The 72,089-nt window shown below is 38.2% G+C and overlaps 1 protein-coding gene across 2 annotated transcripts; it reads left to right on the forward strand.

Moving 5' to 3' along the window:
* The first annotated feature begins 38,461 nt into the window (after nt 1-38,461).
* On the forward strand, nt 38,462-57,467 carry LOC131038955 (uncharacterized). 2 transcript variants are annotated; one of them, XM_057971570.2, is made up of 5 exons: nt 38,462-38,769; nt 38,870-39,148; nt 39,486-39,757; nt 56,762-56,826; nt 56,968-57,467. In XM_057971570.2, the coding sequence occupies exons 2-5, from the start codon at nt 38,967-38,969 to the stop codon at nt 57,163-57,165; spliced, it is 717 nt and encodes a 238-aa protein (XP_057827553.2). In that variant the 5' UTR covers nt 38,462-38,769; nt 38,870-38,966; the 3' UTR covers nt 57,166-57,467. The 2 variants fall into 2 exon arrangements, with proteins under 2 accessions (XP_057827553.2, XP_057827552.2); XM_057971569.2 differs by having other exon boundaries at nt 38,462-39,148.
* The last annotated feature ends 14,622 nt before the right edge of the window (nt 57,468-72,089 follow it).

Consider the following 72,089-nt stretch of genomic DNA (forward strand, 5'->3'; position numbering starts at 1 on the left):
ATATAATCAAAGGTGACCTCTTTATGTTTGTAGTTAGCTGATATAGAGGTTTGATGGGTTTCCCTTTGAATCTGAGTTTAGGAAGAATCTTCTTTTCAAGACCTAAGCCTATGTTATCTTTGGGCTCTAATTCCAGTTGCAGTGGCTCATGTCGTCCTTGCTTGTAAGGTCCCAAAGCACTCTAACCATCATAGCCCATTCTTTGTATAATGAGAAGGCCTTTTCCATATTGATCTGTGGGAAGCTTAGCTTGTGGGATGTTCGTGGTGATAGGATCTTTATAGATCCATTCTGCTAAGTCTTCATCTCTGGTCTCTTCTTCTTGACTCTTTCCAAGGATGAAAGGCGTTAAAGTGCATGCTGGCTTGACTAGTGGCATTTGAAGTAACCTTTGAGGTTTACCATGAGTTCTAGGAGAAGTGAGTAGTTGCCCAACACAAAAGAGTTGGCTGAGATTGTATTCCCTAGGAACTTCCTCTGCCATTTTCATTTTGAGCTTCTCTTGCTTGGGTATAGTGGTGTTTGAACTAGAAAGAGAGGCTGGACTTACATATGATGTGGATGGGATAGCTTTGTTGGGAACGGTAATCTCTGGTTGATGGTTTATATTGTTACAATATGCAAATGGATTTGTATCACCTAGGATTGTAATTTCTACACCATTAAGAGGAAACTTGATACACTGGTGGTAGGTGGATGGAATGGCTTGCATGGCGTGTATCCAAGGTCTTCCTAACAATAAATTATATGGCAGAGGAAGGTCCAGAACTTGACATATGATGTGCTTCAACATTGGGCCTACTCGGATTGGTAACACAACTGCTCCTTTGGATGAACGCTTTGCATCATCATAAGCTTTTATGGTTATCTTTTTGCGGGGATCCACTAATTCAACTACATACCCCAATGTTGTGACCAATTGTAGTGTACAGATATTTAGGCCTGCTCCATTGTTGATCAAGACTCGCTTGATCCTATGTTGGTTGATAAATCCTTCAATATGGAGTGAGACATTATGAGGTTGCTAGAAGGATGTATTGTCACTTTGCGAGAAAGTGAGACATGGCGATGACCTTAGATTTCCAACCATAGCTTGGAATCGATCTGTATTTAGATTTGCAGGGACTGACGCCTCTTGGAGAGCTTGATCCAAGATTGTTTTATGAGATGGGGATAGGCACAAAATCTCTAAGATGGAGATAAGTGCGGGCATCTTATCTAACTATTCCACAAGGTTATACTGCTTTGGGATGGAAGGTGTGCCTTGTGGAGCTACTTTGATGGTGATCTTGCTGCGACGCGTAAAAACATTGTAGGTAGAGTTTGGATTTTTTATGGTAATGGTTGCAATTTGTTTATTGGCATCATATAGGTGGTTCACAGTGTAATTATAGGTGGCTCGCGTATAATCAGTGGTATCTGTGTTTCGCCCTAAAGTGGAAGGACCCCTTTGATCTTGTGATGGAAGTGGATTTCTAAACATAAGATGATCATTGTTTGTTGTTTTTGGGTCGTGTCCTTCAATTTCAATCTCACCTCGGTCAATAAGATCCTGAATAAGATCTTTCAATCTGTGGTAATTGCTTGTTTTATGCCCTTTCCCTTGATGGAATTCATAGGGTTCATTATCCCTCCACCATGAAGGTTTAACCTAAGGTTCATAATTGGACGTCTTTGGTAAAGTCACCAGGTTTGAAGAGACCAACTGGCGTAACACTGTTTCAATAGGTTCCCCTAAGGGAGTGTACGTTTGTTTTTGTTTATAATTTTGCTGGTGTTGGCTTGGTTCTTCTTGTTGTACATTGTGTCCTTGATTTGGTGGGGGAGGAACCGTGTTGTTCTTAGGAGGGGGGTTTTGCCTTGCAAAGCGGACCACAGGTTGTGCACTTTTAATAGTTCTTGCATCTACAACCCCATCATTGATGATGTTCTTGTTTTTATTCCAAAGGTTAGGTTTATCACTGTTGAATCACATACGAGGTGCATCTTTGGGCTCATTGTATACTTTGATAAACTCCTTTTTGATGAGGGCCCTTTCACATTTTAAACCCTGTGTGATCATGTCATTGAAAGACTCTGTACCTTTCATGTCTAAATGAAATTCCATTTCTTCATTCAAGTTGGAAATAAAGATTTCCACTAGTTCTCTTTCAGGTAGCTAAAGGGAACGTCTGCTAGACATTTGTTGCCATCGTTGTAGGAAAGCTGAAAATAGCTCCCCTGGTTTTTGCTTAGTGTTGCATAAATCTTCCATAGTGATATCACGTTCAATGTTATGTGAGTAATGTGCAATGAATTTTTGGACCAGTTCTTCGAATGCCACTTCTAGGCAAGCTGAATGAAATTCTCTAACATGATTGCGAGGGTCTCCTTTTCCTTGATACTTTTCAAAGTTAGGTGTTTCAAACCCTCATGGAAAAGGCAGCATATGTAGATTCCTATCAAAGGGATAGGGACAAATATCATTAAGTGAAAATTGGTTTGTTTTCACACCATTGTGGAGTTGTTGGGCCAAATTCTCAACTTGTTGCCGCAACATGTCCATGTCATTTGGAGGAGGAGGAGGTGGGGGATTTCCTTGATGAAGGTTGTATCTGATGTGATCTCAACCTCTTTCATCCTCATTATGACTTTGGCGTTCGGATGCTTGCCTTAGTTATGCAATATCAAAATCAGAGGGTAGTTTGGCTCCCTCTTGGGCAAGTCTTAAAAAGTGAGCATCAACGTTGCTCTTGAGGATTTCATCAAAAAGTCAATTAAAGAGAGGGTTGTGTTGTGCCCTTTCTATTGCTTCAAGAGTAGGAGTACTTGGAATTTAATCATTTGCATTTCCTCCAAGGGCTTCTTGGAATTCATTGAGATTTTCCTCCTCTTCCTCTTCAATTTCTAGTTGTCTAGACCTTGATCTAGTTTGAGCCATTTTGTTTACAAGTTTTTGTTGAAGTTTGGTGAAAATGATGATGAGTTGGTGATGAAATGAGAGATTAATGTTTGGTAGAGTGTTTTGCATATGTATCTCTAGCACCAAAGGTAGATGTTACCAAAGTCCTTTCCTTGAATTGCTTGTTGTGTTTGGTTGACAATGTTTGATGTGATAAGGTTTAGAGAGATCTGAGATGTGTTACAGACCCAACTACCTAGTAATGAGAGGATTCACTCATAGACTAGTTTTAACTTGCGTAGAAATACCTCTTAGGATGAGTTTATCCTAGATGTAGAGACACTCTAAAAAGTGATGTGTTGTGTTTGATTCAAGCAATATCGAAAGAGAACTTAGGACAAAACCTCTTTATGTTTTGAGAGTTGGAATGGATGGATGATGTGTGAATGTGAGAATGGATGAAATGTTAACTTCAATAAAAACTGTGTCATAAAAGGAACAAACTCTTCCTCTTCTCTTTCAGGGGTTGGTGGTTCTTCCCTAGCTGAGTTATATGTGATACAAATGTCTGGAAAGAAGGCAAGATTGATTTTGCCTCTCTTGTTTTTATGATAACTCAAAGGTCTATATTGAGTTAAAAGCTTTGCGGTTTAATGACTCTTGATCAAACTCATTTGATTTTCCTTGAAGATATAGACACATGTGACGTAAGAAGGTTCTATGTGAGACAAAGATTTGTCTATTAAGATAGAAGAATTTCCTTCTTTTGATGAAAGCCTTTGAGCTCAATGGTCTTTTCTTCAAGTTGATATGTTGATGAAGATTCTTCTTTCTCAAAATGTGAAGAATGGTCATATAGTTTGATACTTTTGCTATTGCGCTTTTTTTTATCTTTGTTGGTATATGAAAATATTTGTGAAATTTTTGTGTTGGATGAATACTTGTTTTGGAATTGGATTTTTTATTTTTTCTTTGACAAGAAAACAAAGCAAGCACACAAACACAAGAATGTTTCCTCAAAAGGCACAAATAAGTGTGGGTCTAAATCAACCCAATCTTTGGACTTTTATGTCCCTTTCCTTCCAAATGTTTTTGAGTATGTTTTTCCAAAAAGCCTGAAGTCGGCTCAATTTATCACTAGTCTTGACACAAAATGAAGACACTTCAAACACACTTTATCCCTAAGGTCAAATGGCCAGTTCCGACAATTTCAGCCCACATCTTGATATTTCTTCAACTTTGGTACTACATACCTTATGAATCCCGTCGTGGTAGGTAACGATGTGATATACTAAGTCTTGCACGAGCATAACAAAGAGATGATCCCTATGATGGGGGAGTCATCTTTTTTATCAAGCTACAAGTAGCCTTTCAAAAAGCCATGTTTCTACTCAAGGAAATATGTATGGTGAGTATCTTGGGAGAAAAACCATCTATTCTCTTCCACTGAACTTCTCACAAATATCCTCAATCAATAGAATGGGTGGGTTACTACATAAAGGTGTTTAGTAATTTTCGATGTTTTTGGACATAAGTTCATTCTGCGGTGACTCACTTAAGAGCCTTGTAACTTGTGGTGGGGCCCATTTGTCCTTTCGGCAAGTTACATTGTAGGAACAACTATACCCAAGGCTACAGTTTTCACTCACACCTGATTTCTATAGCAGCTCAAAGGATTTACCGCGCGAGGTCGTTCCCAAGAGTGATGTGTCTCTTGGCAGGCCTCTCTTAAAAAGATAAAATTTGAGTGTTACTAACACTTTTGTCTTGCACCTAGGACCACACAAGCCAAGGGAGAGGATAGTGTGTGTTAGAAGTAGGACCACTCGACAAACTTTTTGCACAGGTGTGCCAAACACAAAAGACACTTGTTCTTTTTAACTCATCATCGTAATGTTATCTAACTATTTGGAGATGTTTCTCCAACAGTCATAGTGTTCTTTTTATCCTTCAAAGGTAATATGTTGAGTAAACTAGGAAATTGAAATCCTGGTCAACTAAATGAAAAGCACGTTTGCTTGAAGTAAATCGCTTTGAGTTTGAAAGAAAAGTGGCTTGTTATTTTTATTTTGCCCAACAACAAAGTGTGGATTGTGAATTTTAGTTTGAGTTGATGCAATAAAATCAAAATTTGTCGTGTTGAGTTTTAAACACCAAAATAAAATTTGAGTTCCCTAACTTGCAAGAAAATCAAAGTTTGTTTTGTTGAGTTTTAAACACCAAAATAAAGTTTGAGGTTGATTTTTAACTTGCAATAAAAGGAAGTGAATTTCTAAAATCCTAAGAACATGGGGTTAGTTCAAACCTGCACAAAAAAATAAAAAGTTAGTAAAATTTGCATACATGGTGGGCCTCTACAAGCCTTAAAAATTTTGATTTGTCGATTATAGGGTATTTTTTACAACTCTCTGTTACAATAGCGCTACTCTGTGTGAGAAAAAAAGCGCTATTTAACATGAAAGTGCGACAGTAAGTACAAAAGCGCTAAAATAAATTATGTCACAGAGAGTCAACGATGCTAATACTGGAACAATAGCGCTACTTCAGGGTCAATATCACTAGACTATAAACAAAAGCACTAATTTTGGGACAATAGCGCTATTGGAGGAACAATAGCGCTAAAATACCAAATTGTGATAGCGCTAAAGCGTGAACAAAAGTGCAAGAGTGTGACCTGTGTGTCAATTAAAACTATAAAAAATTAGTAGTGTTAAAAATAGTTGCTCTTCGATTCAAGTTGGGTTCACCAAATGATGTCATGGAAATGGGGACAAGGCAACAACAAAGTTCAATGTTAATAAGTTAGTTTCAACCATAAAACCAAAACAAAGAACTAAAAACCATTCCAAACATATCAAAAGAGATTTCAAAAAGCATGAAAGAATTTTAACAAAACAAAAGAAAGGAGAAGAGCCTCCCTAAGATGCTTCTATGATGTCTTTTGATGCTTCTCCCTTGTTTCTCCCCTCTCCAAGTCTCAAATGAGTGTAGCTCTCATCTTTTAGCACTAGCCATGGATGCCATATGGAGATTCAAGATGGTTGGATGTGATAAATAAATTCTATGCAAGTGTAGATAGTGATGCTATGAAAAAGCTCTATGCTAATACCAATATAGTAACAATACTCTAATGCTTCCTTCTTTGCTTGAGGAGAAGGGTTCTATTTATAGAAGAAATGGGGAAATGAAGGGTTAAGATTGAGCAGTCTTAACAAGGGTTAGGATTGAAAGATATTCAATCCATGTGAGACTTTCAACCCAATCCCATGTTGACAAGTGTCACCATGAGGAGGCTTGAGAGTAGAGATAAGGAGCATTAAATGCTTGAGGGGACATGATGGTCACCCTAGGGGGTTGGGTTAGGGTTAGGTTAATGGATATTCCTTTTATCCAAGGGATAAATGAATGTGCAAGGGTTAAATGGTTACCTTAGTCAAAGAAATAAGTGCTTTGAAGAACCCCATGAGTCAAAAGGATGGTTAAGTTAGAGGAAAGTCTCTAACCAAAGGTAAAAGGTGAGTTAACCATAAATGGTTATGTAAGAGCCTTTAATGGTTTGGAAGACTTTAAAGGTTAACCATTTGAAGACATAAAGCCTTTAATGGTTATTGAAGACTTTGGAGGTTTTTGAGAAGCGACTTCCTTTTATTTAGGAATGTGACATGAGAAAAAAGGAAGATAAAGCATTAAATGCTTGAAGACTTTGAGGGAAACCATTAAAGGCTTAAGAAGACTCTAGAAGGAAGCCATTAAGTTTGAAGATTTTAAGAGAAACCATTAAAGGCTTAAGAAGACTCTAGAAGGAAGCCATTCAGTTTGAAGACTTTAAGGGAAACCATTAAAGGTTTCAAGTGGGTGAGGATAAATAGGATTTTAAATAAATTATTTATTTATTTAAAATAGTTGTGCAACTTGCATTTGTAGGAAAAAGCAAGTGGGTGGAGGATAAAGGTGATTTAAATAAATGTTTAAATGTGAGAGATGGGATTTTGGGGGATTTAAATAAATATTAATTTATTTAAATGTGAGAGAAGATTTAATTAAACAAATATGATTTATTTATTTAATTAATGGTATGAATTTGGTTAAGTGAATTAAATCAAATAAATTAAATAATTTATTTAATTAATAGGAGAAGAGGGTTAAGATGAATTAATTAAATATTAATTTAATTAATTATTGATTGATGGTTAAATAATCAAATAAATACTAAATATTCATTTAATTAAGTGAACAGATTTATGTGACTACAGTCATCAATGAAGAGCATAAAATATTTTTCATTGACAAGAGCTTTTGTCCTAGTTAGACCACATAGATTTGTATGCACAATTTCAACTGGTCTTCAGGTGTTGTGTTCTTTTGTCTTGAAGCTTACTTTAGTCTGCTTCCATTTCACACATTCATCACAAAATGTGCTCACCGGTTTGATAATTAGTGGTATATTTCTTACATACCTCTTTTTTCTTACTGCAACTAGATTATCAAAATTTATGTGGCCTAATATTTTGTGCCACAACCGACTTTCATCTACTTGTCCCAACGTACATTGAGATTCAAAACATTCTTTCAGATTGTAAACCTTGCCATCTGTCCTTTTTCCTTTGGCTACAGTCTAACTGGTACTCTCCTTCTTTATCTAGCAGCTGGTAGAATCAAAGGTGGATTTATAACCTTTGTCACACATCTGACTCACACTTAGCAAGTTGTGCTTCAGGCCTTCCACATAATACACATCATGTGCTTCTAGTTTTTCATCAATGTTTAGACAACCTTTTCTGTTTATCTTGATAGATGAGTTGTCTCCAAACCTTACCGAGCCACCATTCCAATCTTCAAGTTTGATAAATTTCTTTTTATCACTAGTCATGTGGTTGGAATAGCTACTGTCTACAACCCATAGATTTTTTCTTTCAACATGTAGGGAAGTCTGCACTATCAGACTTGATTCTACCTTGTCCCTTTCTTTCTCAACCCATACTGATTTAGTTTCCTTCTTCTTATCAGCTACAATTTTGTGCTCCGGTTTAGCTACTGGTTCCTGATCAGAATCTGTCTTCTTCTGATTGATTTTCCTGTCCTTACAAATTTTTTTATATATGTCCAAACTCTTGATAGTTATAGGATTTTACATTTGCATTGAAAGATGAATCTTTGAAACTATTGTAGGACACCAGTTTACTCTTCCTACATTCAAAACTCCTATGACCAAATCCATTGCACTGATAACAGACAACATTCATATCCCAAAGTGCATTAAATGGATTTCTACTTTCAGAACTCATAGTGGGCTTATTGGTTAATCTACAGTTAGCTAACCTATGTCCAAATTTGTTACACCGGTAACAATAACCATGAAATTTTGGAACATACTGGTTAGGTTGCCTCGGTCCTACAAACATCTGCCTCATCGGGGGTCTTCCTCTCATGCAACTGACTCTGGTAAATCCTTCATGATCAACTCTTGCATTTCTCCTACGATCTATGTGTCAGTATATTGAGTGTGGCCTCCGGTTCATTGATTGTGTATATCGGTTTGTGTGGCGGTTTCTAATAGCATCTGCATAAGACTTCTTACCGGTATCCTTGCTCACCGTGAATGTCTTCTTCTCTTCATCTTCACTTGAAGAAGTGAACTGTATCTCCTTATCGAATGTGTCTTTACTATTTTAACTTTGTCCTTCTTCAAATCCTAAGACATTGGTATCCTTTGATTGCTTCTGTTTTCTCAACATCTTGTCCAAGGCTTATGTGCTACCCTCATATTTGCTTCTCACTTTCAGTTCATCCTTACTCTTTTCAAGCTCCTTTCCAAGCTTCGCTATTTTTGCTTCTAGATCTTGATGCTCCTTTTCCTTCATCATCAGATCAAAGGATATGACTTCACATATCCTCTTGGCTTCTTCCAACTGGAGTTTCAAATCAGAGATGACTTGATTGGATTCATCCAGTGATTGCTTCAAGTGATCTTGTTCTTCTACTATAGAAAGCTTTGTTGAACACAAAATACCACTAAGAGGGGGGTGAATCAGTGGTTCGTAACCTTTTTCACTATTTCTAATCTAACTACAGACTATGAGTTATTCACTTAACCATTAAACAGTCATATCGGTAATAGAATAAAGAAGGCCAAAGAGATCACTCACACAAAAGTAACTCACAACACCAAATTTACAAGGAAAACCCAATATGGGAAAAACCACGGTGAGAAAAGCTACTGGAGGCTACTGCTCCAATCCAGCCTCATAGGTAAAACACTAACTTACAAAGATTTAGGGCACCAACCCAAGGAGCACCAACCCCTTCACTTTTAGGGCACCTACCTAAGGAGCACCAACCCCTGAACCAAGCTTCAACTTGGCAATGTATATTGAAATACTAAATGCAATTGAGGCTTCTTGTTGCAAATGAATTCTGCAACTCTTTGATCAAATAACTCTCTGTCAGGTGACAGTCTTTTCTCCTCCACTGAATCTCACACTACCGGTTGTGAGATTACTTTCTTTGATTCTTGGCCTCTGGTATCTTTCTCTCCCTCTTTCACATAGTCTCTCAACACACTGTGTCACTCTTGGATGTTGCCTACTCTACCACACCTTGCTAGTTAGGCTCAACTACAAGACTATAGTTTTGTTGGTAGAATCCACTCATCGGTATGCTTGCTCACACACACTGCTACTTTCTTAGAACTCTTTCTATGGCTAGCAAGTCCTTCTCCTTGCTCACTCTCCCTTCTCTTCACCTCCTGTGCAACATCAACACGTTTTGTCTTGAGATCTCATTTCTTATACCAGAACGCAATTCAAAAACCTGAGCGGTAAGGGTTTCCTCTTTCCAACACAATCTTCATGAGATCCAATCCCACATATCTTATATCAATCATATGTCCTTGAAGGATTCACTTGCACATGGTTTTCATTATCCAATGCATATTTTCTAGAAATGACAATATTGAATCAAATCTTTTGTCATGAAATCAGTTGACACATAAAGTGTTTCAGTAGTTTCCTTTTTGAGGACTTCCTGAATCAGATTTCCTTTGCATTGATTCAAGTGCCAACTACTCCTTGATCTTCCTCTGTCATTCCTTCTTCCTTGAGCTACAATCAGTCAGATACAATCCCATGATTTGTGGCTCCTTCATTAATGGCGATTATCTGTTTCATCGACCCTATCGATGAGGCTTTACCAACCACAATACTGTTGGCATATAATGAACTGATATGATGATAATGTATGTTGTCATTGATGTCAATAAGTGCAGGTGAACCGATATGAAGATTGGAAGAATTTATTATTGATGTTCAAGTAGGAGAGCTAGTATGAAGGGATGAAGTAGACCGGTGTTAGGGTTTCACTAAGTGTGACTACCGGTTGGTAGTCTCAGCTCTAGGGTTTCCGGTTTGGCAATCTAGCTTGTGCAATGCAACCGGTGACATTTTGTGATGAGTTAGCTAAAAGATAAGGATGAGATCGAGATGTGATGTCAGTTTTGTGCACGTGAAGGATTTCCTTGAGGATCTTGCATGTGAAGATCGATTGCATTAAATGTCTACCTCAGGAATGAACATTCTTCTTAGCGGTATGTGAAGAGAGTGTGATGGGTTACTGATTTTCCATATGCGATGAAGAATGGATGATGTAGAATGACTTGTGATCTATTTGAGATTGTTTTATTCTATGCAAAGTGTTTGAACGGTCAGGATTGGACCGCTTGTAATTGTAAACCTAAAATGTTTAGAGTTTAGGGTTTATGCTACAAACCTAATTGTTGTCTATAAGGTCGATGATGTTTGTTATTGTTTGTGTTGGCAAATGTTGTGTTTGTATTCGAGTGATGAGATACTTGTCAGACTAGTGAGTGGAAAACTGCAGAGTAGAGGAGCTGAAAAGGATCTGCATTAGCATGTAGTGTTGTTATCAGATCAGAGCTTTACCTGTTGTCTTCTAACCATTTCAACAGTAGGAAAATCCCTTTTCCGGATAGCTTTAACAGGCTTATTGCAAATCCTCTAACCAGGCGACTCAAGATCATTGATTTCTTCAAATCCTCTAGCGAGGTAACCTTTAACAGGGTTTATAGCCATCCCTTAACCGGGTGATCTTTAACAGGATCGGTTCCTAACAAAACCTTATTGTAAAGTCTTTAATCGGACTAGGCTCCTAACAGAGTGAGCTTCAAAAGAGTTCAAAAACAATCTTGTGGGTATTCATCCCCACCGTAGTTTTTCCCATTTGGGTTTCCACGTGAAAAATTTGCGTGTCATGAGTTGTGCATTTTTCATGTGATGATTGAGTAGTCTTTGTTTAGGTGAATTTGCATGCAAAGCTAATGGTTATGGTATTACTGATACAACACATGCATGAGTATATTGGTGAAGTAGTTATCAAGTGTTGAATGTTATTTGAAGTATTCAATTTTACTAGTTTAACTGTCTAGAGTCTTACTGTGTTTAACTAGTATTTCCATGGTTAAGTTCAGTGATGAAGAAAACTGGTTAGCATTATTTTAACTTGATAAGTTGTTGAGAAGTTGTTGTATGTACTGATGCACCCCCCCCCTCTCAGTACCGATTAGGGTATTTGTTGTTCATCATTATTCATCAATTGGTATAAGAGAAACTCTAGGTCCTCAGTGATATAAGCTTAACCGCTTGAGGTAAAAGATCATGCTTTAATGATGAAGAGGGAAGGTCCTAAGTTCAATAGAGACAACTTCAAAATATGGAAGGACATAATGAAGATTTATATCAGGAGTTTGGGTGCTCAACACTGAAGCTATGTTGAGAATGTCTATGTTATCCCCACTGGCACTCTAACCGATGATCAAAAAAGAGAGATTCAAGAAAATGGGCAAGTCATGGAAGCCCTTATTAGCAGCCTATCTAATATTGAGTTCATTGATGTACAAGATAAGGTCAACCCTAAGTATGGGACACTATGGAAACCATTTATGGTGGTGATGAGCATGTCAAGCAAGCTAAGGAAGAGAGCCTTAGAGGAAAATGTGAAGACATGAGGATGGTTGAAGGAGAGACCATTCAGCAATATGGCATAAGGATCAAGACTGTGGTTGGAGATATCAAGAGAACTGGTGGAACAATTGATGATGCCACTATTGTCAGTAAAGTTTTGAGATCATTGTTACCGATCTATGCAATCAGAGTTGCTGCTATTCGGGAGCTAAGGTTTATCGACAAAACCAAGGTATCCTTAGACTCTATCATTGCAAATTTGACTATATATGAGTTGAATAGCTATAATGACAGTGTTTAGAAGATTGAGTCAGCCTTTAGAGCATCTGCTGCACCAACCAGAAAAGGAAAAGAAGTAAGTACTAGTTATGAATCCAGGCAATGCAGAGATATGGATGATGAAGAGATTTTGATGGAGTTTGAAGTTCTTCTTGCCAAGAGACTTCCAAAGGCACTGGAAAATACAGAGGTAAGCTTCTTTTAAAATGTTTTTCCTACAATAAGATAGGACATATAGCTATTAACTATCCTAACAATGACAATAAGGATAAACCGGAGAGGTTTAGAAAGTATAAAGGAGGAGGTAGGAGAAATTGTCTTGTTGCAGTGGATGAAGGTGTTACTCATGAAGAATTTGAGGATGAAGAGAATGAGGACATAGTGTTTGTAGTTGTAAAGGAAGAAGTGTCTGACAAGAAAGCCCTTGTCTCTCGCATTGACAACTCTAATGAGTGGATTATTGATAGTGGGTGTTCTCACCACATGATTGGTGACCAGAGAAAGTTTTTGTCTCTGGAAGAATATGATGGAGTTGTTGTCCGGTTTGGCAATGATGCACCATGCTTGGTGAAAGGTAAAGGATCCATCTCACTGAATGGAAAGAGCAGTGTGGATGATGTCTATTGGGTAGAAGGTCTTAAGCATAACCTTTTGAGTGTTGCTCAGCTAAATGATAAAGGACTCATTCTGGAGTTCAAAGGTGGAGTCTGCAGTATAATTGGAAAGAGTGGTGAACTTATTGCCACCGATAAGAAGACCTAAGGTAACTTGTTTCAGTTGAATACCAAGATTAGTCAGTGTCCGATGGTGAAGTTTGATGACAATTGGATATGGCATAGGAGACTTTGCCATATAAACTTTGACAATATTGTAAGAGCCAGTAAGATCAAGGCAGTAAGAGGATTGCCTTTGCTGAACAAACCAGAGAATTCTTTGTGCAGAGAATGCCAACTTGGGAAGATGTCTTTGTCAACTTTCAAAGGTAAGTATTTTTTAGCTTAGAACTTACTTGATCTTGTGCACATCGATCTGTGTGTTCTAATGAAAACTAGAAGTATTCAGGGAGATAGATATTTCACGATTCTTACTGATGACTGCTCAAGAATGATGTGGGTCACATTCTTGAAAGACAATTCTGAGGCATTTGGAAAGTTCAAAGCCTTTAGAGCATTGGTAGAGAAGAAAAGTGGTCAAAGGATAAAATGCCTAAGAACTGATCAAGGAGGTGAATTCACTTCCAATGAATTCAACAAGTACTATGAAGAGAACAGTATCAAGAGGCAGCTTTCTGCCCCAAGGACACCACAACAAAATGGCATAGCAGAAAGGAATAACAAGACTGTAGTTGAAGCGGCCAGAACAATGATGATCCAAGGAAAGGTTGCTCACACTTTTTGGAGAGAAGCAACGAGCACTGCAGTCTATACTATGAACCGGGTACTCATCAAGAAAGGTAAAGATAAAACCCCTTATGAGTACTGGACTAGGAAGACTCCCACTGTGAGTTATTTTAAAGTATTTTGCAGTAAGTGTTATATCAAGAGAGGTGAGCATCTAAGCAAGCTTGATGCTAAATGTGATGAAGGAATATTTTTGGGATATTCCACTAAAAGAAAAGCTCTCAAGTGCTACAACAATAGGACTCAAAAATTTGTTGAGAGTATCAATGTCAGGGTTGATGAATCCTCTGAGAAACCTGAGGAAACCGACAGTGAGCAAGTGGAAGATGAACTGGGTGTAATCTTCTGGGAACCGGTTAAGAAAGAAACAAGAAAAGACCTTAGTGTTCCTGTATCAGTAGAAGCTGCAGTAGGTGAAGAAGAAGATTTGAGAAGAAGAAGAAGAAGAGGAAAAGCAAGCAAAACCAGCTAGAGTCATTCCTAGATATGTGAAACTACATAATGATCTGAAGCAGATCATAGGAGATAAAGATGCAGGGATACTCACAAGAAGAAAGGTGAAAGAAAAAACTTGCATGATTTCTGAATTTGAGCCTCAGACCACTAGAGAGGCACTTACAGATGAAGATTGGATTAAGGCAATGGAAGAGGAGCTGGACCAGATAGAAAAGAATGCAACATGGTCTTTGGTACCTAGACTAGAACACAAGAATGTCATAGGTACCAAATGGGTCTTCAGGAATAAGTTGAATGAAGAAGGCATAGTTGTAAGGAACAAGGCAAGACTTGTATGCAAGGGATATACTTAGGAAGAGGGAGAAGACTATGGAGAAACCTTTGCCCTAGTGGCTCGACTGGAAGGTGTTCGAATGCTACTTGCATTTGCAGCATTTAAGGGATAATAGGTATACCAGATGGATGTAAAGTCTACATTCTTGAATAGAATCCTAGAAGACAAAGTGTATATTGAGCAACCATATGGGTTTGGCTTATCAGAAGATAGTAACATGGTGTGTAGATTACACAAGGCCCTGTATGGATTGAAACAAGCACCAAGGGCATGGTATGAACGGTTACACTCTCATCTTGTGAAGATAGGATTTCAGAGAACAAGTGAGGACAACAATATCTACCTAAAATCTGAAGGTGATCATATTCTTGTCTGTGAAGTGTTTGTAGATTACATAATCTTTGGAGGAGATGATGAAATGAGCCATGCATTTGCAGATGAAATGAAGAAAGAGTTTGAGATGTCTCTAATTGGAGAGATAGAGTTCTTCATTAGTCTATAGATTCAATAGATGAAAGAGGGTATCTTTATTACCCAGTCCAAGTATGTCAAAGAGGTATTGAAGACCTTTGGCATGGAGGAGAGAAAACCTGTTGGTACACCGATGGTGACCGGCTGCAAAATGACTAAGGAAGATGATTCAGCATTGGTGAATGAGAAGGAGTACCGGTCAATGATCGGTAATCTGCACTATGTGGTACACAACACACTGGATATTGCTCATGCAGTGGGCATTGTGGCCTGTTTTCAGAAAAATCCAAGAGAATCCCACTTGGTAGCAGTCAAGAGGATTCTTAGATACCTGAAAGGGACAGTTGATTATGGATTGTGGTATCCATACAATGGTTATTTTAATCTCAAAGTATTTACTAGTGCAGATTGGGCAGGTAATGTGGACGACCGGAAGAGCACAACTGGTGGAGTGTTCTTTCTTGGTGGAACACTAGTCTCATGGACGAGTAAGAAGCAAAGTTGTATTTCCTAGTTTACAGCTGAAGCGGAGTATGTGGCAGCATTTATGAACTGCACTCAAGCAATCTGGATGAAACATATATTGGATGGTTTCAAAGTACCAATATCTGAATCGGTGAGTATATTTTGTGACAACACAAGTGCAATAAATATTTCCAAGAATCCGGTATTGCATGCTAGAACTAAGCACATTGAGCTCAAGTATCACTTCTTGAGAGAGAAGGTTCAAAACAAAGAGGTTGTATTAGAACATGTTTCCAGTAAGGAGCAACTAGCAGACATATTCACTAAGCCCTTACCGAAAACTACATTTACCTACTTGAGAGGTGAATTGGGGGTTCTACCCCTTCATGAAGTAAATTGAAAATGTGTGTTCTGCATCAGTCAGGTACTATAGTGTCAAATCTTTCACGATTGATTTGTTGAAGGATGCTACTCCATAGGGGGAGCAACATAGTGGAGAATGGAAGCTTGTGCCTCCACTTTGGCATTGTTGTCAAAGGGGGAGAAGATATCTAAAGTGATGAAGATATATGATATGGGAGAAGATATATGTTATAGTTGCACTAGTCTATGTTGTTTATAGTTGCAATCCTACACTGAGTATTGCCATCAATGCCGAAGGGGGAGACTGCTGGCATATGATGAGCCGGTATGATGATAATGTATGTTGTCATTGATGCCAATAAGTGCAGGTGAACTGGTATGAAGATTGGAAGAAGTTGTTATTGATGTTCAAGTAGGAGAATTGGTATGAAGGGATGAAGTGGACCGGTGTCAGTGTTTCACTAAGTGTGACTACCGGTTGGTAGTCTCAGCTCTAGGGTTTCTGGTTTAGCAATCTAGCTTGTGCGATGCAACCAGTGAAATTTGGTGATGAGTTAGCTAAGAGATAAGGATGAGATCGAGATGCCACGTCAGTTTTGTGCACGTGAAGGATTTCCTTGAGGATCTTGCATGTGAAGATCGATTTCATTAAATGTCTACCTCGGGAATGAACATTCTTCTTAGCGGTATGTGAAGAGAGTGTGATGGGTTACTGATTTCCATATGCTGTGAAGAATGGATGATGCAGAATAACTTGTGATTTATTTGAGATTGTTTTATTCTATGTAAAGTGTTTGAACGGTCAGGATTGGATCGCTTGTAATTGTAAACCTAAAATGTTTAGGGTTTAGGGTTTATGCTACTGACCTAATTGTTGTCTATAAGGTCGATGATGTTTGTTATTGTTTGTGTTGGCAAATGTTGTTTTTGTATGCGAGTGATGAGATACTTGCCAGACCAGTGAGTGGAAAACTGCAGAGTGTGATTGCAGAGTAGAGGATCTGAAAAGGATCTGCCTTAGCATATAGTGTTGTTATCAGATTAGAGCTTTACCTGTTGTCTTCTAACCATTTCAACAGTAGTAAAATCCCTTTACCGAGTAGCTTTAACAGGCTTATTGCAAATCCTCTAATCAGGTGACTCAAGATCATTGAGTTCTTCAAATCATCTTGTGAGGTAACCTTTAACAGGGTTTCAACCTTTAACATGGTATATAGCCATCCCTTAATTGGGTGATCTTTAATAGGATCGGTTCCTAACAAAACCTTATTGTAAAGTCTTTAACCAGACTAGGCTCCTAACAGAGCGATCTTCAAAAGAGTTCAAAAACAAGCTTGTGGGTATTCATCCCCGCCGTGGTTTTTCCCATTTGGGTTTCCACGTGAAAAATCTGTGTGTCATGAGTTGTGTATTTTTCATGTGATGATTGAGCAGTCTTTGTTTAGGTGAATATGCATATAAAGATAATGGTTATGGTATTACTGATACAACACATGCATGAGTATATTGGTGAAGTAGTTATCAAGTTTTAAATGTTATTTGAAGTATTCAGTTTTATTGGTTTAGTTGTCTAAAGTCTTACTGTATTTAACCGATATTGCCATGGTTAAGTTCAGTGATGAAGACAACCGGTTAGAATTGTTTTAACTTGATAAGTTGTTGAGAAGTTTTTGTATGTACTGATTCACCCCCCCCCTCTCAGTACCGATTAGGATATTTTTTGTTCATCATTATTCATCAAACATGTTTGCCACCTCTTCTCCACATGGAATTAATAATGATCAAGACATGGCCCACCAACACACAGTCGGTCTGACAAACACATACCGGTACATCCCTTTGCCAGTAGAGATTTCTTCTTTTGTTTAGCTGGTAGAGCACACTATACCCGTAGCACAACTTTGCCTCAGTGGTTTGTGAAAACTTTAACATTCTGCCTCTTCATCATAAATAAGCAACCAATCTTCAGACCAGTTTATGCCTTACCGGTAAGCCTTCATTCTGTTTGCTCACACTCATGTGAATACCCATCATGCCAGTTGACATCAATGACAACTTAATGTCAAAATGCCAACAATCTCCCCCTTTGGCATTGATGTCAACTTCTCAACTTCTCGCAAGACACACTAGACCTTTACATTTCTCCCCCTTTGACACAATGACAAAGGGTATTGTGCACTCCCCCTTTGCTTCATACCAAGCTCCCCCTTTGACCGCTATCAGCTCCCCCTGAGCCACGTAAAGCCTTCCTAGACAGATGACAGGACTCCCAACTTCTGTCGAAGGTACTCAAAAGTGCTTATCGGTAATGGTTTGGTTAAAATGTCTGCTACCTGTTCGCCAGTAGGAACATAATCCATCCTTATCTTCTGTCCTTCAACCTTTTCTCTGAGAAAGCGATACTTGATTGCAATGTGCTTTGTTCTGGAATGCATGACTGGATTCTTTGCTATGTTGATTGCACTCGATTTGTCACATTAGATGAGAATAGGATTAGTGATGTCCACCTGTATGTCTTTGAGAGTCTACTTAATCCAAAGCACCCAAGAGAAGCATGTAGCAACAACAATGTATTCAACTTCAACCCTGGATAGAGAGATTGAGTCCTGCTTCTTGCTATGCCATGAGAGCAACCTGTCACCTAGAAAGAATGCACCACCACTTGTGCTCTTTCGATCATCAATGCACCCTGCCCAATCAACATCAATGTGTGCTTCCAAGATAAAATCTCCTTGTTTAGGATACCACAAACCATAGCTGAGCGTTCCTTGTAGGTACCTAAAATTTTTAACATCATTCATATGTGACTGCTTTGGTGCATCTTGGAATCTGGCCACCATGCATACTGCCTGAACTATATCCAGTCTTGAAGCAGTTAGATACAGTAGACTACCTATCATGGATCTGTACAGAGTCTGATCGACCACCGATGATTCATCATTCTTGCTCAATTTGTTGCTGGTCACCATGGGGGTACTTACCGGTTTACAATCTTGCAGTTGGAATTTCTTCAACATCTCCTTTGCATACTTGACTTGTGAGATAAAGATTCCTTTATCTTGTTGTAATATCTGCAATCCAAGCAAGTATATCAATTCACCAAGCATTGACATCTCAAATTCTGACTACATTTGATCAACAAATTCTTTGCAGAGAGTGTCCTTGTTGCTTCCAAAGATAATGTCATCTACATACACAACCACAATGATCATGTGGTTCCCATCTTTATTTATGTACAAATTTCTATTTGCACTCCCCTTTTTGAATCCCTTCTCCTTTAGGTACTGATCTAATCTTGAATACCATGCTCTAGGAGCTTGCTTTAGACCATACAAGGCCTTCTTCAACTTGCACACAAATGTCTCATCATCATGGAACAGAAACCCTTCTGGTTGCTCCACGTACACTTATTCTTCCAAATTTCCATTTAGGAAGGCAGATTTTACATCCATTTCATACACTTTATAACCTTTGTAGGCAGAGAAGGCTAGAAACATTCTAATTGATTCTAATCTAGCTACCGGTGAAAATGTTTCTTCAAAGTCAATTCCCTCTACCTGCGAGTATCCTTTGCACACTAGTCTATCTTTATGCCTAACAATCTTACCTTCTTCATTCATTTTATTCCTGTATACCCATTTTGTGCCAATGATGTTCTTGTCTTTTGATCTAGGGACTAATTCCCAAGTCTTGTTCTTCTCAATTTGTTGTAGTTCTTCTTCCATGGCATCCATCCACTCTTGTCTTTTGTTGGCCTTATTGAATGTTTTGGGTTCAACTTTAGTCATGAGGCATAGGTTGACTTGTTCATCATTCTGGGCGAGTCTTCTTCTAGTCTGCACACCATCACTCTTATTTCCCAGAATTTGCTCTTCCGGGTGATTCAGTTGTACATATTGGCTGGGGGGCTTCTTGGATACTACCTTTGGTTTAGTGTCTAACTAAACTTCATCATGTTCATCACCAAAGTCATCATACCGGTTAATCTGTGGTTGACATCCTTTGTGCATATCTTCATCAACTTTTACATGCACACTCTCAACAACTCTTCTTAGTCTTTTATTGTAGCATTTGTAGGCCTTGCTGTTAGATGAGTAACCAAGGAAGATTCCTTCATCACTCCTGGAGTCAAAACTTCCTAGACCATCCATATCTTTCTTGATATAGCATTTACCTCCAAATACTTTGAAGTATTTGACCGGTGGCTTCCAGTCATACCATAACTCATAAGGTGTCATTTTGTTGTTTGTTCTTAATTGAACCTGGTTTAGAGTATATGCAGCAGTATGAACAACTTCTTTCCAATATGTGTCCGACATACTGGCCTCATTTAATATGGTTTTGGCCATCTCCTTGACTATCTTGTTCTTCCTTTCTACCATACCATTTTGTTGTGGTGTCCTGGGAGCAAAGTGTTGCCTTCTAATTCCATGTTTTTCACAATAATATTCAAATTCATTTGATGTGAACTCTCCACCCCTGTCAGATCTTAGGCATTTTAACCTGTACCCACTTTCTTTTTCCATCATCTTTCGAAAGATCTTGAATTTTCAAATGCTTGTGATTTATCTTGCAGAAAAGTGACCCATGTCATTCTTGAATAGTCATCAATAAAGAGCATAAAGTATCTTTCACTGGTAAGTGCTCTTGTTCGAGTTGGACCAGACAGATCTATATGCACGATTTCAAGTGGTCTTGAGGTGTTGTGCTCCTTTGTCCTGAAACTCACTTTAGTTTGCTTACCTTTTACACATTCATCACAAAATGTGTTTACCGGCTTGATGATGGGTGGAATATTCCTCACACACCCCTTTTTGCTTACTGCAACTAAGTTATCAAAATTTATGTGGCCTAATCTTCGGTGCCACAACCAACTTTCATCTACTTGTCCTAACATACATTGAGACTCATAGCATTCCTTCATATTATAAACATTTCCATCTGTTCTCTTTCCTTCTGCCACAATTTTATCTGTACTGTCTTTCTTTATTTGGCAACCAGTTGAGTCAAAGGTGAATTTGTAACCTTTGTCACACATCTAACTCACACTCAACAGATTATGCTTTAGGCCTTCCACATAATAAACATCATGTGCCTTCAGTTTTCCATCAATGCTTAGAGTTCCTTTTCCCTTTATTTTGATGGAGGAATTGTCTCCAAACCTTACTGATCCACTATTCCAGTCTTCAAGTTAATGAATTTATTTTTGTCTCCAGTCATATGGTTTGAACAACCACTATCTACCACCCATAGATTTTTCCTTTCAGCATGCAAGGCAGTCTGTACTATGAGACTTGATTCTGCCTTTTCCTTTCTTTCTCAACCCAAACTGGTTTGATTTCGTTCTTCATGTCAGCTGCTATATTGAGCTCCAGTTACTAGCTCTTGATCTGGTTTTGCCTTAATCTACTTGATCTTCCCATTTTTGCATAACTTTGCTATGTGTCCAAATTCTTGACAGTTATAGCGTTTTACATTTTCATTTAAGGGGAAGTCCTTAAAATTATTGTAGGGTACTGGTTTATTCTTCCTACAATCAAAACTCTTATGACCATATCCATTGCACTGATAGGAGACAACATTCATATCCCGGAGTGCATTAAATGGATTTATACTTTCATAACTCATAGAGGGCTTATTTATTAATCTACAGTCAGCTATTCTGTGCCCAAATTTGTTACACCGGTAATAGTAACCATGAAAGTTTGAAACATACTGGTTAGGTTATCTTGATCTTGAATGGAACTGCCTCACTAGGGGTCTTCCCTTCATGTTGTTGAGTCTAGTGAACCCTTCACGGTCAATCCTTGCATTTCTCCTTGGGTCTGCATGTTGGTACAAGAAGTGTTTCCTCCGGTTCATTATTGTATACCGATTGGAGTGGCGATTTCCAGAAACATTTGCATATGTCTTTTTGCCGATATCCTTGCCTACAGTGAATGTCTTCTATTCTTCACCTTTAATTGAAGAGGTGAACATTATTTCTTTGCCGGATTTATCTTTGTGGGTTGAACTTTGACCTTCTTCAAAGCCTAAGCCATCGGTGTCTTTGGATTGCTTTTGTTTGCTCAACATCTTATCTAAGGCCTCAGTGATGCCTTCATACTTGCTCCTTATTTTTATTTCTTCCTTACTCTCTTCAAGCTCCTTTATGAGCTTTACTATTTCTCCTTCCAGCTCTTGATGCTCCTTTTCTTTCTTTGTCAAATCAGAGGTTGTAGCTTCACAAATCCTCTTAGTGTCTTCCAGCTGCAGTTTCAAGTCAAATATGACTTGACCGGACTCATCCAGAGACTGCTTCAAGAGATCTTGTTCATCTACTGCAACAAGCGTAACCCTCTTGAGTTCTCTTCTTGTTTAACTCAATTCTTCAAGTGCACTGATAAGTTCGCTCTCCAGATCCACTTCAACTTCAATATCCTCTTCTTCCTCATCTTCATCAGCTGGTCTATCAATTGCCATGAAGAGATTGACTTTTTTGTTGTTCTCATGGTAATCATCTTCTGATGCATTTTCGTCATCTGTTGTGTCATCCTCAATGGTACATAGGTTGTTCTGGTTCTGGTAGACTCTCCTTCCCTACTGGTAGTCATTCATTTCTCTGTCTTTTCCAACAGATCTTCTGAACTCTCTTGACTCATCTCCACCGGTTTCTTTGTGAGGACAATTTGCAGCGAAGTGTCCTACCTTTCCACAGTTGAAGCATTTAAGTGGTAGCTTTCCTTTGTACCGTCTGGATCCTCTTTTGAGCTTCTTGACAAATTTTTCTACTTCTGCATCAAAGTCTTCACTGGATTCTTTATGAGTAGAAACTTCTTTCCCCTTTTTGGTGATGTTGAATGCTACTTCTTTCCCTGAGGAAGTATCACCGGTTGTTTTCATCTCATAGGTTGTCAAAGAGCCAAATAACTCATCCATTATAAAAGTCTTTAGATCCTTGGCTTCTTCTATGGCTGACACCTTAGTATCATATTTGGGAGTGAGAGATCTAAGTATCTTCTTGACAAGAATCTCATTTGCAATCTCTTCTCCAAGTCCTCTAATAGTATTCACAATTTCATCAAATCTGTGAAGATAGTCTACAATCTTTTCATCATCTTTCATTTTGATGCTTTCAAGTTGGCCCCTTAGTGTTTGCAGCCTGGCTTCTTTGACTTTTGCATCTCCTTCAAATAACCTCTGCAATTTGTCCCATGTCTCCTTTGCTGAAACACAATGCATGACTTTGACAAATTCATTATCGGACAGTCCACTCAAGATAGCATGTTTTGCCTTTGCATTATTCTCATACTCCCTTTTTGCATCCGGATCAGTGGGAGGAGCATTAGGAACAACATACCCATTCTTGACCGACATCCACACATCAAAACCAAGAGAGGAAATATAGGTCTCCATTCTTCTTCTCCAGAAGGCATTGTTGGATCCATCAAACATGGGAGCTTTTGAGGAAGCAGACTCACTTCTTGCCATTGTGTTCAAAGTCCATAATCTACTCAAGGTTTAAAGATAACCAGGAACCTAGACTCTAATACCAATTGTTGAACACAGAATACCACTGAGAGGGGGTGAATCATTGGTTCCTAACCTTTTTCACTATTTCTGATCTAACTACAGACTATAAGTTATTCACTTAACCATTAAATAGTCATACCGGTAATACAAGAAAGAAGGCCAAAGAGATCATTCACACAAAAGTAACTCACAACACCAAATTTACGAGGAAAACCCAATATGGGAAAAACCTCGGTGAGAAAAGTTGTTGGAGGCTACTGCTCCAATCCAGCCTCACAGGTAAAACACTGACTTACAAAGATTTAGGGTGTTTGGGGTGTGTTAGTAATATTGCATATCAACAGTTAGATAATAACCATGGAATAGAATAGTAAATAGAAACTCGGAGCAATGCTTTCATTGTATCCAACAACAAGTACAAGAGCATATATAAAGACACGGTCGAGGGTTGCGGTTACCACCCATGGGGAACCATCATGCAATAGACAACTACCCTCGACGAAACTAACATACTTAACCAACATTAACATACTTAACCAACATATCTTAACAAGTAGTACATAGCCCATTTTACGACCAACATCATCCCCCCCCTAAGAAAAGTCATCTTCGGACGACAAGGACAAAAATTTGGGACTAACACAACAAAATGGGGATGAAGTACACTGTATACAATAAGAAAATCACTGAGAAGAAGGGGATGAGGGAGTGTCCCTAAAGGAGGTAGTTGCACCGTCGATGAAGAAGATTCAGGAACTACGGATGCCAGTCGAGCCTAGAACTCACACACCTGTTGTGTCCTAACCTGAAAACCCTTTTCTGCTACCATCCGAAGCTCAAGTGTGGATTTCACCATTATTGCTTCTGCAAGGAGTTCTTTTTTTTCCTTGACATCACAGTCCTCCTGTGCCTAAACCAAACTTGTCTACAAAACACACTTTTTCAGTCTCAGCCTCCACCAACTACTACTCAAATGATACTATCTCCCTAGCCAATTTGTCCTCGATAGCCACCCACGTTGCCCTCTTAGCATCCAACTCCTGGGTATGCTTAGCTAAGTCTCACGCTACTACTGCCTCCAATCTGGTGGTCAGCTCCTCCTAAGCCCTTTGTGCATCCACCAAGGCAACCTCACGTTCAACGGAGACATACTCCGAGTTCCTCAAAGCGTACCATTCATGCCTAGAAGTGGGCACAATCCTCTGGCAGAAAGGCTAGGAAACGCCCCAAATCCTCCATCACACGCCCCAAAGGCTGATAACTGAACTGAATAACTCCCTGGTGTCGTACGACTTCGAGTGCTTGCAATGCCTTCCATCAAACTCTGTTTGTTCGCAACCTCCAAATCTGTCTCCCTCTATGACTTATGGCTTCCCCGCCAATGCTTAGCTTCAGGCTTCTTTCTCACAGTATGAAACAACCCCAACACTTATCGTGACTTCTCTAATGCCCTTCACCCAACTCAAAAAGTGTATTGTAGCTCAAAAATAAACTGGGGGTATGGGGTAGCGCCCCTTGTGGGGTCCATGGTGCACATCATTTTTGTGATATTTTAAGATGCCAAAAACCTTCTTCTCCACTCTAATTTTTTCAGCGTCCTGGCTCCAGACTCCATCGAATGATTTTTCAATCCGGTTGTCATTTTTTTTATAAATAAATTAAATGCATGTTTGTTTGAATGTCGGCACACTTTTTTTTTTCACGTGCCCTCACCACTTTATCCCTGTCGTGCCATGGTATTTTTTCTTTCACCCTTCTTTTAAACCGTTGTCATGCTCCTTCAGGCCTACGGACTATAATGTCCCGAGCCCGTATAGAGGTTATCTGTCGTACGATGGAGTGGTATGTCGTATGGCAGAGTGAACCTGTATGGTGGCTGAGCCATATGATGACTGGGGTCACCCAAAGGCTTGGTGTCGTACGGTGATTGGTCTCTCATACGGTGGCTGGGAAGGTCGTACGATGGATGTTGTCCAGTCGTACGGTGGATAAATACTTGCCGAGTTCCGCCCTTAGAGGCCGGTGACCTTCGTCGATGATGATCTACTGCACGGTGGCCCCCTGATGATGGTTCCACCGCATAGTGGTCACTGGTGGTGGCCCCCCCGATGGTGGTCCCACCGCATGGCAGTTCCACTGTTGCCACTGATTTTTTTATTTTTTTTCTTTTATTTTTTTATTAATTTCCTAATCTAATTGTCTAGAGAGTCTCCGGCTCGGGTCCCGTGCCTCTGGGATCGCCCTTCATCCTTCTCGGTTTGCCTCACCCGAGAGTCTCCCGCTTTGGTCCCGTGCCTCTCAAGTCGCTTGCCCAACCTCTCAAGTCCCCTTCCATCCTCTTGGGTCCCCCTCCGGACTTTTGGGTGTCCTTCTGGCCTCTCGGGTCCCCTGTACGCTTCTCGTGGTAGGGTTTCAATTTGGACCCGTTGATATCATGTCTATTTTCAATGGCCATCTGAAGACCTGGAACCATAAATTCTACAGGGACCACGGTCTCCTTCCCGTACATAAGAAGAAGAAGAATAAATATTTTGAAGGCCGTGGCCTTCCACATAGGGTTCCAATCGTTGCCGACATGAATGATCTTGGGATTATCTACTTCATTGAGGTTTGGGGCGTCTCCCTTCCAATATTCTCTGTATTCTGGTAGGTACACCTCCTTTGTTACTTGCTCTGGTTTCCTACTTTGAGCTTGTAGCTCTGGAACATTTCTTGATCCTCCATCTACCAGTGGAAGAGCTCGTTCAATGACCCCGTCTCATCCTCAGATCACTCTCCTAGTTTGAGAATCCCTTTGTCGTTAGGCTCCATGCAGCCCCATCCTTCATCCCTCAGGTCGCTTTCTCCTTCGCCCTCTAATTCTGAAGATGATGTCAGTTCCTCACTAACCAATTGCGTCCCAAGGTCTATGATACACTTCCTTCCTCCATTCTCCATAGACAGAGTGTTCTTCTTCCAGTTGTGGGTGGCCTTTGCTGCAATGAACCACCCATGTCCAAGAATGACATCGTATCCTTTCTACTTTAGTGGAATCACTACCAAAATCTAGCACGAATGGCTGCGTGCCAATCATCACCTGTTGGCCCATGAGTGTACCAAGGGGTTTAATCCCATGTTGGTCTTCTCCTAATAGATTAAATGTGGGGGGCCACAACATGGGATTCCCCAGTTTCTTCCATGTCTCCTCCGGGAGCACATTTACTCCTAACCCTTTGTCCACAACGGTGTCCGTCAGGGTGGTCCCGAAGATGCCCATTTCTACCATGGCTGGGTGGCATCCACTATTAATGACTAACAACATTGGGTCAACCATAGAGTTGTCAGTCTTCCTCGCTTGGTGACTTTATGCAGGCATAACCGTTTTTAAGTGCGACATTGTTTCGAGGAGGTCTTGCACTCTTACGGGTACCTCCATTTGCAGGATTTGCCTCAGGACATTTTCTTCCCCCTTAGTCCAGGGCGTGCTTGTGGCCTCCCCGCTATTTCTCCCTTATGCAGTCATCTCCTTCATAATCTCCTCCCTTGCTTTCCGTACCCGTTCCACTTCTATGCGGGGGTCTGGGTAGGAGACCATCTTTGCCTACGCCCTCGTAACCGCCAATATCTCTACCTAAGTGGGTTCAATGTTCAAAAGATTAACTTTGGGTTTTGGGCAGTTTGTATCCTCATGGTCCCCCAGTTCACACCATCGACAGAGATACTACTGGTTAGCCTCCTTCGTGCAATCTCGAGCGAAGTGCCCCCACTGACTACAGGCCCTACACTGAATCATAGGTCGGCCCTTGGCATCATACTAGATACCGCTCTGGTTATTGTTATTATTATTATTATTCCTTCTACCATGTCTATTGTCCCAGTACCCTCCAGAGGATGTCGTTGGGTTGTTCTACTGGGCCGTACCCGTTGGTGCGAATGTTGTGACCTGCTCAGTGAATAGCACTTGTGCATTGCATGTCTTCATGTTGTATGGGCACTCCTTGATGGAGTGTCCCATCACTTGGAAAATCTTGCAAAAGGCCTTATTTAGACAGGTACCCCTCATTTGTCCTTCCTCTTTACACTTCGTGCACCATACATCCCCTTCTGTCTGACCCGTGCTTCTCATTGCTTTAAATTCTCTCCTCATTTGCTCCATGTCTTTCTGGAGCACTTGCACCTTTTTGCTAGACTCTCCATCACTATTGCTTCCCTCAGAAGAGTCATCATCCTCAAACGAGCTACCCTTCTTCTTTTTCTTCTTGGATGTCTTGGTCCCACTCTCGAGATCCATCGCTCTATTATATGCATCTTCGTATGAGGTTGGTGGAACAATTTTCATCTTCTTCCAGAGGGAGTGTTTCAGTCCCTCCACGAACCATCTCTTTTTCAACCCATCTGTTGGTTGACTCTCCATTTTCCCCAATAGTTCCTTTAGCTGTCGAATATAGGCTCAAACCGTCTCGTTCTTGTTCTTCTTTGTGTCATAGATTTCGGCTACTATTTCATTGTTGTCTCTGAGGAGGCGGAACTCTATCTCTAACTCCTTCTTCAGGTTGGCCCATGTGCCGACTTTGGCCTTATCTGTATCGGAGTACCAGTCGATGGCCACTCCCCTTAAGGTTGTTGGAAATTGTGTTACCCATTCATGTTGGTCGGTAACACCATTCGCTGACCATATGGTTTTGCAAGTGCGGAAATGATGGACAGGATCTTCCTTCCCATCGCCATTGAACTTTAGCCACTTCTATTTACTTTCCATCCCACCACTGGGTCTCACTCCTCTGATGCCTTGTGTGCTTGTACCTGGTGATCCTCTGCCTCCACCTTCTATACCTGACCCTCCACTCGTGGGTCCTCTGGAGAAGGTTGCTGACCCCGAACCGAACAAATTGTCTGTCATACGGTACCCTTGTGCTCCCCCGACACCTTCGCCCGTACCGTCACCTTCGGTCGTCTCCCTTTGGTTGGTTGTCTCCCTTTGGTTGTCCTCCGAAATGTACAAGTTCTTTAGTAGGTCTTTGGTAGCGTCGATCAGGTTTAGACTTTGCCTTGTTTGTTCCACAACCTCTTCACGATTTCTTACCCTATGGTGGTATTCTGGCGAACTATTGAGTTCTCCTTCGGCACCCTCCATGACTCCTTCTAGGTTCCCTTCAGGCAACCCTACGACAGTGTAGAGAGTGTAATTCTCTCTGTCTATCTCTTCCTCCACAACCTCCGTGACATCTCCTGGGTTCCCTTTGAGCAACCCCTCGGTTGGTCGTCCCTCGACAAGCTGCCTTAGCCTACGCCTTCATTCTATCTGTTGTCTAAGATTCAACGCTCTTTGTGCCACTTCCCATTCGTCACTTTGTATCTTTTTATTTTTGTCCTTATTTAGTATATTGGGCATAAATCACTTTCGTACATAGCAAGCATACACCATGTACACAAAACCAAAAAACTTTTATTATTTTCCCTTTCGGCCACAATTTATGTCAACATTGTGCCAAGATTATTACAGTATTGCTTTATTCCTCCTAGAGGTTTAGGGTTCAATTTCTCCTTCGCCTCTTGCCATCACACTCTGCCTCCCAATGACGATTGTTTTCTTCGTACTGTCAGAGGACCTGTTGGCTTCGCTCGTCATGGGCAATCTCCTCCAGGCGGGTTCGTTGTGCCAGTGATGCCTGTGCAAGAAACCGGGGGAGGTGGTTCATCAACCGATTCACTATGGGGCTAACTTCCAATGCGGTCGACATGCAACTTGTTGGGACTTCAGCTTTCATGGCCTCTCTTCGGACATAGATCTCGATGGCCGCCTGAAGCAGGATTGAGAATTCCCTCGTTGCAGTGTCCTCTCCGTCGTAGAGTTCCATTTGCACGTCGTCGGCCTCTGGGTTAATCTCACTGACGGTTAGGCCCATCATGTTCATACGCCATCTGCTCCTTCCTTTCTCGAGTATGTCCAGGCAGCGACACTAGATGTTTATCCCATTGGGTGTGTAAGTAATATTGCATATCAACAGTCAGATAATAACCATGGAATAGAATAGTAAACAGAAACTCAGAGCAATGCTTTCATTAATGCCAAAATGTCTACTACAATCATCATTCTCTACATCATTGTATCCAACAACAAGTACACAATCATATATAAAGACACGGTCGAGGGTTGTGGTTACCACCCATGGGGAACCGTCGTGCAACGGACAACTAGCCTCGATGACACTAACATACTTAACCAACGTAGCTTAACAAGTAGTACAAAGCCCAGTTTACGACCAACATAGGGCACCAACCCAAGGAGCACCAACCCCTACACTTTTAGGGCACCTACCCAAGGGGCAGCAACCCCTACACCAAGCTTCAACTTGGAAATGTATATTGAAATACTAAATGAAATTGAGGCTTCTTGATGCAAATGAATTCTGCAACTCTTTGATCAAATAACTCTCTGCCAAGTGACAGTCTTTTCTCCTCCATTAAATCTCACACTACCGATTGTGAGATTACTTTCTTTGATTCTCGGCCTCTGGCATCTTTCTCTCCCTCTCTCACACAGTCTCTCAACACACTGTGTCACTCTTGGATGCTGCCTGCTCTACCACACCTTGTCAGTTAGGCTCAACTACAAGACTATAGTTCTGCCGGTAGAATCCTCTCACTGGTATGCTTACTCACACACACTGCTACTTTCTTAGAACTCTTTTTATGGATAGAAAATCCTTCTCCTTGCTCACTCTCCCTTCTCTTCACCTCCTATGCAACATCAACACATTATGTCTTGAGCTCTCATTTCTTATACCGTGATTTCCCACCAGAATGCAATTCAAAAACCTAAGCGGTAAGGGTTTCCTCTTTCCAACACAATCTTCATGAGATCCAATCCCACCTATCTTTGATCGATCACCTTTCCTTGAAGGATGCACCTGCACACGATTTCCATTATCCAATGCATATTTTTTGGAAATGGCAATCTCGAATCAGATCTCCTATCATGAAATTAGTCGACACATAAAGTGTTTCAGTAGTTTCCTTTTCGAGGACTTCCTGAATCAAATTTCCTTTGCATTGATTCGGGAGCCAACTGCTCCCTGATCTTCCTCTATCATTCCTTCTTCCTCGAGCCGCAATCAATCAGATACAATCCCGTGATTTGTGGCTCCTTCATTAATGGCGATTACTTGTTTCATCGACCCTATCGATAAGGCTTTACCAGCCACAACACGTTTGCCACCTCTGCTCCACATGGCATTACAATGATCAAGACATGGCCCACTAACACACAGTCGGTCTGAAAAACACATACCGGTACATCCCTTTGCTGGTAGAGCTTTCTTCTTTTGTTTAGCCGGTAGAGCACACTATACCGGTAGCACAACTTCCCCTCAGTGGTTTGTGACAAATTTCACATTCTGTCTCTTCATCATAAACAAGCAACCAATCTTCAGACCAGTTTATGCCTTATCGGTAAGCCTTCATTTTGTCTGCTCACACTCATGTGAATACCCATCATGCCGGTTGACATCAATGACAACTTAATGCCAAAATGCTAACAAGCTTGACTTTCTTGAGTTCTCTTCTTGTCTTACTTAACTCCTCAAGAGCACTTATGAGCTCACCTTCTAGATCCACTTCAGCTTCAATGTCTTCTTCTTCCTCATCTTCACCAACCAGTTCATCAAGTGCCATAAAGAGATTAAATTTTCTTTCATTCTCATGGTAGTATCTTCTGAAGCACTTTCTTCATCTGTGGCATCATCCTCAATATAATGTAGGTTGTTCTGCTTCCGGTAGCCTCTTCTTCCTTGCCGATAGATATTCCTTTCTTTGTCTTTACCGACAGAACTGCCAAAACTTATTTGCTCATCTCCACCAATTTCATTATAAGGACATTTTACAGCAAAGTGTCCAACTTTACCATAGTTGAAGCATTTGAGTGGTAACATCCCTTTATACTTGTCAGATCCTCTCTTGAGCTTTCTAACAAAATTTGCTACCTCTGCATCCGAGTCTTCATTGGATCCTTTGTGAGCAAGCTCTTCTTTGCCCATTTTGGTGGAGTTGAGCATTGTCTCTTTCCTTGAAGATGCTTCACCGGTTGTTCTCATTTCATAGGCTGTTAGAGATCCAAATAGTTCATCCATTACAAAGGTCTTCAGATCCTTGGATTCCTCTATGGCAGAAACCTTAGTATCATACTTAGATGTGAGTGATCTAAGCACCTTCTTGACAATAATCTCATCAACAATTTCTTCTCCAAGTCCTCTGATGGTGTTCACAGTTTCATCTATTTTGTGAAGGTAGTCTACAATCTTTTCTTCATCTTTCATCTTGATGCCTTCAAGCTGACCTCTTAGAGATTTCAGCTTGGCCTCTTTGACTTTGGCATCTCCTTCAAATAACCTCTATAGTTTATCCCAAGTCTCCTTGGCGGATGCACAATGCATGACCTTGACAAACTCATTATTAGAAAACCCGCTTAAGATAGCATGTTTAGCCTTTGCATTATTATCATACTCCTTCTTAGCATCCAGATCAGTGGGAGGAACACTGGGGACAATATACCCATTCTTAACAGACGTCCACACATCAAAACCAAGGGAGGAAATATAGGTCTCCATTCTTCTGCTCCAGAAGGCATAATTAGATCCATCAAACACGAAGGATTTTGAGGGGGTGGACTCATTTCTTTCCATTGTGTTCTTTGACGAGAATCTACCCAAGCTAGAGAAATCTTTAATCAATCGGGAACCTAGGCTATGATACCAATTGTTGAACACAATGAATCCACTAAGAGGGGGGTGAATCAGTGGTTCCTAAAAAAATTCCTTTTAAAACCAAGCCTTGAGTATCGGTTAACAACCTAAACACTAAACAATCAAACCGGTAATAAAAGAGTGAATATCAAAAGAGGCAAACAAACAAATGCATAACCCACAACACTAAATGTACGATGAAAACCCAATATGGGAAAAACCTCAGTGAGAAATGCTGCTAGAGTCTACTGCTCCAATCCAGCCTCACAATGAAACAACAAATTACAATGATTTAGGGCACCAACCCCTACACAAAGCTCCAACTCGGTGTCGCATACTGAAATGCAATTTTGATAGTTATAGCACCTGGTTGCGAATGAGTTCTGCAACACTTGATCAATGGATTTTTGCCGATTAACAACCTCCTCTTCTTCATTGGTTCTCACACTGCCAGTTATCAGATTACTCTCTCTGACCACTCACCGGTTACTCTCTACCTCTCTTCTTTCTCCCTCAGCCTCACACTCCTCTATGTCACTCTTGGATGCCTTCCTAACCAATCACTTTTCACCGGTTTTCTTGACTGTTAGAACTGCAACAGTTTGCTGGTTACTCTGTCTCTACCAATTAGACCCTCTCATCAATTACCTGCTAACACACACTCTAACTCTCTAAGAAATAACTCTAAGGCAGATGATATTTCTTAGGCTCTCCTTACTCTCACACCTCACATCAAGCATCAACCCTTTTAGTCTCGAGTTGATATATTTATCTGTGAGGGTTCCCACCAAAAGAAACATTCAAATGGTGGTATGTTAGGGCTTTTCTTCACCAACTTGATCAGTATAAGATTGGATCTGATTTGCTTTTCTGGAGTGATTATATGCATGACATCGATCAACACTACCAATACTACGCATTCCAATGTGCATTTTCTATATTTGGATGTCTGCACTATGCTTTTCTGCATTTCTCTGTCACACGCCATTAATGGCTTGGCTCTTTCCTTCAACAAACAGGTACGAAGATCAGATCTTCTCCCAGGGTCAGTTCAATTACTTGCCACCTTGTCTTCCTCGAGCTGCAACCTTCTGCCATCCTTCCATGATTTGTGGGTTCTTCATAACAACCAACTTGCTTGCTAACTGTTCCTCATAACAACCGACTTGCTTGCTAACTATTACGTCGATGAATACTTCACTGACCTCTACATGGTCACCACCTGGCTTCCACCTATCATCCTTGTTGAAATCCACCTATGCTTGGTTCGCTATGTTGGTTTGACATCCTTCACCGACCAAGATTGACTACTGGTTCAACTCGCCTTACTGTTATAACCTAACTTCACTGTTGGGCCTTCATACCTGCAGACCTCTTCTCTGTCAGTGGATCAACTTAGCTGTCCATCAAGCATGTTGGTCCAACATCTCAGTCCATTTACCGATAGCATTAACCTTCTCTGTGTATACCGGTTTGCATCCTTCAGTTCTTCTTTTGCTTGCTTGCTTTACCGATGAGCTTGTTTTACCGATAGATGATGCATTGCATATAACATACCTTTACACCTCATCCTTCATACCAGTCACCACTACCTAATCACCAGTGACCATTCCATACTGGTTGACATCAATGACAATATAATGCCAAATAATGCCAACAAATATTTGTTACACCATAATAATTTAATGATTGTGAATAAAAATAACATATAAAAAATCGTTAAATCTTTCATTTTCATAACTTGGGCGCTTCCCCCCAAAATTGTAATATTTGAATTAGTCTTGTTAGTGTATTTTGGTAATAGTTGTAGAGAGATTGGATACATAACTATATTATTCTACGCCATTATTATCCACAAATAGATGGCTAGACGGGGGTGGTCCATTACACACTATTGCATAATTTCTATATCTACAAATCCACACATCTATGCATTTGGGATGACAACTTGCTCTACATCTAACATGCCTACACTAGAGCTTTGAATAATTCTACAATGCATGATTATTTTTATAAATCCCTTGGGTTTGAACCTACAACACCCTTGGACATATTCTACTATGGAATATCTCATATAGATTTCTATGTATGTATGAATGAAAAATAAGGCCATAAATTTTTTACAACACATTTAGAGTGTTCACCAATAGGTACAAAAATATCTCTTGTATTATCATTGGAATGACATAGTGCACCAAGATATGCATCATGTACCTCACTCATTCAAGGTCAGTGACAAATTCTATTTATATCTTCAAAAGGACACTTCAAGAGTCCACACCAGAAGGTGAAGCCCTTACACTATGGTCTATACACCATTATATGGATAAATAGTTATAATGTGTTTTCTCTTGATCTCCTATAGTACCTAAGCTTCCACTAAGTACTCAATATTTTAGTTCTTATGCCATACTTTCCTCTTATTGAGACGATATCAACTCAATGTCCTTTATAATTGGATCTTGAACATTTGTACAAACTTGTGTAAGGCATGATTATACAAAAAGGCCATAAAGCACATCTATTAAGGTTCACATCATCCAATTATGAGTGGCTAAGGTGGTTTAGCAGGTAAATCAAGAAAAAGGTGTAAACCCTTAACTCCATGTTTAGTTTTCATAGCTCACTAAAGACATGATAGAGGGGTTACTACTCAAAAAAATGACAAATGGTTGGTACCTACAAAAGCCTGAAAGCCTTTTGCACACCTTGATGACCCTCTATGTTCATGAATAGTCATCAATAATATGTGCACCTTACATAGAGGTCATTGTGTCATTGTGCATGGTCTCATGCAAGTCACTATGATATCATGTGTCATTATGCATGACTTAGCATATCTCCACACTTTTCATAGCATATTCACTAGTCCATCGCATGTAACATCTTCAATAAACTACTTTAACCACAAGAATGGTATACCAATCATCAAGGAACTCAATTATCAAGAAGTTGGAAGGTTTAGTGATTTAGGAACATAGACTGTTACAATATTGTACAAAAAGTATTTCAATCACATAGTCTAAGGACACCAATTTGATGTATCCACCTTGATAAGACAATGATAGATAATTGCATAGTATAGGCAATCAATTTGATGTATCCACCCCTTTCTAGTCACATAAATCCTTATTCCTTTCCTTTCTATTTGGAACTTCTCATGCATTGTATTCATCTATATACATTTGAATAAAAGTAGCACATTATTATTAAAAGACTTCTACAAATCCATTTGTCTATTTGATTACTTTGTTCTTGTTTTCAATTGTATAATCTATAACCTTAATCTTTCACTAAGATAAGAATATTCCTCGGACCACTAGGATCCAAAACGTTTATTATATAGATGTCCTCAACAACCCTTTCCCAATTATAAATATTAGATGTGAAGCATCGCTTCTATAGAAATTGAGTCTCTCAAATTTGCATTGCAATTGAATGCAACCATGAGCAACTCTATCGATGGCTCCCACTTATGATTCTATTTGTGATTGTCACTTGAGTTCAAAAGAATTTCCTTTGTATTGATATTTGATTGAAGAAATCTACTAAACTAAGATTGAAGCATGACACTTCCTTGTACCTTAGGTAGACCCTCTATTTTGCACAATTGAAAGAAAAGATTCAAATACATGATATACAATATTATTAATGGATGATTTACTATGTGATAGTGTAGATTGCTTCTATCTAATATTTCAAATGCTTATTGAAATGATTCTATGAGATATGTTGAATGAGTTGATGATAAGTGCCTTCAGACTTGCTTTCAAATATGATATCTTAGGCATAAATTTTGAAAGTTTTTCATGTGCAAGATGTTGAACAATGATCTATATTTGGATGGTATTCAAGTTGGGGAATGCAAAAATGAGAATTCAACAAGGTAGACATGATCATGCCTACAATTCTATCTAGGAAATAGTTTTGCACATGTGATTCCAATTAGAGTGGAGAAATAATAAAATGAGTTGGGTCGAAATTGGAAGAACTCAATTGACTAAAGATAAAAAAAAATTGACTTAATTCAATCAACGCATACACTAAAATCTATTAAATTGAATAAGAAACTAAAATACTAAATAACAAAACCAAAATAAATACAAAACTAATAAAAAAATGCTAAAATGCTAGATAATGGACCTTCAAATTTTTAACTTTTTAGCATGATTGGTGACACTAGTGTGACATGTCCTTTGGCACAACATGAACTAGGGGGAGATTGGACCTCATGATTTCATGCATTACCACAAAGGCTCTCGCCAATCAAGCTAGCCCCCAACCCTTTGGACTATTTAAATTGATAGATCTAATATTTTTTTAATTTAAATGAACTATAAAGAGTTTTAAATTTGATTGACCATTGGTTATTATAAAGATATCCCACTTCAATTTTCAAACATTCTCAACAATGGAGAACGCTGCCATCTATATAAATAATTATATTGTAACCTAACACTAAACCACCTTGGATTCCTAGTGAATGGAGTGAAGTTAAACATGGCATGATAAATAGATACCTTGGTATTCCCTTTGGTACAGGGGTCTCTCTGAAAGATATGTGGAATTGGTTCTTTACAAAAATCAAAAGCGAACTATTATGTTGGACCAATCGTTGGACATATTTAGGTTGCCAACAAAATCCTCTTGGCTAGCCACGTGTATATTTCCTCATGTTGGCTTCCTTCTAAAAAGTGTTATAATCAACTTATTGAGCTGATTAGGAGGTTTCTTTAGATTAATTAGGGTAATAAGAAAGGGCTACCTACTTCTTCATGGCTTCATCGCATACAACCAAAATATAGAGGAACACTGGGAATCATTGACCCATTTACTCAAGGAATTTGTCTTACAACTAAAAGGATTATAAGGGCCTTAGAGGGGGATGCTCCTTGGAAGAATCTAGTTCACCATCGATACAAACTACTACAACTGGTCGATCTTGGGACTTGGTCAATTGGAAGGATAAGCTTCTTCTAACACACTTTTTCAAGACACATAGTTTTGCCCCATTTAACTCCATTTGGATTGCGTGGCAAATCACTTCAAAAAAACTATATTGGTATGATCAATCGCTAAGCCATGGCTTAAGCTTTGCCTCATCTTCCATTTGGTGGAATCATCTAGTTCAACAAGACAACATTCCCCTTGCCAAGATTAATTGCCTTAAATGAAGACATCTTTTCAAAAGAGGTGTTTAGGTTTTTCGAGATTTGTAGGATCCCAATATTTTTGGCCGAAAGTCTTGACACCATCTCAAAGCACAATTCAAACTCTCTCCAACTGACAAGGATGCTATTTTCAAAATCCAACAACTTGTTAAGCCTGAATTGTTTGCTATCGACCCCTTGCCATGATAACTTTCTCAAAGATTGGAAATGACCCAATAGTCGTAGCTTTCAGTACTTTCCTCTTAAGATAGTTTCGTAACAACTCCTCCCTCTCTTCTCCTTTGATCCATGCCTCACCCTTAAATGGAGATGCAATTTTACCCAAGGTAGATGGAACAAGCTAAGCTCCTAGATTTGGAAGTCCAAAGCTGATGCTCAATCCCAATTAATTGCATGGAAAGCCCTTCATATTAAACTACCTATAGGGGATCGTCTTTCTTTCATCACCCCCCCCCTCCTTCATGCCCCTTTAGTATTAAAAAAGAGACTATTAAGAACGCTTTTTGGCTCTACCCTCACGCTCATACCCTTTGGTTCCATTTGTCCTCCATTTTCCCTGCAAGTTTTCCTAAAAAATGGACTTGGCGATCAACACTTCTTGGACTTTTCCAATACCATAACATCATTTCAAAGACCCTCAAACAAACTATCCTCAAGTTTATTTGGAGAGTTCACTGCTTAGCTTCCTTCTCTCACACCTTTTCCCCCTTACAAGTTGAGGTCTTGATGCTTATTGATATTTTTTCACTCCAGGTCACTATCCTCAAGAATAATCTCCAAGCCACCTCTGATCTCCAAAATATTTTGGCCAATTTGCAAACACAGATCCAAACATTTGAAGTCACTTTGCAAGTTACTAATCCAAAGGATAATGCTCGTGGTTTCCCATGATTTGGAAGAAGTTTCTTATGATGGACATTGCTTTGGAGCGGATTGTACACAATGTTGGAACCTTTATTATAGCCATGATTTTATTTGTTGAAGATGACAACATCCACGACTCTTATTTTTGCTGATAATAGCATGTGATTGTATCTATGGAACTTTATTTTTGCTGATGATATCATGTAACTGTTATTTTTGATGTTTTGGTAGCAATTTCATCATGCTGTGTGTAATTTTGTAAGGCTATTGTTTCTCTATTCATCTTTGTAATCTGAGTTTGCTTACTCCAATATAAAAAAACCTTTTGTGTCTATTTAATAAATGAAACCCACTTTTCAATCAAAATCATAAACAAAAAAATATTTGTTGACAAAGTTAAACATTTTATATTAATTTGATTAATTTTGTTAATCCTCGATAAAAGAGTTCTCTTTTAATAAGTTTTGACTTGAGTTCTTAATGTAAGAAATCCTCGGTAATGTAATTGTAACATGTTAGATCACCTTTTTAAATACTGCCTCCTTAAATGCAATTCATTCCTACGATTTTCTATACACGTTCATGCTGCAATTCTCTCCTTGAAATTGAGATCACTCCATTCAGTTTTGCGATTTATTTCCTTAAAATTGATTTCTTTATCAGTTGGCATTTCGAGCAAATTTATTAATGAGTACCGATGGCTCATCTGGTTTGAAAGAGAACAATGCAACTGCCAAAGAAAGAGAAACGTGAACAACATAAAGTGGATGAACTGCACATGACTCTGTCTTCTTTCTCCCCTTGTCCCCTTCCAATGCCCAAAGAAAATTAAAAAGATAACATTTACCTCTCTTCTAATGGGGTACTAAGTGGTGGAGGTGAGTGGGGGCAGGGCCGATTATATGTTTTAACTGAATACAGCCAACTTGAAAACTCCACTAAATCTAATCTCTGCATTTCTGTTTAATGCATACACAGATCTGTTTCTCAAGACTCCAAACACATTTGTTACCTGTATCATCCATACCCAGATTTGGAATCAATAAAGATTTTGTAAGTTGAGGATCAACCAAAAATGTGGAGAGTGAGTGTGTTAGGCTTATTTGTTGTACTGGTAGCTATGCAGATTTCATGTAGCAGTTCAGTGAAGTGTGATGGGAGACTCTGCAAGAGTGGAGAATGTGACGAGGATGGTCAATGCATTTGCAAACTGCCTGATCCTTCCACTATACTTGATGGAGATCGTCCATTTCTTGGGTAGGAACCCATTGTTTTTCTCTTTATTTTGTTTTATTGGTGAATGAATGGTTAAGGTCATCCCCTGGCTGCCAAATTTATTATGGAGTCACCAGCATAACTTGAACATTTGACCGCAAATGTGTCAGCCATCTTTGCCTACTGTTGAACCACAGTCCTTAAGCCATTGTTTTTCTCTTTAGATTGCTATTGGAAGTAAGAGTTGCGGAGGGAAAAATAATTAAAATAGATCTGCCAAATTGGGTAATTTTATTTCTTGGGCCTATATAATGTGGTGGGCATAGCAATGTAGCATGGAGGACTTACATGATTGAAAACTGTGATGTTTGTGAGTTAGGGGCAAACATTGTGATGAGGAGCGGATCATGTGTGATGGAACAAATTCATTCTGGTGTGAGCATGGAGGTGTCTGTGAAGAAATCATCCAGGGAGAGAATTACACTTGCAAGTGTCCGCCAGGTTATATTGGAGAGCACTGTGAATACAGCGGGGCTCCTTGTGGAAGTATGTTTTGCTTTCATCGGGCAGAGTGTATCATAGAAGACCGTGAGTGTGCTTGTCCTCATAATTGGAGAGGAAGTGTTGATTGCGCCTTTCCTACTAAACCGAGTAAGTGATCTCTTTCCATGTGTCTCAAGGACTATCATTAACAATGGCTAACTAACCATTAAAAATGGAATTGACGAGTGAGACAAGCACGTAGGTGTTCGGAAGGTTCAACCATTAATCAAGTCTTCTGCTATTCAGAATGTTTTGGGGTGTTTTTACCAGAAATTTCACATAATAAGTTTTCCCAGGAATTTCTGTACCATGCACCATTTCTATATGAATTGGTAAACTTCACTTGTTTTTCTATTATTAGGTATCATAGACAGATATTTAATACAGCGATGCCCTCCTACTGGTTGTGGTTCTGTTTATTCTATCCAAGTGGATAGCTAACAGTTAGTAAGTTCACCATATATTCTTACTTAAGTTGATCGTAGGCAAAGTTTATGTAGATGTATACCTTTAGTTCTACCAGTGAAAACATGATATGAATTGCAGTAAATCTTTTTTGTGTTAATCTGTTATTTCTCATGTCTACCACTAGTTACTGTTGGCCAGCAATATAATGTTATAACTAGCAGTTGCTCCAATCTGAGATTAGTTATAATAACTTATAAATGCAATCTGAAGACTCAGTACTTTGTAGTGATATATGTTAAAACTATAGATAATCAGCCCCTGGATGCAAGGCAATTGGTTTCTGGATGCACCTTGTATTGGCAAGACCCAAGTTCTAATCATAGAGAATTCATTTTAAGTTGTGCATGATGATTAAGACAGATTTCAACTAGTAATCCCTCTGCAGCTTGCCTCATAATTAACGATTTTCAAAATGGGAATTGGTTGTCATATGTAGCCCAGTGCCAAAATTTGATATTTCACCCAGAGGATTGACATTTCAAAAGCCTTTCATAAGATAAATAAGGCCAGTCTGTAAATTCAACCACTAATTGCATGGATGGTACGGTATTGGCAGGAACTGATTTTTCTGTACCTTAACCTTTTTCAACTTCCCTACTTTATTGACCCAATCACAGTTTCTGGCTACCTTTGCCCTATATGTATCAATGAACCAAATTCAACCCCCACTCCATTGACCCCCAATAAGATGATGTATTTCTTGAGTCTTTGGACAAACATGATGTTAACCATACATTGCGATTTTAGATCATTAATTTCCAGGCCACATGAAATTTGCATGGAACTTTATTCGTATTTTTCTCACTGCCATAAATATATCATTTTTAAAAAGCTACTAGTAGTTTGTGGCGATCGACTTTTGATGCTAAGGTTTTAAACATAATTGTTCTTGAATTGTCAAAACTTGTGTGAGGAACAAATAGAGAAACTTGATAGGTTAAATCTGATACTAACAAAAATATTTTCTACACCTGAAAAAAGGGAAGGGAATCATATTGCTGCTAGAATAATTCTATTTAACTGTATTTCCTCTATTATTAACTAAGAACTATACCAGATTAGTAACATAATGCCTTCATGATAGAGGGGCTTCTCTTTTTCCTGCCCTCCTTTGGACAACTTTGAACTTTGTTATTGAATTATTAGACCGGAGTTGGTTATGAAATTGTCGACAAGATTACTATCTCTAAGTGAAAATACTGTCTCTGAGTGAAAATAAAGTATCTCACATATTCCAATAATCTTGAAAAAGACCAGGTTCACTGATCTATCCTTCTAAGCATCTGATCCCCAAGGTTTCCTTTGCTAACAAAGGTTCATTCTGATAAGCCTTTTTCTACACACATAGAATCCGTTGACAGATCTTTATTTTATTCAATATCTTTTGCTTTGCTTCACAGTGCATAATGAGGTTCCCCGCAAATAGAATTGCATCACATAGACTACATGTTTCTTAAAAGTCAGTACCATGTTCATGATTAGGAACTTCTGCAAAAGGCCTATTTGAAAAAGTTAAATCTTTGAATGGATTGAATATAGATAGAATTTGAGATTAATAAAAGATAGCCTTCCTGCATGAATTAAGCCATCAAAAGAAAACATTGTATCAGTCATTGATAGCACCAACTAATCCTCGAACGTAGAATTATACAAGTGGTCAGATCATAAGAAGTGACCCCATTAATGAACCACACAAAATCATTTATGAGAGTTGTGGAAAATCCTCCATAAAGAGTGTTCATATTCATAGCGTTGTCATCTTATGTGTTCCAAGATAGTGACCGATGTAACATAATACTTAACAGGCTTCCCCATTGTTGATGTGTTTCTTATGCACATGCGAACACAAAATAAAATACCAAAGTATCTTATCCTCTCTTGAACAAAGTTTCCCCGAATGCTGAAGATTTCGCCTAAGGATCAATCGAGGCAACTCCAAGGTTCTTATATGTAGGGTCTCTACGTGTGGGTAAGCTTTTGTGGTGTGATGTGATTATGCTGGATTAACAAGGGGACTTACATTCGACTGCCCGAGCGTTTAATCTGCTGGAACTTGAATCCTATCTACTAGCTGGAAGATAAAGAAATATCAAAAGATACAGGGTTTGGAGAATCTAATCTAAGACCTAGAATGCAAGAAGATGGATGAACAACTAGTTGGAATCCTATTGGGCTGGGTCTCACCATCAGGGCGAACAATTCCACACCAACTCAGTGCGATCTTCTAAGGGATGCTTCGAATATGTTCAAATCGTACACCATCAGACACTGATCACCATTCAAGATAATGGACAATAGACGTGTAACGACTCAAGATTAAGCTCATTCTATAGCCAGTTGACCACGCAGGGCGTGCTTACAGTCAGCAAGAGGCTAGTGGTTTGGACTAGGCAGATTCCATGCGAGTGCATTCAATAACTTCCTTCATTCAATCTAATTAACCATCATCTAAAATGAAGATTCAACAAGAGACCATGCATAGTGCAAAGAAACGACACATTTCACCATAACTTCAATGAAAATGGAGTTCATTTACAATTTAGGCAACAATTTCTTGCCTTTTCCTCCTATTCTATTCTAATTACTACTTTATTTTACTGACTATTCACTATTGACTAATTTCTAACTATTCACTATTCTCTATTAGCTAACTATTAACCTTTACAAATGAAGAGCCAAAGCTTTATATAGGGAGCTCTTTACAATTCAATGGCTCTGATTGATTTACAATCAATGGCTAGGATTACAAGATGAAAACCCTAATTAGGGTTTGTTACAACAAACTCCTTTAGCCAATGAGAAAATTGCATTCCATGATTGTGGACCAATAGATGTCAGGGGTAGGTGCCTCGAAGTTTGTGCCATCAATGGTGAGTCAGGTACATTGAATTTGGACATGTTGAGGTGGAGCTATCTGACTAGAGGAATAGTGACTGGGATGCCACCTTGTCTTGCGTTTGTGCCTTGGTTGATCCTCCTCTGTCTTTGATGCGATGAATGATGTACCTCCTTGACTCCCATGTGTTTGATGAAGCCTCCTCACTATCAAGTTTTCTTTCTCTGGTAGCTCACCTCGCCTTGAAGTGTTTATAAGATATTTCTTCTTAACATCCCATGGTTTCTTCATGTGGTAGAATGAGGTCTTGAGGATAGCTTGCAACTCCTTGAACACTTGAAGTCTTCCAACGCTTTAGAAGCACCTTGAGTCCTCCTCCATGCCTTTGAAGTGTCGTCGATAATGATGAAACTTGAAGAGGTCGCCCTTGTCCTGGCTTGGCTCCCTCAAACTTGATTTTGTTGATCTGCAAAACAAACAAAAAATGATTAATTATACATAAAATATTCATTCTAACATATCCTTTCTTACCTTAAATCATCAACAAGAAGGCATTAGAATGAAATTCGCTCAAGATCCTCTCCAGGGACAGGCCCTATAGTGAAATTCACTCTGGACCCTCTCTAGGGACAAGTCCTATAATAAAATTCACTCAGGACCCTTTGGAAGGGTCAGGAGCAAAATTTGACAAAGTTGCTCAATTAGACCTCATTTTCAACATTATCTTACCAAGATCAAGTCATTCGCCTCCAAAATTGCCTAGGAATAGGTTTTTCTCAAGGACCTAGGCAAAATATTAGAGGCATCCTTAGGCATGCATTTGAGTAAGTTGTGGTCACAAAATGTGAAGAATTTGTCCTAAAATGCAAATTTCGCTCCTGACCCTTCCAAAGGGTCCAGAGCGAAATTCTTAAAACCTCTATTTTGCTCTATGTTTGAAACCAAGATTTTTGTTCCTATGGCATGGTTGGGAAGGGATTAATGTGTTCTTGCCTTGAGAAGAGATTTGAGGCAAGGAGATGATGAAATTTGAGCTAAAATGCAAATTTCGCTCTTGACCCTTCCAAAGGGTCCAGAGCGAAATTCCTTATAGGTCCTGTCCTTGGCCAGGGTCCAAATCGAAATCCTTCTTTTTGGTCTTTTTGGGGGTCAAATCAATGATGTCTTCAGGAGAAAGGGATTCAAAGGTCAAGTGAAGTTCAAGGCTAAAGGAATGTGAATTAAGCCTAAAATGCAAAATTTTGCTCCTGACCCTTCCAAAGGGTCCAAAGCAAAATTCCGAGGAGGTCTAATATTTTGCCTAGGTCCTTGAGAAAAACCTATTCCTAGGCAATTTTACATTTTGCATTTTAGGCTTAATTCACATTCCTTTAGCCTTGAGCTACTCCAATTGAACCTTGGAGCTACTCGCAGAAGGATCAATCGAAGTAGCTCCAAGTTTTTGATTGTAGGTTCTCTATGTGTGGATAAGCTCTTGCGGTATGATGTGATTTTGCTGGAATCACAAAGGGGACTTACATTCGATGACCTGAGCGTCTGATTTGCTTTGGATATCACTGGAACGTGGGTCTTTACTGATCCTTGATTTTTAAAAAAGGGAAAAGGGTAAGGGTTGGAGAAGGATCTAATTCTAACACTAAGAATGTAGGAGCAATGGATGATCTTTGATGAAACTTTAACTAAGTCTTGCTTTGACATGCTAGGGTCATCCCCACAAGGTTAGTGCGATCTTCTAAGGATAGCTTTATGATGTTCAGATCACCGCTACAAGCATAGACACCGTCAGGTTGATGCATATCAATGAAGAAACGATAATTGAAGTTAAGCTTAAGTTGAATGATTCCAGTTGACTACGCAAAGCAAGTTTGCAATCAACAAACCGCTAGTAGTATGGATATACAAATTTCACCATTGATCATACAAATTTCTTCCATTCATCTAATAACATGAAATTAAATTAGAGAAGTATAGAGACCATGCAAATTGTAGAATCGACACATAGAATTCACCATTCCTTCAATGAAGTTTACATGTCTTTTGCAACAATCTCTTGGCAACAATCTTTGCCTTCTCCTTCTACTCTACTCTAAAATGCTATCTACTATTGAGCTACTAATTATTGACTATCTCTCTTTTGCTAACTCCTAACTATTAACCGACTATTAACCTTTACAAATGAAGAGCCAAGGCTTCAAGAATGATTCGCTGATCTTCAATGATGACTGCTATCACTAAGAAGTATTCGCTGCCTTCAAGAAAGATGTTCGCTGACCTTAAGAATCACATCGCCAACCTTGAGGACTTGAATTGCTAGATTGAAGATCAATTCGCTACACTTGGAAGACCTCTTCGCTGACCTTGAAGAGTAAAGTATGTCACTGAGCTGCATAACCAGAATTCGCTATTTAAGAGATTTTACTTGAGAGTGATGAATGATTGAATTGAGATCTAAGATGATTCTTGTTATATACAAGATTCATCTTTTACATTTCCTTCAAGTCGGCTAGGATACAATTTCATATTTTATTTTAGAGCCCAATTTGGGGCATGTTTTACAATGCATAATGACCACATTTTGATTTAACTTAGCGCTCCAAGAAGAGGCCCACGTTAAGTGCTTTTACAAGTTACAATAAAACAATTTTGGGCCCAGCCCAATGTAGATACATTTATTCATATTTATTTGCTCATATAATCCGATCTAGCTATCGGTTTTCAACAACATCCATGTTATCATTTTAGTTTTATTCTATAGTCTATAGCACAACTTAATTAAGAGAGCTTGAAGGACCTCATAGTTAATTGTGAGTCCAAATAGCAACCAAAACCCCCCAGATGCTTCAAAAGGTACACACCACCTGCAATAGGAGAATTCTGCTTGACACACATCTACAAATTTTACAGAATATTCAGGGGAACTGGTATCAGTGTTTTCAGAAATTTGGACTCCATATGGACCACATAAATGCACAATTGTCATTGTACATTCTCCTATCCTTCATTTCCCTAAATATTTATGACAGTTTGCTGTTCTCTATAGGTTCAAGGGCTTACAATTTTTTTTTCCTTTCTGTGTGGCACTCTTCAATTACCTAAGGATCAGAGATTCTGGGGGCTTTGTTTTTGAGGAATCATACCAAATTAAGAGCCATGGTGAGTTGACAAGCAACTTAATCGAGATTCTCAAGTTAAAATTTCTCTGTGGAAAATATTATTATCTCAGATTAAATGCATATCACAGACATGGAAGCAGAAACTTTAGTTAGACCTTCCTACCTCAATTGTTTGGGTGATTAAGCATCTTAGAATACTATTTTCTTTTTAATCTGAAAGAATCTTGAACTACAACTCAATTCTAAATCACATTTTCTCATGAATTCAACATCAATGTTAATGCAATGTAAAATAGATTCTTACAATTATCTAATTTATCAAAATCTGTATATGGAATAAGACACAGCAATTTAACATGTGTAATGCATTGAAAGGATAAAGAAGTCCGATCTGTAATTAACATACATATCCATTGCACTATTCAACATGGATTTACCATATTTATATGTTGTTCCAAAGTTCTATACCATTGAAACAACATTCAAAAGATAAAACATGATGTTTTCTCCAGCCCTTCAAGCTTCCATCTACATCTTACATTTGATAATTTAATTCTATACATGCTACATACATTGCATATCATGTTACTAACTCTCATATATGCTACTACCAATCATTTGATTTCTTTACAATTCCATAAAACAATAGTCCATTTCCTTTAACTTTGTATGGGATTGAATTCAACTCATAATTGTTGTTGGAAAAAAGTGTTATGTTTGTGCTCATGCATTCATCTGATTTCTTATACATTCTTAAACGTTTGGGATAGAAAATTAATTGCAATCATTAGAAGTATGTAACAAATAAATGAAATACACTAATAAAAGAGATATCTGATAGACACAAGAAATTACCCTGAAGAAACCCAATGCGGGAAACTCCAGTATGGTGAAGCTATGCTTCCTGATATCCACTATATTCTTTGCATTTTAACAAGCTTACTGTCTTCTCCAGGCCTTAAGTAACATCATCATCAATCAATAACATCCCAATACTTAATTTCCATACTCCATCTCGGCTGTGTACTCTTCACAAATCGGTGTTAACCATGTAGATCAATTGCCTTGCAATTCTTTGCTTTCTTGAACCCTGTAGGTAGAGCATGCATTGGGCTCAAACAAGAAGCCCAAAAGTTTGGAATCTAAAGATCAGCCATCTCCCTATTGTTTGCTTTTGCCATGCATTACATTCAGGAAAAATGGCTGCTTAGAGAACCGAAGGTTGTGAAACCGCCCCTTAATTGCAAAATCTCCACTTTAAGTAGTTGTTAAACTGCCACTTAGAGAAATTGCAGTTACATAATCACCACCTATGTAAAAAATTTTGCAATTTGCAGAGGCCATGACTTTTCATACGGATTTGAAATGAGCTTCCATTATTTCACATATGCAATAAAAATTCATTTTACATATTTCCCATATGTTTTTTCTGTATCTAAAAGTTGAAATGTATGAGGTCATAACATGTCACAAATAACTTTTTACTTTCATTCACAGTCAATTAACTCAACTGACTAATTTGATGTTCATGATCCAATTTCAGATCGGGCATCACCACTTTTAAAGTTTTTGGTCCCATAAAATCTCTAAAATTGAAATATATGGACTATATTCTCAAATGGGCTACTTGTTTTTCATCAACTCTCTTAGAAAGACAATGCTTCTCTCTTGGAATTTTTTGTTCCAACTTGCACTTTACAGGATCAAATAGGTCTTAGAGTCCTTGACTGCTTCAAATATCTGCTCACAAACCCTCTTGCACTCTTGGGTGTGTTGTTCCTTCTGTTAGCCGTCTCTTTGTCACTCTTGGTGCCTTGCCTTTGCTATTGGCTATTCCTCTTAGCCCCTTTTTCTGTGATACAAATTCTTGTAGGATGGGGTGAAGCTCTCTCTTGGGAGATGCTTGCTAGAACTTTCTTCTGGTTCACATTATTTAGACAAGTGAAGAAAGCATTTAACATCACATAAGTAAATTACAACAAATCACCACTTCTACAAAGTTGCTCCTATCTTGAGTCTTACAATTTAATGTTTACAACAACAGTAAATGCAACATACATGGAATGAAAATACATTTGCTATGATAAAGCTGCCCCTATCTTGCAACTCAAAATTTGCATCACCAATAAATTTAATATACTATCATGAAATGTCTTCAATGAATTAATATGAATTCCAATCGTGTACCCTTCAAATTAACAGCTTTCTTTTGAAGTACTAATCGCTGTGATTTTCTCTCTTCGGTATGAATGACACACTGCCATGCTACTTATTCACCAGTTCCCATTGTGAAAGAACTCTTAGGCTAATGAGCACACTTCTAGATGCCCACCAATGTAATTTAAACAACTGCTTTCTTACCAAAATCAGTTTTTGAAAACCTCCTGCGAACTTATTCCTGGTGCTTACAAAAATTAAAAACTCCATTCTACACTCTTGCCATAGCTATTACAACTTCTTGTGTCCATACCAAAACTATCATAGGAATCCTACAATGTCTCTGATGATGAAATCAGGCCTATCCTCCCTGCTACAACATTGCAATCTCCGGATGTATTCTACAACAATGATGAGTAAATATACATGCTACAATTGATTTCATTTTAAATGTATTTGAACTTGTATGGAGAAATCTGAAACTATCTTGCTGCCACCTCTGTAATGCTTTGGGCTTCAATCTTTACTAAGAATGCTTTCACAACATAGAGTGCCTCTTCTCACCTATCTTGTCATGTGCTCCAAGTGGTAAAGAAATTATGCATGATCTGCATACTAACATGAACATGTGGGAATGCAGAAAATGTTACAGCCTCTTTAATGAAATGGGCTGCCCATATTTGTGCCTCTCAAATAGATCGGGTGGCTGCTTCATATTCGCCCTTGACAGGTTATATTCCTCCTTGCTTATTGGACTTAAAAAAATGAAACACAATAAACAACGTGGAGGTGCTTCTCAACATGATTGTTACACATTTATATTCATGCCCATCAACAAGTTGTCTCTGCAAATATTCTATCCACGAAACCAAAAATGACCTTTTACCATCACCCACTTAAAACAGAGATGAGGACTTCTCTATGGGCTGCTCCCTCTTGATGGCTTCTTCCTTCAACAGCTTTGCTTCTTCCTTTTCACCCCCCCGATAGTAGGTGCTTGGAGAACTTTGTCTTTCTCACTTGCAGACGCCTCTTACTTTTTGAAATGCTCAGAGTTACAGCTATTTAGGGTGAGTTGACGATGAAGTTTCCAATGTTTTGCCTGACATTGCCCAATCATATTTATAAGTGCAATAATTCTTTCCCCTATCTTTTGATAATCTTTATTTCTTCTTTAGCTTCTCATACCAATTTGAAAAGTGGGGTTTACAATCTGCAACATTTTGCTTCCTAAACGTTGATCTCTTCTTTATCTAGGAGAGTGGTGTAAACAATTTTCCCTCTATTTTTAAAGTATTTAGGATTCTTGATGATGGATAGCTTCTTATAACAGAATTAAAATGGTTACTTATTGCATAAAATGAACATGGATAAGCATACCAACATTCTTGTGCCATATGTCCTATCTTTCTACAATTAAAGAAAACAATGGAAGATTTGTCTCTTGGATACCTTGTTGGACTGCCCTTTTGCTTACTTGTACAAGTTTGACGAAGTGGTAATATTCTACCTCCTTCTTTTGGATGTTCTCTCTTTGGAGATGCTATGCATTTTTCTTTGAAGCTTTTTCCTTTCTTGAAAGACTTCTCTTTTCTTGTATCCAACTCGCATTCACCCACAGTCATGAAGTAGTGAGTACTTTCCCCTTCTTCATGAAGTTGCTGTCCTCCTCTTGGAGACTTTTCTTTGGCCTTTTGAATTAGTGTAATGCTACTTTCCTTTTCATTAGAAACCTGCTCACTATTAAGAGTACGGTAACATGACACTCTATAAATTTGTAAATAACCCTGATTAATCAGGACTTACTACATTTTCCATACTGTTTCCCAAGTTTTGAAAAATTGGTTTTGAAATGTTGTTATAAATACCTATCCCATTTTCACTCATTTTTTAACTTAAGTGCAGAAAAAATAAAGCATGGAAAGACTGGAAAGTTTCAATTTAGGGTTAAGGCTAGGGTATTTAATTATTTTTTAAAGTTCTAAATTGAATAGATTTGTTTGAGAGTTAAATTTTAAATGTTAATAAGGGTTTTTCTTTGGATTTATAGCTTTCTGAGGGTTTAGGTTAAAAACATGGGGTGATGAGATCTATTATGATAGCCCTTACTATTTTAGGACCAGCCTTTCGTTTTTCAAATTTACCCTCTTAGATTAATGTAAAATTGTTTTCTTTTAAACCATTCTTCTTTTATAATTAGATTTCTTTTTTGCATGTACTGTGTTTATTTCTAATGAGTTTTTTTAATTATAAAAGCCAGGTAATTTAATTCCATTTTACAGTTTTGCCATGCCATGTCAATGCCCTGAAAATGGAATGCCATTATTGTTTAGAAATTTCAATTGCTCATAAATATTCACAGAAAGAATGATGCTATTTTTGTTGAGCTATTGGCATGAGCTCTTCATCTTTGCAAGCTAATCTTGCTTCATCTGTTTTGAAGTTTTCTTAAACTTCATAGCCATTAACATATCCCAAACATGCATATTGAGTTCTTTCCTCAACCTTTATGTGGTCTTTTATTCCTGGGCCACTCTTGCCAAACCCTTTTCCACCACAATCTATTTTAAATAACAACTTACATCCAATTTGCATGGTATGCTTCTCAAAACTACAAAAGGGCACATATATATCTTGATTGAAAGAAGTGTATGGTGAAGTGCTTATTGTGCACACACTAAACATAATTTTGGCATCTTTGTTTGAGGATGGTCTTCTTTGCTTGTGAGACTCTTATGTCCCCAACATTCCTTCACCATCATCTTGAAACTCTGTCAACATCTCTTCTTTCATGTTCAAGTCTTGTTACAACTTGTCAATGATGTCCATGAGTAAATCTCCATGGCTTCAGTCCAAATTGTAACTCTTTATTTTCATCGAGTGTTACAAGATCTTTCTCAAATCTTTATTTTCGATTTGAATTTTCTGGAAAATCTCTTCAAGCTTTCAAAGTCTTTCTATCTTCAAGACTGCCAATGGTTGAATTTGCATAGCAGCAAAAATCGTTCATGGGAATAAATTGGCAAACCAAAGATAAAGAATACTCACAAAATTGTGATTTAATTGGGAGAAAATTAGATTAGGGCTATTTCGGAAAAAAAAAGGGAAAGAAAACAGGGTTAGCATTTTGGGAAAAAATTTAAAAAACCAAGAATTTGTTTTGCTGAAAAAACCAGTTAACTTGTCAAAATTGGTCAAACGTGTCAATAAGCATGATTCAGACGAGTTAATGTTGTTTTCTTTGTGATTTATCAGGTGAAATTTGGCAAAAATACTGATTCAGCCGAGTTAATGGTGAAAATTGTGATTTTCGCAGTGCAAAAAGATCACTGTACTGACCGTTTCAGGATTAATTGTGATTGACAGTGATTTTTGACAGTTTTTGCTTCTATGGTTTGATACTTTGAAGTATGTGTTGTGCTTTTTGCACACCTTGCCCCATTTTTTTCCTTGAATAGGGACCCCCGTGGTAGTAGTCTGCCGGTCTCTGTAAGAGAGAAGTTCCTCCCTTGGTGTTCGTCTGGAGTCCTGAGTTTCAGGTCGGACCAAGGGATTCCCGAAGTCCATCTATAAGTTGAAAGTCGCGCATTCTGAATAATATGGCCGATTAGGTTAATATAAGAGAATCGCACAAATGCCGGAAGTTTGTTGAAGAGGGTCATCACGATTTGCCATTTGAGCCCGTGTTTGAAATCGCCGGTGAAACCTGAAAAAAGTCTCCCTAAGCCAAAAAGTGAGAAAGAATTTAAAATTTCAAAACCCTCCAATTCGTCGAAAAGGGTGAAATGCGATTACAAGTTCACAAAATCGGCTAAGTAGGCCGAGTTAAACCCTCGATTTTCGGCGAAATGAGTATGTATGCAAAAGAGATTAAAGATTGAAAAGGCTCCTATTTCGCCGAAATTCGGCGATTAAGTGCAAAAAGTTAAAACTATTAAAAACTTTGCAAAAGGGGCGAAATCGCCGAAATTCGCATCAAAAGGATAAATCACGAAATGTTTAAAAGTTTGCATAAAATGCGAAATCACCAAAGTTTGCGTAAGTGTTGAAAACGCCGAAGTTCGCACTATAGGGTGAAAAGTCAAAAGATTTAAAGTTTGAAAAAACCACCAAAACCCCGAAATTCGGCATATAAAGGAGGATTGCGAAATTTACGAAGTTTACATGAAGTCCAAACTCGCCGAAGTTTCAAGAAGGCGAAATCACAATGTTTAAAGTTTTCAAAAGCCTCCTAAACCCTGATTTTTGCTAAAGGTGAAATTGCAAAAGTTTTAAGTGTAAAAAAAAAAAAGAGGGCCCCTCATTCGCCAAAATCGAGGGAAATTGCAATGTATCGTGAGTTTGAAAAAAACCGCCTAAACTCCGAAATTCGCTAAAGAGAGTAAAATTGCGGAAAGGTTCAAGAGGTTTGCAAAATGGTACATTTCGCCGAAGTTCGGATAGGCTGTGAAATCACGAAGTTTTAAAGAGTTTTCAAACCACATAAATATGCCGAAGTTCGCATATAGCTTGGAAGTCGCGGAGTTTAAGTTTGCATAAAATCCAAAGTCGCCGAACTTCGGATCTAGAAGAAAATCACGAAGGTTTTTTAAAGTTTACAAACCCTCTAAAATCACCGAAGTTTCATCCATAGGCGAAATCTTTTGTAAAGTTTGAAAAAGCTTCTCGTTCACAGGTCCCGAACTTCGGCCTAACAGGGAAAATCGTGGAGTTTGAGTTTGAAATAGGGACCTCAAATCCCGAAGTTTGGCATAACAGCGCAAAATAAGAGTTTTAAAGCCTTGCAAAAGCTCTCAAAACCCGAAGTTCGCAACCTGGAGGAAAATCGCGAAAAGGTTAAAGGTTTGGGAAATGGTGCATTTCGCTCAAGTTTGATAAATGAGGAAAATTGCGAAATATAAACCTTGCGAAGAGCTTTAAACACCCTATTTTCGGGAGATAAAAGAAAACTTTTAAAAATAGAAAGGCGTTAAGTTACCAAGTTTGCAAAAACGTGTCTTGAGCCGAAGTTTGGCGAATAGAAGCAAAAGGTAAAGTCGTTGAAACCAAGTTCGCAAAGTGGCTTTTAGCCTGAAAATGCCGATGCAGAAAGGGGCGTTAAACTTAGATATTTTCAAAACCAACTTGCAGGCCGAAATTGAACCATAGGGCAAAATCACTTTTTCGCCAGTCAGCCAAGAAGCTTTAGTGGATTCAGATCGCCCAAACACCATCTAGACCAAGGATCGGATTTCACGTTCGAAGAGAACGACATTTCAAGATACATCTCACAAAGAACTTCTCGGGCCAGATGACGTAAAATTTAATATTTGTTAAGTTAAACTATTTAATTTTTCAAATTGATTTTATTAAAATGAAATTGATTGTTTGCAGGTCGCAGGACGTCATCGCAGAAAACCAGGAGCGAGGCACTGAAAGCTAGAAAAGAAAAGGATATAGGAATGCGCTGCAAGAGCGCGAGATCTAAACCGGGCATTGGGAAGCGTGCCGCTGGACGACAAGCTGAAGTTCACCACCAAAGACCGAAGAACACTCCAGATACTACAAAGCATGCGTTCTCGAGAAAAGCACACAACTGGATTTAATTCCAGAAGTTTAGTTTTTGTAAACTGAAACTGTTTTATTGAAAAAACTGCCTATGGGTCCCGCGCAAGATATTTTTGTGGACAGTAATGTCCAACTACCGGATAGACTCAAAATAATGCCAAAACAGTTGTAGGTAGTTGAAATTATGGTTGGTTGGATAACTGAGAATTGATTGGGCATAGGTTAAAGCTGCCAGCTTTTGGAAGGCAGATTAGGACCCTTGGATGCAGTCCATCCTAGCCTTCGATTCAATATTGTAAATTCTATAAAAGGCAGAGGCTTTCTTTTGTAAAGGGTTAGAGATTTTTGTTAGATAGTTAGATAGTTGGTTAGAATTTTGTAGTTAGAATAGATTAGATTTTAAGCATAGCATAGAGATGTTGCAGAAATTGTTGTAATGGCAGCTGAAGCAAATATATGAACATTGAAATATAGTGTTTGTTGTCTTTGTTTTAGTCTGTTTGCATGGTTTCTTTCAGCTGGTTAATTTTAGAGTGCAGGGATTTTAATGGTGAAGTGTGGAGGGGTATTTGATGCATTTCTGGTTCATACCATTGGGGGTCTGCTGATTGTAGGTCACCGTGCATGGTTAGTCTGAACCCAAACTGTGGTTAGTTCAACTGCAGGTGTTCGACTTAGGCTGCGCCAGAATTGAGTGCCTAAAGCGAGTGTCTCCGGTCTGAAAATCCTTCATCCCTTGGAGCTTGCACCATTTTTGTCTAGTTGTGAGGGTATCTCTAGCGAAACAAGAACTGGTTTATCGAAATCTGTCTACCCACTACATCAGCTATTATTATCCTTGTCCTTAGGCTTCCTGAACCCTTCCCTTTTGATTTTAATTTGTAGTCTGAGAATTGCAGCAGACTAGCTTGTTGCTAATCATAAGTCCCCTTGAGCTCCCAGCAAAACACATCAAACCACTAAGTTATCCCGCAGTCAAGACCTGACAACCGAAATATTGAGGTCATCCCCATTGATCAAATAAAAAACAGCATTAGGGATTTCCTTATCTCAAGAGAGGATAGGATACTCGACGAGTACATTCTTTTTTGCGTTGGCCGGATGAAGTCGCAAGTTCAGCGATTTTAGACACGTCAATAGTATGCAACCAAGATCTTGCACTTTTCTTGTCAATGAATCAATATGGAAGCAGATTACACAAATCTAAATTTGTGTTAGCAAATCCTTTCAAGAAACAAGGAAACCTACTCTACTATCATTTGATCGGCAATCGATGTGGATATTCAATTGCATGACTCATCAGAATATATACAAACGTTTTTCCAAATTTCTGGCATAGGGGGACAGGATTTTTGGGGTGGCAAAAATTCCCTAGATTTTTGAGAAGGGGATATATACATATATATATATATATATATATATATATATATATATATATATATATATATATATATATATATATATATATATATATATATATATATATATATATATATATATATATATATATATATATATATATATATATATATATATATATATATATAATTTGCACGAAATTTACAGTAGTAAATAGAGAATTAAGAATGCAAATGATTCAATACAATTGTCAAGTCATAAATGCTAAAGATAATTATTTAATTAAGGTTACTTGTAATTGCACAAACTTAAACAGAAAATTGAGAACACGGCCGCTTATTGATAATTTGATGTCAATTGTCAAATCAAATCATAAATGTAAACTAAATCAAAATGGTTTATATATCAGTAGCATTTGGAAAAATTCCAGGTAAAAAAAAAACATTTTTCCTCTAGTGTAGTAAAAAGAATCTTTATTTTTTGTTTTCTAAACCAAGAGTGGAGGTCTGAGTATGGCAGCCCCGAGCATAGTGCATTCCCTGTTGCAATTCAGGGCAAGATTGAGAAGTAAAGTCCCCTGCCACCAAGCCAATTTAAGGCACTTTTGAGGCCACATAAACTTTCATGATGCATGCCATTTTCGGGTGTCAATGCGAGCTCCCCATAAAGGATGAGTTTTTAATTTTTTCTCTTATATACTTTATTATTGGTTTTTGTATAGTGATGTCAGGGATGGCAGGCCGTCCCCAAAATTTATGCAGAAGGAGGTGTCCTAGGGAAAGTCCCCCAGTTTGGGGAGATGTCTTGGCCACATTCCCTGGAATAGATGGGAAACAGGGAGGGAACTTTTTTTCTCCGTCTCCCAAATGTCCACAGGCGTGCAAATGTGGGCAAAACCCAGCAATGCATCCTTGGGGTGCACTGTTATATACTCAATTGTTGACTTCAGCCATTCTTTTCTCTAAAGAATGGACAAATCCTTAATTGTGCTTGGGAAGTGCTTTTGAGATTAGCTTCTCAACTATTATAGTACTCACAGTATTCTATCATGCCCCTCTTACATTGTAGAAAATAGGATTTGATTATCAAATTCTCAACTTCCTGAGCATATATCTGTATAAGGACATTCCAGAGTTATAATTTTAATGGATTTGTGCTTCGCAGATCATGTGTACAAACTGCTTGCATGTTGTATAGCTTTTGAAATTCCTTTGGGCTTGATTTTATTGTACTTTTCAGCGAGCTTTAAACACATAGACTCGTTGTGCTATAAGTCTGTAGGTGCTTACTCTTAGGTACAGCCACACTGATTTTCATATTAACTGCTTTTCATATTTGAACGTGACAATATTTTTTATTCCATGTATAAATTTCAAAGTTGCATAAACAAATAAACCAAGAAAATAAATTTTCATCTTCAACCTGCATTGCAGAATAAAAAAAATTATTTTTCCTCTTTTCTCTACAAGCTTTGTAGTAGAGGCTTTAAACAAGTTTACCTCTACTTGTATGGTGTAGTGATTGCAAATGACGTGTGTATGTATTACAGATTGAGTGATCTTATAGTGGTAATCATTCTTGGGTTTTGAAAATTTTGATCCCTCTAACTTCTTTATTTTCTGTTTTATACAGAACATTCCCTTAATGATACGACACCTAACTTTGAAGCCACTCACCATGAAGGTGGAGGGAATGAGGTATGCAATACGAGTCCAAAACAATTTGACTTCTTTTATATTTCCTATTAAGTAGAAGTAAAAGTATTACAGATTTGCAAATGGTGCTTTGGATTGTCATAGCAATAAATCATGATACTAACATGTTTGCTGTACCTACAGTGGTTTGTCCCACTTGTTTCTGTAGTGGTTGGTGTGGGAGTTTTGGGTAGTGTTGTTTCTTGGACCAAAACATACCACAAGAAGAGAGAAGCAGAAGCCACTAAATTCCAGCAGCTAAGTCAGGCTCAAATTGAAGCATGTTTAGATACCGATGATGAAGATGACAACAACAATTTAATGGCACCTCAATCTCACTAGTTTAACCATTAACCTGCATTCCCTTCCTTTCATTTAGAGTAATTAAATAGGAAACCTGTATAAGGAATCACAATAAGTTGTAAACATTCTTAATTTTTGTATGTAGGATCCGAATGTGTAATGGAAGTATACCCCTTATATCTAACACGAAATGGCTGTGCTACTGCTATGTCAAGCAGCCCTTGAAGATGTATGTCTTTAAGTTTCCAGGAAAAACAAAGTAGAACCTAAAGCTTTCTATGAAATGAACTGAAATGTTGTCTAACAATATTCAAATAGAATGAAAATATATTTGAGTTCCAGTGAAAGAATGAAAATGCTGACAAGTGCAATGAACAGAAATACACTTTTACTTTTATATATGCTCCACATGGTAACTAGAATAAAACCTTTATGCAAGTAACAAAGTCCATTTTGTATCAAGAGTATGAACTTGTGCCAAATTGCTTAATTTGTCAGGTTAATTCTCTTTACAAGAAGCACTCAACATTGTTACTACAAGTGCTATGAGAGCAATTATTGTACGATAAAATTGAGATTGAAACTTACATTCAAATGCTAAATAGAGCAGTTATAGACAGTGTCTTAATCATATTTTCACTGCAAACCTAAAAAATTCATCATGTTCAAGTCAATGACTAGCAATTGTACAAGGGGATGCCAAGTTTTTGCCAAGTATTATAAACGTTGTAATGGACAAGTTTAACAAGTTGTAATGTGCCAAGTTCATGCCAATTTGCTGCTCCTAGATTTAATGGGGGAAGATGCTGTGAGAGGGGGAGCTTCAATTCTGTTTTAAGGTAGGAGAAATTGGAGATGATTGATTCCATTGAACTAGAAGGAGTTGAAGAGAACAAGGAGTTGAACTTGATAGATAGTTAATCCTGCTTTCCATGTGATTTTTTTATTATGACTATCCACTCCATAGTGCCCCTCAGACGCTATGAGAGTTCATCGACAGAGAAGACAATATAAAAGAGTAAATACAGGATTGTCATAAACCTTTGCAATAACTGATGGTCTGCCCAAAGTTTGTTCTAGAATTGGATAGAGACAATTAGAAAATTTTGATCGTATTTTATAATTAAAAAGTTTAAACATACTCCTGTAACCACCAAATGTTACCACTAGCAAAAAGCCAATTCGAGCAATCTGATGTTGATGCTGGGCAGCAACTCGTGGCCTTTGTGAAACGTGGCAATCATTAAAATTTGAAGAACAGATGAGATCTTCCTAGGGAAACTTGTATGGGAAATTGAAATGGAAAAAGTTGTGGAAGATAAAGAAGTTTGTCTTGAAGGAGGCAGGAAAAAAGATCAAAACTCATTTACTTGCTAGACAATATGAAAGAAAAACAGAGTTGACGTAGTCTAATTTCTCTGTATCTACAGGCCATATTCATGTTATCTATGTGATCTATGGTGTCATCATGTAACCAAAAACTTGGATGATGTTTGTGATGAAAATCATCAAAAGCATCGTCTTTCCTATGGAAGGTTCCAATTCTTGCAGTTTCGGCTCATCTCTTGAATAAAAACAAAAGCTACATATATATACAAAAATAATACATGCCTTCATAACTAAGTTTCGATTGTTTGGATTTTTCAGACCGACCTGGTGTTTTAAAATGGAAATTCACAGACATGCACAAACAAAGAAATTTTACAGATGGCTAAGACACTAGTGCAAATTACTTGTACATTTCCTTACTTAGGAGGAGCAACCACAACAAAAGGCTTATACAACCTCCCATCCTTAATTACTTCACATTACTAATGAAATGTAAGAACACCCAAAAACATTGATTGCTGCAAGCAACATTAATACATTAAAAAACTGGAAGAACATGTAAAGAGTCGTGTGTGCGATATGCATCAATCATTCACACAATTTACTGGAACTTATTAATCCCCCTTTCTTTGTTCTCTCTTTATTAACTAATGAAACCAATGAAATATTGTAATGGTGAATTTATCATTTTTTGTAATTTTTTTTAGATGAATAAGTGCATTAGATTCCATTATTAATTAATAATACACATTTACAAAAAAAAGTGTGAGTGTGGGTGGATACAAGATCACACCCCAGAGAGTCTCAAACAAGTGCAGTCCAGAAAGTAAGAAATAACAACATAGAAAGTCACTTAAGTGGCGAGAGAAAATCTAGTAAGAGGAGGTGGAGGGTCCTTATCATTTGGTTTGCCCCATACATTAGTGGGGTCTAGGGTGATGCCAAGATGAGACGAAACCTCATAAGCTTTGTCATCTTCATTTTCTTTATTTTTGTTTTCATTGCGAATCAAAGAAATCACCAAGGCCAATCAAGGGAGCCACTTAGAAGAAGCAAGCGTTGGCCAACCACCACCACCACCACCACCAGTCAACAACTTTGCACCCCCAAAAGGCTACCCAAAAGCAGTGCCCTGGGAAGGAGGCTTTGGGTGGAAGGGGGGGAAATTCAAAATCCAACTCCAAAGATGTTGGGCGTGATAGTAGAGCCGAAAGAGATGTTTGAATGACTTTGATTGCCCATAGAATGGGCAACAAGGGTCTTGGACACCCATGTGGCAGAGACGAGATCCCACAAGCAAGCCTTGGAAAAAAATAATCCAGGCAAAGTGGGCGAGCTTGGGTTCAACTACAATTGACCAAATATTGTGAAATCTTTGTTGCTAGATTGATAATATTGATTGCAAATGCCACCATAAATTCAAAGCAACCACCATGGGAAGGTGTGGTGAAAGCCAATGATATCCCAAACGTGACTATAATTACAAAAAAGCAATATTGGGGGCCCATCATCGATCCTTCCACTAGGGTTTGGAAGAATGGATACCAATCTTATGGATCATATTGATGCAGTCACCAATTAGGAGAGACCTCAAAGAGATCTATCTGGGCCGGTCAACAAGAGTAAACACAACGGAAACACAAGGATATGATGGAGGCAATGCAAAACTGAATGAATTATATCATGAAAACTGTTTACAATTAACCGGTAGCAATCAGGTTACAGAAATCGACTCACTGGCCTGCTAAAACATGCTTAGTCACAGAACGTGTCACAACCGAGACCTCAAATCTTCAGATCTATCTTCTATGTTCTATCCCTTAGCTTATCTCTACTTATCTTACATTCTATGCTCAATTACAATGATTTATATGATCTAAAGGGATCCGGTTGACCCAAAAGGGATCAAAATGCCGAAGAACAAGACCTAACATGTAAAAACAACAAAGTCGGCCTCTGCCAAAGAAATTCCTCTGGAAAATCCAAATGATGAAGTGTAGATCACAGGGAAAGGTTGGCCACACATCAAGGAACATCAAAATCAACGCTTAGGGCTCTGCAAGCTACAGAAGGGATCCGATAGATCCTGGTAGATTATAACCAGGTAACCGGTACCAAAAAACTATCTCGAAAACCGGTAGCAATAACTTGCCGGAAAATGATCCAAATGCTCTACGGTTTGGGAATAAGGTAGATGATCAAGTCCTCAAGCAAAATCCAACTCCTCGAGATCCAGTGAACCAATGCCAAAAAAATGCAGAATGAAATGCAAAACAGAAAGGAAATATTTTTGGTTGATGCAAGATTGCCATGAACCGGGGATGCTCCTGCATTAGACATCTGGGTTTGTTGCAAAAGTGAGTCTCTCACTTTGCTGGGGTCAAAGGAAAACCAGGGCAGTCTACCTCTGTCTGAGAAATCCAAGATGAATCTTCAACTGGTTTGTTCTTCCACTTCACAATATACTCCTTATACTGACTGCTCTGGGTACTACGCCTAATCCTATTGTCCAAAATGTCTTCAATTTGATCCGGTTCCTTTTGGGGCAACTATTTCTCCAAGTCTGCAATATTGTCCTCACTGAATTCTGGTTAATGATACTGATGAAGATCTGCAATGTTAAATACAAGTGAAATACTCAGACTATCCGGTAACTCCACTTCATATGCATTTCCAGAATTGAACTTTCTCAAAATCTTGCAAGGTCCAAACTTCCTCATCTGCAACTTGTTACTTCATCACCAACTTCAAATTCCTTATGTCTCCTCTTCTCATATGCTTTCTCCTTATACTTGTTGTTCATGTCCTCCAAATGTTTCTTAACTTGAATATGTAAGTCCTTCACGTGATCTGCAAATTCTTCTGCTTTTGCACTTCTTTGGTCTTCACTGCTAATATCTCTTAATTTTGATATACCTCTAGGGTGTGCTCCGGTAACAATCTCAAAAAAATGTCCTTCTGGTACTCTTGTTTACTGGATTATTGTAGGCAAACTCTGCTTGTGCAAGAATCAAATCCCAACTTCCGGTTTTGTCTCCAACTAAACATCTTAACAAATTTCCCAAGCTCTGGTTAACTACTTATATATGTCCACCAGTCTGTGGGTGAAAAGTAGAACTGAACTTCAAATCTGTTTTCATCTTCTTTCAAAGTGTTCTCTAAAAATAACCAACAAACTTAGTGTCTCTGTCTGAAACTATGCTCTTAGGTAATCCATGCAATCTCACCACTTCCTTGAAAAATAGGTCTACTATATGTACTGCATTTGATGTTTTCTTACAAGGTATGGAATGAGCCATCTTTTAGAATCTATCAACTACCACAAATATAGAATCATTCCCTCTTTGTGTTTTAGGAAATCCTAGTGTGAAATCCATGCTTATATCCCCCCAAGGTCTCTCTGGTACCATCAAAGGTTTATACAATCCCACATTCTGACTACTACCCTTTGCAACTTGACAAACTCTACAACTTTGCACACATTTCCTAACATCCTTATGAATCTGGGGTCAAAAGTAATGCTCACTCACCACTGCTATTGTTTTATCAACACCAAAGTGTCCGGCTAATCCTCCACTATGTCTCTCCTTTATCAATTTCTCCCTCATAAAACTCTTAGGTATGCACAATTGAACTCTGAATAACATCCCATCCTGATTGAAATAATCCAACCACTTGCTTCTGTCTATCGTAACCGGTTCTCTACATGCTCTCCAAGGTTCTGCAAAATCCGGGTCATCATCATACAAGGTCTTCAACTTCTCAAATTCTAATATTGTCACTCTCATCTCTGTTAGCGAATTCCTCCTCCTACTCAATGCATCAACAACTTTGTTAGATTTTCCACTTCTATGCTTCAACACAAAGGCGTAACTCTGCAAAAATTCCACCCATCTCATATGTCTGTGATTCAACTTACTTTGACTATTCAAATGCATCAAAACTTGTTGATTCGTATACAACACAAACTCCTTAGGCAACAGGTAATGTCTCCACTTCTTCAAGGCTTGAATTATGACATAAAATTCTTGATCATACATTGAATATCTCCTTCGGGCATCATTCAATTTCTCACTGAAATAAGCTACTGCTCTCCCTTCCCGACTCAAGACTGCTCCTATTGTTGTTCCACTTGCATCACAATCACTTGAAATACTTTGTTGAAATTCGGTAAAGCTAACACAGGTTGCTCAGTCACTTTCTGCTTTAACAGTTCAAAACTTTTGTTTGCTCTGGTGGTCCACTTGAACTCCTTCCTATCTCCCCTTATCGTCTCAGTCATAGGGTTACAAACTGAACTGAAATTTTTGATGAACTTCCTGTAGAAACTAGCCAATCCATGAAATGATCTTACCTCTCCAATGCTTTCTGGTGTAGGCCATTCAACAATTGCTTTTACTTTCTCAAGGTCCATCTTCAGACCATCCTCAGATATCAGAAATCCCAAATAGACTAACCCATCCTTCATGAAAGTACACTTCTTAAGATTTATCAGCAACTTTTCTTCTCTCAACCTCTGCAAAACTTGTCTCAAATGCAACAAATGCTCCTTTTTTGTCTTACTGAAAAATCAGAATGTCATCCAAATATACAATAACAAACTTACCCAAGAATTTCTTCAATACCTCATTCATCAGCCTCATGAAAGTACTCGGTGCATTAGTTAACCCAAAAGGCATCACCAACCATTCATACGGTCCTTTATTTGTCTTGAATGTTGTCTTTCCCTCATCTCCTTCTTTGATCTTGATCTGATGATATCCACTCTTCAAGTCTATCTTTGTAAAGTATTTGGCTCCACTCAAACAGTCCATTATGTCATCCATCCTAGGCAAAGGAAACCGATATTTCACTGTCATCTTGTTTATTGCTCTGGAATCGGTACACATTCTCCATTCTCCATTCTTCTTAGGTTCTAATACTATTGAAACTGCACAAGGACTCAAACTTTCTCTGATCAAACCTTTCTTCAACAACTCATGCATTTGTCTATTCAACTCTTCATTTTCTGTCGGTGTCATTCGGTGTGCAGCTTTGTTAGGCAAACTAGCTCCGAGAACTGGGTCCATGCAATGACTTATACTTCTCACTGGTGGTAATCCATTAGGCACATTATCTGAAATAATGTCTTCATACTCTATCAACAAATCACTTCTCTTTCGGTTGTTCTTCTTTATGCTTCGGGTTCTCAGTCTTTTTAGGAACTAAGGCAAAACACACATTTTCATGTCTCATTCCATCCAAAAATTTCCTTCCATCCACCAAACAGATTCTAGCATTCGTACAAAATTCACTCTTCAAAGGTTCCTCCGAGAGCAACAAGGTTTGCTTCATCCCATTGGCCACAATAGTGTATGTATTCTTCCTCCCATCATGTATTGCCTGTCTATCAAACTGCTAAGGTCTACCCAACAAAAGGTGACAAATATCCATAGGCATAATATCACACAAGACTTCATCATGATAATTCCCAATTTTCAATCTCACCAAACATTGCTCACTTACTAACAACTTATGATCATCCTGAATACATGCTATCTAATAAGGCTTAGGGTGTTTCAATCTTTCCAAATTCAACTTATTCACCATCTCTTTTGAAACAAGATTATCTGAACTACCACTATCAATGACAACTTTACAACACTTACCAGATACCTTACATCTAGTCTTGAACAAATTCTTCCTCTTCAAGGGCTCTTCATCTCCTCCGGTACGACACAAGGCTCTCCTCATCATCAAAAGTTCTCCATCTTCTAGTTTATTAGCTGATCCAATGGGGTTTTCTTCCACCACTGTTGTTCTTCCGGTATTCTCTATCTTCTTACACTCGAAAGAATGATGTCCTTCTCCTCCACACTTATAGCAAGTTTCTCTAAACACTCTCTTGTCTTGTCTTCTGTCATCTTTTCCAAAATTCTCATTTTGGTAGCCATCTGATTCTCTCCTCTAGTAGAAATTTCTATCATCTTTCCGGTATGAATTACCTTCTTTTCTCACTTCCTTGTCCTTGTCTTGATCCGTATAGGTTCCTCTACCTCCGATATATCCTCTTCCTCCTTGAAATCTTCCTCCAAAAAACCTTCCACCTCTGCCTGTCTGCCTCTGCTCATGTCTTTTGTTCAACTTCTCTTCTGCTTTCAGGGCATACTGGTAAGCTTCTTCGACACTTTGCAATTTGATCAAACTGAGTTCATCTTGTATAGACATCCGCAATCCATTCAAATATCTTGCAACTTGTTCAACTTCATCATCAACATGTTTGGATCTGGTATTCAACTTTTAAAATGCTTCGGTATACTCCTTCACAATAGATTCCTTCTGTCTCAAATTCTGCAACTTCCGGAATAGGTTCATTTGATAATCAACTGGCATAAATTTTGATTTCAACTTAGCAACCATCTGGTCCCATGTCTTGATCTTCTCTTTACCTCTTCTCTGTCTATCAATCTGCAAATGCTCCCACCAAAGAGATGCATGACCATTCAACCGAGTATAGCCTTCCTTTCTTTTGCAGTGTTTTCAAAATCAAAATATTTCTCCATCTCCGAGATCCAATCCATCAATTCATCTGAATCCAACTTTCCATCATATTATGGTGGTGTAAAATGAGGTTTAGTATTCACCCTACTCAAATACCTCTCTTCATCTGGGTCAATTGCCAGTGGGTTTACTTGTTCCGTCGGGGCTTCTTCTCCTTCATCTTCACTCACATCTTCAACATGTCGACCTCTTCTTTGGACTGTCGGGCAACGGGTTCTAACCGGACTGCAATTCCTCTCAACATTTCTATCACAGTAGGGTCTGCATTCCCACACGCTCCACCATTCCTATTTCCTCTTCACGCCAGTCCTCTGTAGCTGCAGGTCGGATCCCAGTCTACCACCCTACAAAAAAAATTCTTAGGACAACACAATCTCCAAAACGAAATATCTCTTTGATACCACTTGATACAGTCACCGGTTAGGAGAGACCTCAAAGAGATCTATCTGAGCCAGTCAGCAAGAGTAAACACAACGGAAACACAAGCATATGATGGAGGCAATGCAGAACTGAATGAATTATATCATGAAAACTGTTTACAATCAAGCGGTAGCAACCGAGTTACAGAAACCGGCTCACTGGCTTGCTAAAACATGCTTAATCATAGAACAAGTCACAACTAGGACCTCAAATATTCAGATCTATCTTCTATGTTCTATCCCTTAGCTTATCTCTACTTATCTTACATTCTATGCTCAATTACAATGATTTATACGATCCAAAGGGATCCTGTTGGCCCAAAAGGGATCAAAATGCCGAAGAACAAGACCTAACGTGTAAAAACAACAAGGTCGACCTCTGTCAAAGAAATTCCTCCGGAAAATCCAAAGGATGAAGTGTATATCACAAGGAAAGGTCAGCCACACGTCAAGGAACATCAAAATCAACGCTCAGGGCTCCGCAAGCTACAGAAGGGATCCGGTAGATCCCGATAGGTTATAACTAGGTAACCGGTACCACAAAACTATCTCGGAAACCGGTAGCAATAACTTGCCGGAAAATGATCCAAATGCTCCACGGTTTGGGAATAAGGTAGATGATCAAGTCCTCAAGATAAATCCAACTCCTTGAGATCCGGTGAGCCAATGCCAGAAAAATGCAGAATGTAATGCAAAACATAAAGGAAATATTTTTGGTTGATGCAAGATTGCCATGAACTGGAGATGCTCCTACCTCACATATACACTAGAAGAGATGACATGACGATGTCAAATGTTTGTCGATTTGGCCAAGAAAGCTAGTACTAAACACATAAATTCTCCCAAGAACAAAGACTCACGGTAGCTCTAAAGAACAAATCTTGACGTGTGTGAATGCCTTTCTTGTGAAACCGCAAGGCTCGCACCCAAGGCAATCTAGCTAGAGGGAGTCATTGGTATTGAATAAGTGGAGATCACCAAAGGTTGTGCTAGTTGAAGGAGAGCCCCTCCCTAAAACTAGACTTGGTCCAAAAAGCCAAGGTTTAATGGCTTCCTAAGAACACCAACTGCTTTTGGCAACAAAGGTGCTCTTGATATGCACATATTTTTTCATAAGAAGAAGGGTTTGTGTAGCGTCCTAAAATTGCGACACTTGCAATTTTGACCGCATTTGGGTCTTCACGATGGCGGCGCAACACGGAACCTGAATGGAGACCCCGAAACTTGTTCATAACATCAAAAACTGCATTTTTCAGCACCTTGGCTTGATCCTCCTTGCACCATGTTGTCCCTGGAGGTGGGACCATGGCGCCCAGCGCCCTGGTCCCTGGCCCTATTTTTGGGCCCGGTCTCTTTTGGGTCTTGGGTCTTTATGTTTGCAAATTGGAAAATAATCTTCCCAGGTCGGCCTAAGGTCGGAAAAATCAGTCTATCAGCCCTAATTGACAAGTATATAAACTACATTTCCTCTCCCATTTTGGTAGAGGGAAAAAAGATGCGAAAGCGATATTCAAACATTCAAGCATTCAAGCATTCAAGTATTCCTTCAAGCAATTGAGCATTCTAAGTCTCCATTCAAGGCTAAGTGTTGCATTCAAGACAAGGATTCAACCATTGAAGAGGAGATCACATACCACATACAACATACAACATACAACAACATTTACACCTTCGCATGTAAGAATACAAACATTCTTACAACAAGGTATCAGTACTTGTTTACATTACAAACATTTACATTTTACAACATTCTCATTTCTTGGTTAATTCCAAAACCGGGGTTTGACCTAAAGGCAAACCCCTCATCCCTACCCCCCAATCGTCCTCTCTTTTCTGTGTGTAGGTTGTAGGTACGCGGTTGTAATTGAAGATCTGGAATCCTTGTGCAGAGACGAACAGATCCCCCTTCGTTTCGCGGATTTTTCGGAGGACCGTGTGCACGACGGGCACCATCGTCCCGTCAACTTTCGCTCAAATTTGCAGAACAACACCGTCTCGACATTTTACTGCTAATTCCAGGTCCGCAGCTTCATCCCATATCCCTATCTCTGTTTATAGGCGAATCTTTCCTAATTTACATGAATTCCTAGTTCAATCTTTCTATCTACATTCTTTACAAAAGAGGGTATCCTTGATGTCTTAACCCTTGAAACTCATATAGAATCCAATCTTGCATTGCATGGGATTGGATCTTGTGGGTTTCAACCCCTCTTTTGAATGTAAAGTCTCCCCTAAGTGAAAACCATCAACCCTAGTGACTCTCCCTTCTCTCTCCTCGGAGTTGGGGAGGGGAGAACGACTAGGGTTCGATTTTTCCGCTTTACAGTTTGAAAACCAATCCCCTTTTAGGCAAGATGATGGGCTAGAAAGCTAGAAGAAATACAACACCTTAGAAGAATTTTCCAAGCCTCATTGTCAGAGATGACTCAGACAATACATTTAACACAAAGAGCCAACCCTTAACACTAGATAGAAACACACATCTTCAAGTTGATAAGAATAAGGGTTTGTAAACCAATCCCCTTTTTGGCAAGCCAGTGGGCTAGAAAGCCAAAAGAAATATAATGCCTTGGAAGAATTTTTTAGGCTTCATTCTCAATGATGGCTTGGATAATACATTTAACACAAAGAGCCAACCCTTGACGCTAGATAGAAATGAGCCTAAGACCTCTAGATAAAGAATTAACCAAAGGATCATTTGTGAGGTGAAACATGAGGAGCTTTAAGGTTGATGAAAAAGACCAACAATGATCCTCCACTATCAACCAATGAGTTTCTCCTTTGGCTTGAATCAATTTTGATTAGTGTTATTCGTCATTATTGGCCTTATTTGTTTCAATTCTCCTCTGAATTGTTTATTGAATTGATCCTTTTAGATTGGGTTGGGATCCCTATGTTCATTTTGTCTTTGTTTTGGCTAATTTGTTGTTTGAGTTTGAATTTATTTAGTTTGTTTTAAATTGATGGTTGACTATTTAGTTCTTAGCATTAATTGTCATGTAACCCATATATCTTGTGCATCTAGCAACATACCCTTTGGTGTTGATTGGAGTCTTGTAGCAAGGGGTCTCTATTCCTTGAGTGTGTAGCTTTATGTAGAATACAACCCAAGCATTTTTTGCGGAGGAAATCATTATTGAAACAAGAAAATCATACAAATATATACTTTTTAATTGGAAAAATGCATTTACTAATAATATAAAAAAAGGGCAATAGAGAGGCCTTCTAAGACAAGAATCTTGAAAGAAGCAACTTAAGTTTGAATACAACTATAACGAAGCATTACAAAAAGGAGCAAATCAGCATAAAACATCTAAGTGAAACAATACAAGTGTGGATTCTGATTTACAATAAGATGGATATCACTTTTCTCCAAGAGTATAAAGCACATGCTCCTCCACAATGATATTCGTAATTGTGAGTAGAAATCTATCATGCCCCATCCTTGATCATCATATTTTTTCCCAAATCAATGAATTAACCTAAATGTAACAATTAAATTACTATTAATTAATGAATGTTCATTATTAATTTAATATTTAATTTAAATATGAAATAAATGTAACAATTATTATTATTAAACAATTATTATTATTAATTAATATTTATTAATGAATGCTTATTTAAAATTATTATTCAACATTTTATTATAATTCACAAAATAATATTAAACAATTATTCACAAAATTATTATTAATATATGCATTACATATTATTATTAATAGTATTATTTAATTTGAGCATTACCTATTACTAAAGCATTGATCATATACGACTCAAAGAGGAGTCACATCCTTTAGGAAGGATCACAGCCAATCAAGGAATTAAATAACTCAACCACCTTCCTCCACAAAGAGAGAACACATGGAAAGAAAATAAGAGGAATATGGGAGATAAGGTGACTAGAATATGGGCAGAAAAAAAAGGTATTTTGAGTATAATTTGAATGATTATTATTAATTTTCAGGATTCATTCCTATCACATAATGCATATCTGTAAACTATGGAGTATGTAGGATATATTTTGTGTTAGATATATTACGATATAAGTAAGAAGACTTGAGGAAATATTTCAGTCAACAAATATAATATATAAACAAGCAATATGGGTAATAAAATGAATACTACAAACAATTTTTCAAACAATATGATAATGAAATAAATATTTCAAAAGATTAAGTAATGAATTGAGTATTACAATATTTAATAACATTAAGCTGATATCTTTTCAGCAATATAAATCGATACTAATAAGCAATGCACTTACTCTAATAATTGCAAAGATAGGGAGTGTGGGGGGAAAGGTAAAGTAAATTGGTCACATGGTGAAAATGTCCCAAGACAGGTAGTAAAACTTGAGAGAGTTTATGTAGAATGTGTCATGCACCCTTGGCACAATAAATCTTCCATCTTGTAAGGTTTAGCAGAATAAGGAAGAGGAGTCTCATGCAATCTAATGAGAAATAAATCATACAACAAATTAACAATATATTCATCTTAATTGAAAATTTTTTAACATTTCATTATTGGCATAAGTAAATGATTGATAGGTATGCATAATATTAATGATGGTTGGATAATATGGGGAAAAGTCAATTTGTATTAAGGATGAGCTCCTATTCCTAAATCCTAAAATTATTGCTAAATTATGTTTTTAGGGTGAATTTAGGAAGGGGTCATTACAAAATCTATTTTGGTCTTTAGCAATAGCTACCAATTGGGACTAAACTTGAAATATTTAATGCGAAAATCCATTGTGGTCCTTAGCAATAGCTACAAATATATACTTAAATGTAGAAGATGCAAAGGTACATTTGGAAGTAGCAAGGTTCAAAGTTAGAAGAGATAATTGTGGAATTCATCAAAGCTTGAAAAATAATAAGGGCTTTCTTTTGCCTAGGAGCCTTCGAGTAAATCCTAACAAATAAATGTTGGGAGTTGTTCAAAAAGGAGGATGAAGATTAAAAACAATTGCCATATTTCTAGCTTTTATGGACAATTATAATTTCCATCTAAATATTTGTTTGATGAATAGCTACTTAATGTTTAGAGAATAAATTGGGAATTTGTATATTATTTTGCAAAATGATGCAAAAGGCTTTGTTTGTTATTTCTTCAAAAATCATAACATGCAGAAGAGGATTTTTTAGTAAAGAAAACTAGAGTATAGAAAATTTTATCTTTAAAACCATTCTTTGGTTCCTAGAGGCATCTAATCATTAAATTATTGTCAACTTTATTTTGAAATGGGTGATTGTTAGTAATATATGTCGCATTTGTGGACTTTTTTCCCTCAATCACTTAACCGTATTGGGAAAGAGTTTTGGGAAGAGGAAACTAGGGCTACCTTGCCTCACATGAATGTTTAAATCCTCTTTTCATTAAATAATGAAAATCAAATTCCTAAAGATATTGAATTTCACTTGGAAAATAATCTATATAAATATGAAATTGAATGTTTGGGGGTTTAAATGCGTGTTTCCTATATAAAAAAAATGAGCATCAAAAGATGATTACCCTATAATTGCTAATTTGTATAAGAATAACATGTGTACTTTAAAAAAATGAATAATGAGAACAATAGGAAAAATCATATGAGTGTTGAGTTGGCCCACAATATTAACAAATAAGATAATGAAAAGAGTGTTCTAGACAATGACAACTAATATTGATCCTATTAATGAAAGGTTGAACATTGCAAAACCTTCTAATGTATTGAAGGTCAAATTTGGAGCTTGTTGGTGTAGATCTAAGCTTGTCATTGTGTTTAGAGGGTTCAAGAAAATCAAATTTTGTTATTGTTTTCGTTGTCCTCGTTTTCGTTTTGCGTGAAAATAGGACAACCCATACAATTTTTTTATAATTCATCATCTTTTCTTTCAAAGTCAAGAATATGAGACATTTTGGTTGTCTCATTCGTTCTCGAATATGTACATTATTCGACGTTGAAATTTCTTCATTGAGTTAAAATTTCAAAATTTTAACTTCAAAAGTGAACTTCCTTGTTTTGGTGCAAAATCGAGTTTTATCTCCGATTTTGCATCATTTCTGATCATTAAGTGTAAACTCAGGTTTTAACCTCGATTATACATTTGATAATCAATCTAAGGTGTAAATCAGACCTATAGGTCCGACTTACATCTTTTTGGTCTATTGAGTGCAAATCGGACCCATAAGTCCGATTTACACATTTATTAAGCACGAGTTTGCATTTAATGTTTCAAAGTGTTTGTTTCAAATTGGGTTTCTTTACCCATTTATTCTCTATTTAGTGCCCTAATTTTTCATTATCATTTTCGTGGAGAAGTGAAGAGCTTGATTTTTCTCAAGCTTCATTCATAAATCATGGTATGTATCCATTTCTCAAAGCTTTTAGCTTTCGATTTTTATCGTGTCGTGCCCTAGCTTTTACATTGGTAGGATTGGATTTGAAACCTGACACATATCAAGAATTATCTTGATATGTATCGGATTACAAATCCGACTTCATTCTTTTTATCCAAGTTTTGTTTTCATGGTGGTGATGAGACTGTATGTCCGTCACACACCATGGCATGCATCATGGTGTGTGGCAAACATACACCCCTGCCACTTTTACCTCTTGTTATTATCGTTCATAGAAATCATGCTTAGGTGGGGGTATTACCCCAATCCTCACCACAATTTATGTTTGTG

The sequence above is a fragment of the Cryptomeria japonica genome, chromosome 3 (assembly GCF_030272615.1).
Source record: "Cryptomeria japonica chromosome 3, Sugi_1.0, whole genome shotgun sequence".
Taxonomy (NCBI): Eukaryota; Viridiplantae; Streptophyta; class Pinopsida; order Cupressales; family Cupressaceae; genus Cryptomeria; species Cryptomeria japonica.

What these genes read in the sequence shown, in the direction of transcription:
- LOC131038955 (XM_057971569.2), top strand. Translation starts at nt 38,967, where the DNA reads ATGTGGAGAGTGAGTGTGTTAGGCTTATTTGTTGTACTGGTAGCTATG. An exon ending in GGAGATCGTCCATTTCTTGG is followed by an intron (nt 39,149 to 39,485) that starts GTAGGAACCCAT and finishes TTTGTGAGTTAG; the next exon opens with GGGCAAACATTGTGATGAGG. An exon ending in CGCCTTTCCTACTAAACCGA is followed by an intron (nt 39,758 to 56,761) that starts GTAAGTGATCTC and finishes TGTTTTATACAG; the next exon opens with AACATTCCCTTAATGATACG.